At 49.2% G+C, this 70,265-nt stretch overlaps 4 protein-coding genes across 11 annotated transcripts; 2 read left to right on the top strand and 2 right to left on the bottom strand.

The window, feature by feature from the left end:
• The first annotated feature begins 38,527 nt into the window (after positions 1-38,527).
• Positions 38,528-44,364, top strand: LOC100217135 (uncharacterized). 6 transcript variants are annotated; one of them, XR_002266922.2, is made up of 9 exons: positions 38,528-38,924; positions 39,896-39,993; positions 40,307-40,427; positions 40,540-40,952; positions 41,512-41,627; positions 41,728-41,781; positions 43,356-43,649; positions 43,724-43,811; positions 43,920-44,364. XR_002266922.2 is itself a non-coding variant. In NM_001143503.1 (7 exons), exons 1-7 carry the CDS (start codon positions 38,734-38,736, stop codon positions 43,989-43,991), a joined length of 1,065 nt encoding a protein of 354 aa, NP_001136975.1. In that variant the 5' UTR covers positions 38,612-38,733; the 3' UTR covers positions 43,992-44,264. The 6 variants fall into 6 exon arrangements, 1 of the variants encoding a protein (NP_001136975.1); XR_004855869.1 differs by having other exon boundaries at positions 43,356-43,811; XR_002266921.2 differs by having other exon boundaries at positions 41,728-43,649.
• A 2,112-nt stretch (positions 44,365-46,476) lies between these two features.
• LOC103647659 (extensin) lies at positions 46,477-49,707 on the top strand. 2 transcript variants are annotated; one of them, XM_008672160.3, is made up of 4 exons: positions 46,477-46,778; positions 47,704-48,488; positions 48,552-49,218; positions 49,344-49,707. In XM_008672160.3, exons 1-4 carry the CDS (start codon positions 46,604-46,606, stop codon positions 49,373-49,375), a joined length of 1,659 nt encoding a protein of 552 aa, XP_008670382.1. In that variant the 5' UTR covers positions 46,477-46,603; the 3' UTR covers positions 49,376-49,707. The 2 variants fall into 2 exon arrangements, with proteins under 2 accessions (XP_008670382.1, NP_001337919.1); NM_001350990.1 differs by having other exon boundaries at positions 46,517-46,778; positions 47,704-49,218; positions 49,344-49,693.
• On the bottom strand, positions 49,585-60,386 carry LOC100282161 (mo-molybdopterin cofactor sulfurase). 2 transcript variants are annotated; one of them, XM_035964793.1, is made up of 14 exons: positions 60,139-60,386; positions 59,897-60,046; positions 58,035-58,211; positions 57,842-57,936; positions 57,676-57,740; positions 57,050-57,160; positions 55,354-56,906; positions 55,082-55,231; positions 51,242-51,418; positions 51,053-51,141; positions 50,889-50,953; positions 50,647-50,749; positions 50,090-50,200; positions 49,590-49,954 (listed from the first exon to the last, which is right to left on the bottom strand). In XM_035964793.1, exons 7-14 carry the CDS (start codon positions 55,739-55,741, stop codon positions 49,832-49,834), a joined length of 1,206 nt encoding a protein of 401 aa, XP_035820686.1. In that variant the 5' UTR covers positions 55,742-56,906; positions 57,050-57,160; positions 57,676-57,740; positions 57,842-57,936; positions 58,035-58,211; positions 59,897-60,046; positions 60,139-60,386; the 3' UTR covers positions 49,590-49,831. The 2 variants fall into 2 exon arrangements, with proteins under 2 accessions (NP_001148545.1, XP_035820686.1); NM_001155073.2 differs by lacking the exons at positions 57,050-57,160; positions 57,676-57,740; positions 57,842-57,936; ... (1 more) ...; positions 59,897-60,046; positions 60,139-60,386 and having other exon boundaries at positions 49,585-49,954; positions 55,354-55,720.
• On the bottom strand, positions 56,327-60,413 carry LOC103647658 (mitochondrial amidoxime reducing component 2). The gene is given in 8 exon segments (XM_008672158.4): positions 56,327-56,906; positions 57,050-57,179; positions 57,450-57,533; positions 57,676-57,740; positions 57,842-57,936; positions 58,035-58,211; positions 59,897-60,046; positions 60,179-60,413. Coding segments are annotated over 8 exon segments (969 nt in total). The 5' UTR covers positions 60,318-60,413; the 3' UTR covers positions 56,327-56,777.
• Positions 60,414-70,265: the final 9,852 nt, after the last annotated feature.

Raw genomic sequence — 70,265 nt, 5'->3', positions numbered from 1 at the left:
CAATAGCCCAAACATTCTCTCTATCACATTTCTAGCTGTTGAATGGCGCAAATTGAACAATTCCTTGGCATTGGATGGGTTATTCCCTTGGACAGCACAATCATTCAAGTGGTAGCGAGTGGATCGATATGGAGCAAGAAAGCATGGTCCATTGGTGTATCCAGCATCTACTAGGTAATATTTTCCACTTGGAATAGCAAATGCATTGTCCCGATACATGGCATCATGTAGCACACGTGAATCTGAAGCCGACCCTTCCCATCCAGCTAGAACATAAACAAACTTCATGTGTTGATCACAAACACCCAAAACATTGGTGGTTATTTGTTGCTTCATGTTCCTATACCTCCCTTGATCAGCCAAAGGTACAAAACATCAATGTGTGTACCATCTAGTGCTCCAAGGAAATCTTCAAACCACCTCCACTTAGAATCTTCAGGTTGTACAGCTAAAGGATCAGGAAGCTTGATAAATTCATGGCATAATGATAGAACACCTCTCAACACCTCATTGAAATAGCGGTTAATTGGTTCAAGTGACCACCCGTATGAGTTAAGAATCATCCTCATCTTAGTGCCATGGCCTAGTACAAGCAAAAAGATAGCAACCTTTTCTTCTACCGACACATTCAAGGTGTCACACATATCGCACCTCTTACGTAAGATAGTGCATAGGTCCAAAAAGGATCTCTTAGTTAGACGCAAACTGTCATAGCAATAAACATTTGATCCTTGATACAGATTCCTTAGCATTTGTTTCCGACCAGCTACATCTCTCTCTATCACCTCAGAGGAATCCATAAGATGTCTAGGTCTTTTCCGATAATAATATTCTGCAATCATGCCCATGACAGTTGCAACAAATAAGGATGCTACTCTCAGCCTCTTCTTCATACGCCTCTCTCTCATTTCCTCCAAATTTCTTCTAACCAATTCTAAGTTGTTGTGAGGCATCTACAACAGATAAACCATACATCATAAGCACACTTGAGAAAACATTATATATATATATATATCACTAATTCAAAGAAGAACATGAGAACAAAATGATATGTATATGTATACGGTGCCTGCAAGACCGGCAAATTAAATAAAGCAATGCAATGCGAATACAAAATGGAAAACTAATAGAAATATATAAAACAAAAAAAGGATTGCCTTTTTAGCAGAGATTGGGACAGAGGTGCCACCAGAAAGATGCATGCATATTGTGGGGGACAGATATCCCCCGGGTCCACTAGAAGGCCAGAAGACCTCGCGAAAGGCCTTGGGCCCATTGTTTCGCAAGGCCATCCCTTCGTGGGCCTAGGGAGGAGTGTCTGGCAGAGTGGATCGATGCAAGACTGGATCAACTCGAGCCCGGGCAGCGCAATGGACTTAAGCATTATCCACAGCAGTGATCCGATTCTCCCGCGCTGCGCCCTCAGGCGTCGGAACTGAATGATGATAAGTCGGCAGAATTATAGGAAGATAAGCTCAGTCGGTTCACTATTACTTAGGCACACGTTGTTATCATATCTGCATGTAACGCCCCACGGTCGAGTATATAAGGCCTAGGGGGCACCCCCTCAAACAACAACTCACTCCTTAGTCGTCTACTCAGCTCTCTAGTATCCCTCATACTAGAGAACTCCCCTGTAACCCACCACATAAAAGATCCACACCAAGAAGTAGGGTGTTACGCCTCTCTAAGCGACCCGAACATGTATAAAATTGTCCACTGTCTCTCGTGCATCTAGCACGAACCATCAAGCTATAGTCGGTAACACCGTCCTACTCTAAAAGCACCTCGAGGGGCAACCCCGGGTGCGCGGTCGGACCCAAAACACCGACAGCTGGCACGCCAGGTAGGGGGTATGTCACTGATCCAAGCTAGCTCAATGGCCGTCACTTTCCAGCACAAGATCACTCTCCGCCTTGGATCCGTGTTCTGCTTCGGAACCATCTCATCCGTGGCAGACGAAGAAGGAACTCTACATCGCATAGCGGATCTGTCAGAGAGAAAACCTTCCTCGATAATCTTCGGGAAAGCCGGAACGAAGCAGGAAATAGCGCAACCTCCAGCGCTTCGAGCGAAGACTACCTCCTGCAAGCCAGGAGCGGAAAATTCATCCACCCGAAGAACCCCGTTGTCCACCTCATCCACAGAAGAATGGACACAGATTACAAGGAAGAAAGAAACAAAGACCCGTCAAGCTGCCCTTCTGGTACCTCCGCCCTCAAAGGAGAACAGAAAGAAGCTTGTCGTCACGACAACTCCGTTCTACCCCGACGTCCTCTTTATTGGGAGGAGATTGAAATCATTCCCCATCTCCGACGATGAACCAACCGTGCCTGGGGAAGAACCACCTCAGCGGGAAGCTCGTCGGCGAAGGAACCGACGCCGTAACGCCCGGCGACATCATGAGGCCGGAGAACGAGATCCGACGCAGCCTGTGTCACGAGATGAGATCTCGGAGGTGGGAGAAACTCCAGATGAACGAGTCTTCAGGGAGAGGAGGAATTCCCGCCGACGTGATCGTCGGCAAGCTCAAGAGCAGGCCGAGCAGGAGGCGAGACAACGTCGACAGAACCCTCTCCTCGGACGAAATTTGAACCCCGACTTCGCCTGAGCCATGAACACACCGAGCGAGGTCGATGGAGTGTTGACTCGGATAGCCGATGGCCTCCCCCGGACTCCAGACATCGAGGGCTATCAGCGGCTGCTTACTCGGGCAGCTAACCACCTTCTGCCTCTCGCTCATCCTCCGAGCGATCTACAACACGCCATCAATAGTCGACGGGATGCACGGAGCTCCATCAATGCTTCGTGCGAACGACGACATGAGAATGAGATTTGGTGCCGAGAAGAGTATGATCGGGATCATGGCATCCCTGCACGAAGTCAGGCCACCAAGGTTGAGTTGGTAACAGCTTCAACTGGTGGCACAACCCGGGGATGGTCGAGGCAGCACGTCGACAACTCCCCTCCCCGGGACCGACACCACCATCGTCGACATGAGGATACGTGTGGAGTATCGGTGCTTACTCCACGTCTCAGGGCCATTCAGTGGCCCCCCTAACTTCAAGGTCTCCAACGTCTACAAGTATGAGCCCAAGCAGAACCCGGGAGGCTGGTTGGCTGTCTACACCACCACTGCCCGGGCCGCTGGGGCAACTGAAGACGTGATGACTGCATATTTGCCCATCGTCCTTGGGCAAGATGCGCTACAATGGCTATGACACCTGCCCCGACACTGCATCGACGATTGGAGCGACTTCAGTCGGTGTTTCATCGCCAACTTCCAATCCCTCTCTGACAAGTCGGTGCAGCCATGGGACCTCAAATCTATCAGGCGCTGAGGGGATGAGACTCTCCAGTCATACCTCAAAAGGTTTCAGACCATGAGAAATCGTATCCTCGAGGTCGTGGAAGCAGCAGTGATCGAGGACTTCTACCGGGGATCTAATGACTCGGCCTTCATCCGAGCCATACTGCAAAAGGCACCGACTACCTCCGAGCAGCTATTCAGGGAAGCGGACCTCTACATCACCGCCGACGAACGAGCTCAGAACCTCATCGGAGGAGCAAAGCTGAAGCGTCCCAATCCTTTGGGGCTCAAATGTGATACAATTACTAGTCCCAGGAGGCTAGTAACCACATTCCTTACTTCAAATAGTACATAGTTTGAGTAAATGTTATTACAACACCAGGGTACAAGCTCGAGAGTGAGCCGGAATTATAAAACGCAGTGGAAGATAAACTAGCCCAGGCCACAGGCAGAACTGGGTGCAGACACAGTCCCCTCAATCAAGCATAGCAGAAAAGAAGTCTTCAGCTGCTGAAAACATAAATAAATCTGGGTGAATACACTAGGTTGTAGAAACACTAATTGTCGGATGTTGTAGAAACACTAATTGTCATACCACACTAGACTCATCCATACCAGTGGACACGGACTATTCGAATAGGTTTAAACTCTACGCAGAGGGGTACACTTTACCCACTAGTCCGACTCTGCGATCTCATGGACAATGAGATCCAAATCCGAAACTCTTTCCTTCCTCGCACGTCCTAACCTTAACGGTTATACCGGAAGGAGTCAGGCCACCGCCATGTCCAAACCGGACAAAACATTCCCCCTCCTTATCCTCCCGGTGCTCCCCAGCCTTCATAACCCTGGGGTTGGACCGTACGAGTTCAGATCGAGTGACTGCCCACACAGCCTCGAGTGGTTGTACTTTTCATGAGTACAGGTAGTGAAGGATGACAAACCGGTCCTTATATGAGAGGACAATCCTTCTGCTCACGCCTAAACCAGCTGAGCCATCACCTTAGGCCCTCCCCTAAACCAGGGAGTCTCTGATCATCCTACTCACCAGGTGATGAGGGTGAATACCCTTCATCGCACACTTTTTGGAAACATCGTTGGTTACAACCTTTTCCCATCCCATATCTTGTGATCAAAAGGTATTAGTTAATGCGGGCTCTCTCATGCTCACCATGCAAATAGATTCCATCCCTTAGTCCCGGCTTAGGTAGTGGTAGAGAGAATATGTAAATCATGCATCAAGGGAAGGATGGACTTGTCTTCGTCGAAGCTTTCCTGGCACAAAAGATTTATCTCGGAGGGGTCAGGTTCCTGCCCTTCTTCCGGAGCTACAAATTCCGGAGGATCGGATCCCTCTTCCTCTAACAAGCACAGATAAGAACAATACATCAATCATGGTGACCTTAGTGGGGTGTGCCTATTCTTATTATTTTTGTGCCCTATGATTTATTTAAACTATTTTTGGTGCATAAAATATCAGCATATAAATATATATATGAAAATGGGAAAAAGAAATGGGAAAAGAAAAAGAAAAGGAATTTCCTGCGCGTTGGGCGGGGGGGTGTTTTCGGCCCAGCCGAGCGTGAGAGCGCGCGCGCGCGGCAAACGGCCCAGCCGGCCCACGAAGGAGCGGCGCGGCGCGGGCAGACGTTATGGGCGCGGGCCCACGCGTCAGCGAGAGGAGGGATTAACGGCGCGGAGTGGGCGACGGAGGGGGTGAACCGGTCGGCTCGACCGCCGGTGATGCCCGCGGCGGTTCTCCGCCGGGATCCCGGTTTCGCGACGGGGAAGTGGTGGCGAGGCACGGGTGGTGGGGTCAATTTGACCGGCGGAGGCCTAGGGTGGCTGGTCCATGGCGCGGTGGCGGGCGCTCGCGGCAGTGAGGTCGCCGGCGAGGCAGCCGAGCGTAATAGGAGGTGGGAATGGGTGCATTGCGTTCGTGAGGGAGTGGTGAAGCTCAAGAACCATATGAATTGGATTGGGACTTAGCAGAGGGAGGAGGTCGGAGCTCACTGGAGGGGGGAGAGACGACGGCGCCGAGTCCGATTGAGCTCGAGGGAGGGGAGGTGGAGTGGCTGAGTTCTGGTGTGGTGGAACAAGGGGCTCGGGCGGACCCTTTTATAGGCAGCCAAGAGGGGGAAGGAAGGGAGGGGACGGCGAGCGCCGACGAGCCCGCCATGATGGCGGTGATGGAGCAAACGGCGACGGGATGGCTCGGGCAGGCGAGGGGTGAGGGGACGGCTCGGGTACAGTGGCGAGGAGGTAGCTGAGGCCGGTGCGCGCGTTAATGGCGAGGAGACGGGGCGGCGGTGGTCGGCGGTGAACGCGCCGGTGAAGGCATGGGCGGGACGATGGTCCTGACAAGCGGGCCCGGGCTGCCAGTGGGAGAGCGGCGCGAGAGGGAGAGGGGAGGAGCCGCTGACCGGTGGGGCCGGGCTGTCAGGCGCGGCGAGGGCGCGCGCAGCTAGGCCGCTTGAGCCGTGGGAGGAGAGGGGGGGAAACGGGTGCGGGCGTGGTTTGGGCCGGATACGACCCAGCCGAGGGGGGAGGGTTTTTCTTTTTTTCTTTTTCTGTTTTCTATTTCACATTTCCATTTTCTATTTTTGTTTCTTTTTATTTCCTTTTCTTTTTAATCAACAATTTGCTAAATAATCTTAAGTGTTGAAAATAATCTATGTGAGGTGCTCCTAACAATCCAAGTGTATGCATATGATGAGGTGACCTAAGGGTGGAGTTTAGGGAGAAAATAGAAATAAGGGGGGGTTAGGAGATTAGGGTTCCAAACCTTGGGTTGAGATTTTGGGATGTTACAAACCTACCCCACTTAAAGGAATCTCGCCCTTGAGATTTAGACTAGATTTGAGAAAAGATAAGGGTATTCCTTCCTCAAAGAGTCCTCACTCTCCCATGTAGCTTCCTCTTCTCCTTCTCTGCTCCACTGAACTTTACAGAGTTTCACTTCTGAGTTGCGGGTCTTCCGGACTGCTGAGTCAAGAATCTTTACTGGCTTCTCACGGTACTGAAGATCTTTCTGAATCTGTATTGCCTCTTCTTCTATGTGACTTTCTGGTGCTTGCAGGCATTTGCGAAGCTGGGATACGTGAAACACATTGTGGATATCAGACATGGATTCTGGTAGTTCAAGACGGTATGTTGCGGGTCCCACTTTGCTAATGATGGGATAGGGCCGACGAATCGCGGTGCTAGCTTTCCTTTCACTTGGAACCTTCTGACACCACGCATCGGGGAGACCTTGAGGTAGACGAAGTCTCCTTCCTCAAATCTGAGTTCTCTCCGCCTGTTGTCCGCATAACTCTTCTGCCGACTCTGAGCTTCAAGTAATCTTCTGCGGATCAGGGCAACTTTCTCCTCAGCCTCTTTGACAAAGGCAGGTCCTTCCAGTGCCTTTTCCCCTATGTTGGACCACATGAGAGGGGCTTGGCATTTTCGTCCATACAATGCTTCGAACGGTGACATCTTGATGTTGGCCTGATGGCTGTTATTATACGAGAACTCTGCATAAGGCAAACTGGATTTCCATCTTCTATCGAATGTTAACACACAGGCTCTTAATAGATCTTCGAGGACCTTGTTGACCCTTTCTGTCTGCCCGTCTGTTTGAGGGTGATAGGCGGTGCTGAAGTCTAGCTTGGTGCCCATAGCTTTCTGAAGGCTTGTCCAGAATTTGGAGGTGAACTGGGTTCCTCTGTCTGACACTATCTTTCTTGGAATGCCATGGAGTCTGACTATCTCTTTGAAATAAATTCGGGCAAGGGTGGCTCCTCCAAAGGTAGTTTTTACTGGGATAAAATGGGCCACCTTGGTAAGATGGTCTATTATCACCCAGATAGAGTTATTCCCTTTTTGTGTCCGGGGTAGTCCGGTTACGAAATCCATGCCTATTTCTTTCCACTTCCATTCAGGCAGTGGGAGGGGTTGCAATAGTTCGCAGGCTTTTGGTGCTCGGCCTTCGTTCATTGGCAAGTGTCACACCAGGCCACATACTGTGCTATCTCTTTCTTCATCCCTCTCCACCAGTATCTAGTTTTGAGGTCTAGGTACATCTTGGTAGTCCCTAGGTGGATGGAGTAGGCTGAGTTGTGAGCTTCCTCGAGCAGGACTTCTCGTGCCTCCCCTTTTGGTACACACAGACGATTCTTGAACCAAAGGGCTCCTTGTTCATCTGTCCTGAGGTCCGGAAGTTGTCCTTTGCGAGCTTTTTCCACAAGTCTTGTTGTCTCTGAGTCTAGGCGTTGAGCTTTGCATATGAGGTCTTCTAGCATTGGTTTGACTTCGAGACTGTCGTTGTTTCCCAAACATGCATTCAATTGAGCTGATTGCTTCTTCCAATCTTCTAAAAAGTTGGTTCCCTTTATCCCGAAAGGTTTTCGATTGAGGGCGTCTGCTACCATGTTGGCCTTTCCAGGGTGATAATGAATCTCAAGGTCATAATCTTTGATAAGTTCCAGACATCTTCGTTGACGGAGGTTGAGATCTGGCTGAGTGAAAATATACCTCAGACTCTTGTGATCAGTGAAGATGTGACATTTGTTCCCAATTAGGTAATGCCTTCATATCTTCAGGGCATGCACTATGGCTGCCAATTCCAAATCATGGGTGGGATAATTTTGCTCATGCGGCTTAAGTAGGCGCGATGCATAAGCAATGACTTTCTCGTTTTGCATCAGCACACACCCTAAGCCTTGCCTCGAGGCATCACAGAAGACGACGAAATCTTGATGTATATCCGGTAGTGTCAAAACGGGTGCGGTTGTGAGCTTCTCCTTTATGATCTGGAAACTTCCTTCACATTTCAGGGTCCACACAAACTTATGGTCTTTCTTGAGGAGTTCGGTCATAGGTCTTGCTATGTTGGAGAATCCCTTGATAAAGTGGCAGTAATATCCTGCCATTCCCAGAAAGCTTCAAACTTCACTGACGTTGGATGGTTGCCTCCATTTTGATACTGCTTCTACCTTGGAAGGGTCTACTTCTATTCCTTTTGCAGTCAAGATATGCCCAAGGAAGGCTATCTTTTCCAACCAGAATTCGCATTTACTGAGTTTAGCATAAAGTTGGTGCGCCCTGAGTTTTCCGACGACGGTCCGGAGGTGACGCTTATGGTCTTCGCAGTTCTTGGAGCAGATAAGGATGTCGTCAATGAAGACTACGACAAACTTATCCAGCTCTTCCATAAACACCTTGTTCATGAGGTTCATGAAAAAGGCGGATGCGTTTGTCAGTCCGAAAGACATCACTGTGAATTCATACTGTTCGTACCGGGTGACAAATGTGGTCTTCTGTATATCTGCTTCCTTGATTCTTAACTGGTGATAACCGGATCTTAGGTCTATCTTGGAGAAGTATTTGGCCCCTTGAAGCTGATCGAAGAGGTCGTCAATCCGAGGGAGTGGATACTTGTTTTTGATTGTGACTTCATTTAAAGATCGGTAATCAATACACATCCTCATACTTCCATCTTTCTTAGAGACGAAAAGGACTGGTGCTCCCCAAGGGGATGAGCTGGGACGAATGTACCCTTTTTGTTGAAGATCTGCGATTTGGAGCTTCAATTATGCTAACTCGGTAGGAGCCATGCGGTATGGTCTCTTTGCGATGGGCGTTGTTCTAGGAATCAGATCTATGTAGAATTCCACTTCTCTTTCCGGTGGCATTCCTGGCAACTCTTCCGGGAACACATCCATGAATTCTTCTACCACTGATATGCTTTCTGTTGCTAAATTAAACATCATTGGATCATTGGCGGGTGGCTGAGCTTGACAAGAGACTGACTTTCCTTGGTGGTCTGTGAGAAGGACTGTCTTGTTTGCGCAACTGATGATACATTTGTGCTTGGTCAACCAATCCATTCCTAAGATCACATCAATCCCTTGGGACGGCAAGATGGTTAAGTCTACCAAGAATACTACCCCACTTAAAAGGATTCTGACTTGGGAGCATTTGTGCTGGCATAGAAGGTCTGACCCTGGGGTTTGGGGACCAAGGGAATCTCTAGAGGGGTTGAGGGAATGCCATGCTTTTCCACAAAACTAGTGGCTATAAAAGAATGGGATGCTCCTGAATCGAAAAGTACAGTAGCGGGAGTAAATTCAACAAGGAATTCACCGAGCAGTACTCCCGGCGCTTGCTGAGCCTCCTGTGCATCGACGTGATTTACTCGTGCCCTTCCTTGATACTGGGTCTTGTTCTGCTGGCTGATGGAGGAGGGCTCCTTGGGGGCGGATGCTGAGGTATTCTTGGGGCCATTCACCGAGTTGGAGTAAGCAGGTCCTGATGGCTTCAGTTGGGGATAGTTGTTCTTGAAGTGACTGGGATCTCCGCAGTGCCAACATGCATTCGGCTGTGGTTGGTTGCTTGCAACTGAGGGGGCATGAAAGGAGCTCTGACTCTGCTGACTGAACCGTGACAGGGTGGGTCCAGTTGGTCTACTGAAGCTTGGTCCCTTGGGTGTAAATCTAAAGGATTGAGTTTTCTAGTGCCGGTCTTGCTGCTGAGCTCGGAGGACTTGGGATTTCTTCTTGAGATGGCCTTTTTCTTCTTCATTTGCCCTTCCCACTTGCATGGCTTTGTTGGAGAGGTGCGAGAAACTAAGGAAGTCTTGGCTGGCTAGGATGGTCTTGAGTTCTGGTCTGAGCCCCTTTAGGAAGCGGGCCATCTTCTTGACTTCGGTGCTGACGTCATCCGGCGCGTAGCGGGCCAACTCCGTGAATTTGTGCACGTACTCACTGACAGATCTTTTGTCTTCAGTCAGTTCCCGGAATTCATCTTCCTTGAGCTGAATGATCCCTTGGGGCACATGGTGCTCTCGGGAAGCCGTTTCAAACTCCGCCCAGGTAGCATCTCTGATGGTGACATTGAAGGTATCCCACCAGGCTAAGGCCATCCCGGAAAGTTGATGAGCACCCAGTTGAACACGCTGATTTTCCAGGCATCTGATGGCTTCCAGCTTTCTTTTAATCATGCACAGCCAATCGTCAGCATCGAGGGGATTGCTAGATCCGGCAAACGTGGGAGGCTTGAGCCTCAGGAAATCCCCCATCCTGTCTTGTGGTCTCCCACCATTCGGGCATTGATTTTCCAGACTTCGAGTGAGGACCTCGATGAGTTGGGTTTGGTTGGCTAGAACTTGGGCTAAATCTAAGGGTAGTTCTGGAGGTGCGGGGAGGTGGGTCTCACTTTCCTCTCTACCGGCTTCTCTTTCAGCTCTCAGGGGAAACCTTGCTCCAATCCCGGAGGCGGTAGGCGTGGTTTTATCCGAAGCCATCTGCCAGGGGGAGAGAGTCACTATTATGCACATGCCAATTGTTTTCAGCCAAGTTATTTTATTCATTACACTAATACATTGCAAGCATACGACTACTACAAGTCGTACTACACGCGAGCGTTCTTTGAGGTACCACCGAACTCTTTTTCTAAAGTGTCCCCAAATTCCTTGAGAATGTCATCAAGGCTAGCTAGGGACATATCCTCGATGTCGGACAAATTCTCTATCCTGGCAGGAGTTGGTGCTGGAGGGGCCTTCTTCCTCCGCTCAGCTTGGCCTCCTTGGTTCTTGGTCTTCTTTTGGATTTTCTTCGTGGGGGCGAGCTTCTTCAGCTTATTATCATAATCCATCTTCAGGGTTCGGTAGGCTTCACGGGTGTTGGCCTCCTCGCCTTCTGCTATATCGAGACACTCTTGGAGGGATGCCTTCTCCTTCTTAAGTTCCTTGACCTGCTGCTCCAAGCTTTCCACCCGGGAGTTTAGGTGGGTGTAGTGGGAGGAGAGATCATCGTAGTGGTTGTCGAGAGTGTGGAGGTATCCGTCCATGTAGACAATGGTGGGGTCATCCTCGGTGGGGTCTGTCCCTGACAGGGCCTGAAGTCTTTTCCTCCAGGTGGGGGTATTTTTGTTGCTAGGTGGGAAGCAACGAAGGGGGTTTCAAAGATCTCTCTGCTGTAGTTTTGGCATAGCTGTTTAAGGGCTTTTCGGGCAACACTTTGGCAAGTGTCTGGGAAGCGGTGCCCGATGAAGGTGACTTGGAAGGGAGGGTGATTTGGGTAGCTTCGGCTTTCTCCCAAGTAGACCGCCATAGAGCACTTCTCTATTCCATTTTCACGGTATTCCTTCCAGACATATTCGGGCTTCTTGCGGATCCCCATGCGTAGTGCGCAACTCCGTAGGAGGTGAGGAAATCCTTCCTCCTCTGAGCAGTAGGATGTCCTAATGACCCAAGAGCCTTCCATCTGGTAGGAGAAAAGAAGGGTATGTTAATATCGGGGAAAGGAGAGGAGGTTTTTCTTAGGGTAAGAGGTGTTTTCTTGTTAAGGCAACTTTTAAGGTCAGGGTTGCGGTCTACGGCCAGTCCTATGGGCTCTGATACCACCTGAAGCGTCCTGATCCTTTGGGACTCAAATGTGATACAATTACTAGTCCCAGGAGGCTAGTAACCACATTCCTTACTTCAAATAGTACAGAGTTTGAGAAAATTTTATTACAATACTAGGGTACAAGCTCGAGAGTGAGCCGGAATTATAAAATGCAGTGGAAGATAAACTAGCCCAGGCCATAGGCAGAACTGGGTGAAGACACAACCCTCTCAATCAAGCATAGCAGAAAAGAAGTCTTCAGCTGCTGAAAAACATAAATAAATCTGGGTGAATACACTAGGTATTCCGCAAGCCCACCCGGCTCCCGTAAAGAGAAAAAGACCTATATCATACATGCTTCATATGGTGGAGTTGAAGTCTCTCTTCTTTTTCTTAGAGAAAGGCAGTACTTGTTCTTAGGGTTTTCCCGAAGAAATAGAGATAACACGTTGCTTAACCACCACTGAGCTTCCTGCTCTACACGTTGCTTAACCACCACTGAGCTTCCTGCTCTCGTGGCACCATTTTCTTTTCCTGAGACACTCACACACACGTATTTCCCTGTTCCCGGATGTTGTAGAAACACTAATTGTCATACCACACCAGACTCGTCCATACCAGTGGACACGGACTATTCGAATAGGTTTGAACTCTGCGCAGAGGGGTACACTTTACTAGGGCTGGAAAAAAAGCTCGAGCTCGACGAGCTGGCTCAGGCTCACAGCAGCTCGGCTCGACTCGGACTGGCTCAACGCTTAGAATGAGCCCGAGCCGAGCCTGTTTTTGTGGCTCGTGAAAAGAGCGAGCCAGCTCGGTGCAGCTCGCGAGCTGGCTCGTGGCTCGACCCAACAACAATTTGTTACATAAAATCTTAATTACCATATAATATTAGTATAAAGTAGACAATAATTTATGTTATTTGAGATTACTATACAAAAATAATCTATTTTCTATATTATATTAGTGATATATCTATTTACTAATTTAAAATATGTTATTTAAAATATTTTTAAGATTTTATATTATAATTTAGAGAGCAAATTTACATTTATGGCTGGGCTCGTTGGCTCGGCGAGCCGGCTCGCGAGCCCGGAGCGAGCCGAGCCGAGCCGCTTTTTCGAGCTCGCTAGATGAGCGAGCCGAGCCGAGCCGAGCCGAGCCGAGCTCAGCTCGGCTCGTTTCCACCCCTACACTTTACCCACTAGTCCGGCTCTGTGATCTCATGGCCAATGAGATCCGAATCTGAAACTCTTTCCTTCCTCGCACGTCCTAACCTTAACGGTTATACCGGAAGGAGTCAGGCCACCGCCATGTCCAAACCGGACAAAACATTCCCCCTCCTTATCCTCCCGGTGCTCCCCAACCTTCATAACCCTGGGGTTGGAACGTACAAGTTCAGATCGAGTGACTGCCCACACAGCCTCGAGTGGTTGTACTTTTCATGAGTACAGGTAGTGAAGGATGACAAGCCGGTCCTTATATGAGAGGACAATCCTTCTGCTCATGCCTAAACCAGCTGAGCCATCACCTTAGGCCCTCCCCTAAACTAGGGAGTCCCTGATCATCCTACTCACCAGGTGATGAGGGTGAATACCCTTCATCGCACACTTTTTGGAAACATCGTTGGTTAAAACCTTTTCCCATCCCATATCTTGTGATCAAAAGGTATTAGTTAATGTGGGCTCTCTCATGCTCACCATGCAAATAGATTCCATCCCTTAGTCCCGGCTTAGGTAGTGGTAGAGAGAATAGGTAAATCATGCATCAAGGGAAGGATGGACTTGCCTTCGTCGAAGCTTTCCTGGCACAAAAGATTTATCTCGGAGGGGTCGGGTTCCTGCCCTTCTTCCGGAGCTACAAATTCCGAAGGATCAGATCCCTCTTCTGCTAACAAGCACAAATAAGAACAATACATCAATCATGGTGATATATATATGAAAATGGGAAAAAGAAATGGGAAAAGAAAAAGAAAAGGAATTTCCTGCGCGCTAGGCGGGGGGTGTTTTTGGCCCAGCCGAGCGCGCGCGCGGGCGCGGCAGGCGGCCCAGCCGGCCCACGAACGAGCGGCGGGGCGCGGGCAGACGCCATGGGCGCGGGCCCACGCATCAGCGAGAGGAGGAGGAGTTAACGGTGTGGAGTGGGCGACGGAGGGGGGGTGAACCGGTCGGCTCGACCGCCGGTGATGCCCGCGGCGGTTCTCCGCCGGGATCCCGGTTTCGCAACGGGGAAGTGGTGGTGAGGCACGGGTGGTGGGGTCAATTTGACCGGCGGAGGCCTAGGGTGGTCGGTCCATGGCGCGGTGGCGGGCGCTCGCGGCGGTGAGGTCGCCGGCGAGGCAGCCGAGCGTAATAGGAGGTGGGAATGGGTGCATTGCGTTCGTGAGGGAGTGGCAAAGCTCAAGAACCATATGAATTGGACTGGGACTTAGCATAGGGAGGAGGTCGGAGCTCACCGGAGGGGGGAGAGATGACGGCGCCGAGTCCGATTGAGCTTGAGGGAGTGGGGTGGAGTGACTGAGTTCTGGTGTGGTGGAACAAGGGGCTCGAGCGGACCCTTTTATAGGCGGCCGGGAGGGGGAAGGAAGGGAGGGGACGGCGAGCGCCGACGAGCCTGCCATGATGGCAGTGATGGAGCAAACGGCAACGGGATGGCTCGGGCAGGCGAGGGGTGAGGGGACAGCTCGAGTACAGTGGCAAGGAGGTAGCTGAGGCCGGTGCGCGCGTTAATGGCGAGGAGACGGGGCGGCGGTGGTCGGCGGCGAACGCGCCAGTGAAGGCATGGGCGGGACGATGGTCCTGACAAGCGGGCCCAGGCTGCCAGTGGGAGAGTGGCGCGAGAGGGAGAGGGGAGGAGCCGCTGACCGGTGGGGCCGGGCTGTCAGGCGCGGCGCGGGCGCGCGCAGCTGGGCCGCTTGGGCCGTGGGAGGAGAGGGGGGAAAACGGGCGCGGGCGCGGTTTGGGCCGGATACGGCCCAGCCGAGGGGGGAGGGTTTTTCTTTTTTCCTTTTTCTGTTTTCTATTTCACATTTCCATTTTCTATTTTTGTTTCTTTTTATTTCCTTTTCTTTTGAATCAACAATTTGCTAAATAATCTTAAGTGTTGAAAATAATCTATGTGAGGTGCTCCTAACAATCCAAGTGTATGCATATGATGAGGTGACCTAAGGGTAGAGTTTAGGGAGAAAATAGAAATAAGGGGGGGTTAGGAGATTAGGGTTCCAAACCTTGGGTTGTGATTTTGGGATGTTACAAAAGCCTGCACCGCCGGCACCATGACGTGACGCGAACCAACAACCCGACAAGCGTTGGGAGAAGAGGCCTCGCGAAGAAGTCCACGCTGGACCACCCGCCTCTCGTGCCCGAGGGGCACCCCGCGGAGGTGAACGTACATTGGACGACATCCTCGACGCCCAATGTCCGTACCACAAGGACATGCGCCACACCCTCTGGAACTGCAGAGACTTCAAGCACTTCGTCGGGAACGGCTGACCTTTTCAACCTCTGCCACCTCCCCCACCACGAGGAGGACCCAGAGAACCTCGACAACCTCAAAAGCAGGAAGGGGGAGGAGGCGGAGCATCCCCGCACATCGACGGAGAAGTCAATGTCATCTTCGGCGGACATGGGTCGCAAGAGAGCAGCAGAAGCTCAATGACCATCAGATACTGGTGGCGGCCACCGGACCTCCTGCCCCGTATCGCTGGTCCGAACACCCGATCACCTTCACTCGGTTGGATCAGTGGCTTAACTTCGATCACCCGGACAAATACCCGCTCCTCATCGATCCGGTGATCCAAGAGAGCAGGGTAAAGAAGGTGTTAGTGGACGGGAGAAGCAGCATCAATGTCACCTTTCCCCCAGACACTCCAAGGCTTAGGATGTCGCACTCAAAGAGCTCCATGAGTTAGACACTCCTTTCTTCGGCATTGTGCCGACTGAAGGAGAGTACCCACTCGGACACATCTACATGCCAGTCACCTTCGGAACTCTGAAAAACTACAGAACCGAGTTCCTAAGGTTCAAGGTAGCAAGCTTCGACTGCGGATACAACGCTATCATCGGCAGGCCGAGATTAGCGAAATTCATGGCCATTCCGCACTATACATGCATGATATTGAAGATGCCGGACCACAAGGAATCATCACCGTGCATGCTGACTTCCAAGGCGTCGCAGAATGCTTTCGAGTGGCCATTCAGGTGGCCCTCACCACCAAACCATCGACGACTTCTTTCACGTAGGCGAACTCAAAGCCTGAGGAGGACCTCGCAATACCTGCAAATGAAGCTCAAGTCGTGACCTCTATGCGACCGACTGAGGAAACAAAAAGAATCAACCTCGGGTTCGCTGATGAACGCAAGACCGCCATCATCAGCTCCAGCCTGGATGACAAATAGGAAGGCGCGCTCGTCCAGTTTCTGCAAGATAACCGAGACGTATTCGCATGGCAACCTGCGGATATGCCGGGAGTCCCGAGAGAGCTGGCCGAGCACAAACTGAAGGTCTATCCCCAGGCGAGGCCGATCCGACAAAAGTTGCGTCATTTCACGCCCGACAAGAGAGAAGCTATCCGTGTCGAGCTAGCTCGCTTAGTCGCAGCAGGGTTCATTAGAGAAGTACTGCATCCTGAGTGGTTAGCAAATCTTGTTCTTATACTCAAAAAGAATAAAGTGGATTGGCGCATGTGCGTCGACTATACAGATCTCAACAAACACTATCCGAAGGATCCCTTCAGACTTCCTAGAATAGATCTGGTGGTAGATTCAACCGCCGGATGCTCTATACTATCATTCTTGGATTGCTACTCGGGATACCATCAAATCAGCTTGGCAAAAGAAGACGAGGAAAAACATCATTCATTACCCCGTTTGGAGCTTTCTGCTATACCTCCTTGTCGTTCGGCCTCAAGAACGCTAGAGCGACGTACCAGAGAGCCATTCAAACATGCTTAGCCGATCACTAGGGCAAGTGGGTAGAAGCCTATGTTGATGATGTAGTGATCAAGATAGAAAACTCAGAAAACTTCATTGAGGATTTGCAGGTGGTCTTCAACAGTCTGAGGCGATACTGGTGGAAGCTTAATCCAGAAAAATGTGTCTTTGGAGTGCCAGCAGGGAAATTGCTCGAATTCATTGTCAGCCACCGAGGAATTGAAGCTAACCCGAAAAAGATTGAAGCTATCATGAGGATGGAAGCACCACGGTCACAGAAGAAAGTGCAAAGGCTTACTGGATGCATGACAGCTTTAAGCAGGTTCATATAAAGGTTAGGAGAAAAAGGCCTACGATTCTACAAATTGCTCAAGAAGGTGGACAAGTTCTAGTGGACCTCAGAAGCTCAGGAAGCCCTTGATGCACTGAAGAAGTTCCTAACCACACCACCAGTGCTAAAGCCGCCACGCCAAACCAACCGGCAGAAGATCTGTTGTTGTACATCTTGTCGGGGACCATAATTAGGGGTATCCCCAAGACTCCTAATCTCAGCTGGTAAACCCCATCAGCACAAAGCTGCGAAGGCCTGATGGGCGCGATTCAGGCCAAGGCTCCGCTCAAGGGACACGATCCCGCCTCGCCCGAGGCTCAGCTCGGGTAGGCTTCACGGAGAAGCAACCTTGGCCAAATCGCCACACCAACCGACCATATCGCAGGAGCATTTAATGCAAGGATTGCCTGACACCTTATCCTGACGCACGCTCTTCAGTCGACAGAGCCGAAGTGACCACAGTCACTTCGCCGCTCCACTGACCGACCTGACAAGAAAACAGCGCCACCTGCCCTGCTCCGACTGTCGTGCCACTCGCCAGAGTGAGGTCGACAGCGACTAAGTCCAGCCTCGGGCGACATAGGAAGCTCCGCCTCGCCCGACCCCAGCGTTCGGCCCCCATCTCGGTCTCGGAAGATGGACTTCGCCTCGCCCGACCCCAGGGCTCAGACTCAGCCTCGGCTCCGGAAGACGACGAACTCCGCCTCGCCCGACCCTAGGGCTCGGACTCATCCTCGGCTCCGGAAGACGATGGACTCCGCCTCGCCCGATCCTAGGGCTCGGACTCAATCACGACTTAGAAGACGACGAACTCCGCCTCGCCCGACCCCAGGGCTTGGACTCAGCCTCGGCTCCGGAAGACGACGAACTTCGCCTCGCCCGACCCCAGGGCTCGGACTCAGCCTCGGCTCTGGAAGACGATGGACTCCACCTCGCCTGATCCCAGGGCTCAGACTCAACCTCGACCTCGGAGGAATCGCCACCTCACCCAAACTCGGGTCGGACCGGCCACGTCGCCAGGGGGGCCATCATTACCCTACCCCTAGCTAGCTCAGGCTACGGGGAACAAGACCGGCGTCCCATCTGGCTCGCCCCAGTAAACAAGTAATGATGACACCCCGCACGCTCCATGACGACGGTAGCTCCCAGCCCCTTACGTCAGCAAGGAGACGTCAGCAAGGATCCGACAGCCCCGATAGCTGTCCTTCCGTAGGGCTCCAGCTCTCCTCCGATGGCCACGACATCACATGAACAGGGTGCCAAAACCTCTCCGACTGTCACGACGGCATGTACTTAGGGCTCTAGCTCCTCTCTGCTAGACACGTTAGCACACTGCTACACCCCCCATTGTACACCTGGGCCCTCTCCTTACACCTATAAAAGGAAGGTCCAGGGCTCTCGTACGAGAAGGTTGGCCGCGCGGGAGAATGGGCCGGCGCATAAGGCTCTCGCTCTCTCCCACGCGAACGCTTGTAACCCCCTACTGCAAGCGCATCCATCCGCCCTGGGCACAGGACAACACGAAGGCCGCGGGTTCCCCTTTACTGTTCTCCCCCGTTTGTGTCCCGTCTCGCGCCGACCCATCTGGGTTGGGACACGCAGCGACAATTTACTCGTCGGTCCAGGGACCCCCCGGGGTCGAAACGCCGACACATCTCTTGCATGACTCACGTGGTGAGCACCGCGTTAGTAGTCGAGCGAGCAGAGGAAGGACACGCATATCCAGTACAGCATCCCGTCTACTTCATCAGCGAAGTTCTGGGGTCATCTAAGAAGAAGTATCCTTAGGTTCAAAACTGTTGTATGTAGTACTTCTAACTGCACGCAAGCTCCGTCACTACTTTGACAACCACAAAGTCATAGTAGTCATCGGGTTTCCAATAGGGGATATTCTCCACAACAAAGAAGTCATTGGAAGAATAGCCAAGTGGGCCTGCAAGCTGGGAGCTCACGACATTGAGTTTCGGCCTCGTACTGCAATAAGGACTCAAGCACTAGTTGACTTCGTATCAGAGTGGACCGAGCAACAAGTATCAGATAACCCAGAGACTACAGAAGTATGGCGTATGTATTTCGATGGCTCGCTAAAGCTGCAGGGGACAGGCGCAAGTATCCTCTTCATTGCACCTATAGGTGAACAACTCAAATACGCTCTTCAGTTGTTATTCTCAGCATCCAATAATGTAGCAGAATATGAAGCTTTGATCCACGGATTGAACATTGCCATATCACTGGGCATTAAGAGGTTGATGGGATACGGAGATTCACTGGTGGTCATAAGTCAGATAAATAAAGAATGGGATTGCTCGAATGACTCTATGGGCAAGTACTGCACAGCCGTCCGAAAGCTGGAAGACAAATTTGAAGGGCTGGAATTTCATCATGTGGAAAGAGATCACAACGCGGCAGCAGACGCGTTGTCAAAACTGGGATCCAGTCGGACCCAGGTTCCACCTGGAGTTTTCATCCAAGAGGTGCCATGCCCAAGCATTTCCTCAGATCAAGCAGAAGAATGCAATGTTTTAAGCCAGCCAGAGTCAGACTCTAATGACTGGAGGGAGCCCATCATCAGATATATAAAGAATGAAGAGGAACCGGATGACAAAGCCACAACAGAACGCATCGCAAGGCAGTCAGCCCACTACACCCTCATTGGGGATGCACTGTACAGAAGGGGCGCAACAGGAGTCCTCATGAAGTGCATTCCTTCAGTTACTGGGAAGCAACTGTTAGATGAGATCCACGCCGGACAGTGCGGGATACACGCAGCATCCAGGACTCTGGTTGGGAAGGTCTTCAGGTCTGGTTTCTACTGGCCGACAGCAAAGAGTGATGCAGCCGAGTTAGTCTAGAGGTGTGAAGCTTGCCAATTCTTATCAAAGCAGCAACATTTACCAGCACAACAACTGCAGACCATACCCGTAACATGGCCATTTGCATGCAGGGGACTGGACATGATTGGACCCTTCAAGAAAGCTCAAGGAGGATACACTCACGTGTTGGTCGCCATTGACAAATTCACCAAATGGATAGAATACAAACCCATTGCCTCTCTGACTTCAGCCAAGGCAGTGGAGTTCATACAAGATATAATATTCAGGTTTGGGATACCGAATAGCATCATAACCGACCTAGGATCCAATTTCACTAGCTCTGAATTCTTTGATTTCTGCGAACAACGAAGCATCCAGATCAAATATGCATCAGTAGCACATCCAAGGGCTAACAGTTAGGTAGAAAGGGCTAATGGAATGATACCGGAAGCACTCAGGAAGAAAGTCTTTGACAAGAATGAAAATTTCGCGGGAAAATGGATCAGAGAGTTGTTGTATGTAGTTTGGAGCTTAAGAACTCAACCTAGTCGAGCTCTGCATGGAAATACTCCTTTCTTCATGGTCTATGGTTCGGAGGCAGTGCTACCTGCCGACCTCAGGTTTGGGGCACCAAGGCTGGTCTTCGAAAACATAGCTGGGGCAGAGGCTACCAGATTAGAGGACATTGACGTATTAGAGGAAGAGCGATTGAATACAGTAATTCAGTCAGCTAGATACCAGCAAACCCTGAGGCGCTATCATGACAAGGCCATACGACATCGATCCTGAAAGGGAAATAGGCTTACACCTTTTCCTAATTGATTTTGGTGATTGAATTGCCCAACACAAATAACTGGACTAACTAGTTTGCTCTAGATTATAAGTTTTACAGGTGCCAAAGGTTCACAACAAACCAATAAAAAGACCAAGAAAGGGTTCAAACAAAGAGAGCAAAAGACAACCCAAAGGCAGCCCTGGTCTGGCGCACCGGACTGTCCAGTGTGCCACTGGACAGTGTCTGGTGCACCACTGGACAGTGTCCGGTGCACCAGGGAGTTCCACTCCGAACTTGCCACCTTCGGGAATTCGGGGAGGCCGCTCCGCTATAATTCACCGGACTGTCCGGTGTAGCACCGGAATGTCCGGTGTGCCAAGCGGAGCAACGGTCGTCTGCAACGCTACAGTGCGCGACTGCATGCGCAGAAGTCAGAGCAGGCGTCATAATGCGCACCGGACAGTGAATAGTGACTGTCCGGTGCACCACCGGACTGTCCGGTGGCCCAGTTGTCAGAAGCTCCAACAGTCAGAACCCAACGGCTTAGTGACGTGGCTGGCGCACCGGGCAGTGCCTGGTGGCGCACTGGACTGTCCGGTGCGCCATTCGACAGAAGCCCTCACCAACGGTTCTTTTGGTGGTTGGGGCTATAAATACCCCCCAACGACCACACTTCAAGTATCCAAGTTTTCAGCCATCAAACCTCATACAAGAGCTCTATACTTCATTCCAAGACACAAACAATGAGATCAAATCCTCTCCCAAGTCCAAAGATCATTCTAATCAAATAGTGACTAGTGAGAGAAACAATTGTGTTCATTTGAGTTCTTGCGCTAGGATTGCTTTTCTTCTTCCTTCTTTCTTGTTTCCAACTCAATTGTAATCAAGGCAAGAGACAACAATTGTGTGGTTGTCCTTGTGGGGACTTAGTGTCCCGATTTATTGAGAAGAGAATCTCACTTGGTCTAGGTGACCGTGTGAGAGAGGGAAAGGGTTGAAAGAGATCCGGTCTTTGTGACCACCTCAACGGGGAGTAGGTTTGCAAGAACCGAACCTCGGTAAAACAAATCATCGTGTCATCCGCCTTATTTTGCTTGTGATTTGTTTTTGCCCTCTCTTTCGGACTCGATCATATTTCTAACGCTAACCCCTGCTTGTAGTTGTGATTAAACTTTATAAATTTCAGATTTGCCTATTCACCTCCCCCTCTAGGCGACTTTCAATTGGTATCAGAGCCCGGTACTTCATTAGAGCCTAACCGCTCGAAGTGATGTCGGGAGCATCCGCCAAGAGGGAGATCGGGACCGACGACAAATCTGCAAGCTCGGGGAGAACACACTCAAGAGAGTCCACCCACAAGCACAAGGAGGAATCCTCTTCCTCCATCAAGTCCCAACGGAAGGGTGACAAGAAGAAGAAGATGAAGAAGGTGGTCTACTACGAGACCGACTCTTCGTCACCCTCCACCTCCGGCTCGGAATCAGCATCCGCCACTTCTAAGCGCCATGAGCGCAAGAAGTATAGTAAGATGCCCCTTCGCTATCCTCGTATTTCAAAATGCACTCCATTACTTTCCGTCCCATTAGGCAAACCACCTATGTTTGATGGTGAAGATTATTCAATGTGGAGTGATAAAATGAGGCATCACCTAACCTCACTCCACAAAAGCATATGGGATATTGTTGAGTATGGAGCGCAGGTACAAAAGAAGGGGGACAAGGATTATGATTCGGAGGAGGTCGAACAAATCCAACACTTCAACTCCCAAGCCACTACTATACTCCTCGCCTCTCTAAGTCGAGAGGAGTATAATAAGGTGCAAGGGTTGAAGAGTGCAAAGGAGATTTGGGACGTGCTCAAGACTGCACATGAAGGAGACAAGGTGACCAAGATCACCAAGAGGGAGACGATCGAGGGGGAGCTCGGTCGCTTCATGCTTCATCAAGGGGAGGAGCCATAAGCAATGTACAACCGGCTCAAGACTTTGGTGAACCAAGTGCGCAACCTCAGGAGCACCAAATGGGATGACCATGAAATGGTCAAGGTTATTCTTAGATCACTCGTTTTTCTTAACCCCACACAAGTTCAATTAATTCGTGGTGATCCAAGGTATAAACTAATGTCTCCTGAGGAAGTGATAGGAAAATTTGTGAGCTTTGAATTGATGATCAAAGGCTCCAAGAAAATCATCGAGCAAGGTGCCACCTCAACACCCGAGGTGCAACCCATCGCATTCAAAGCGACGGAAGAAGAAAAGAAGGACTCTACTCCAAGTAGGATCCCCATCGACGCCTCCAAACTCGACAACGAGGAAATGACGCTCATCATCAAGAGCTTTCGCCAAATCCTCAAGCAAAGGAAGGGGAAAGATTACAAGCCCCGTTCCAAGAAGGTGTGCTACAAGTGTGGTAAGCCCAGTCATTTCATTGCTAAATGTCCATTATCTAGTGATAGTGACAGAAGCGACGACAAGAAGGGAAAGAGAAGAGAAAAGAAGAGGTACTACAAGAGGAAGGGCGGCGATGCCCATGTTTGCCGGGAATGGGACTCCGACGAGAGCTCCACTGACTCCTCCTCCGACGAGGACGCCGCAAACATCGCAGTCAACAAGGGTCTCCTCTTCCCCAACGTCGGCCACAAGTGCCTCATGGCAAAGGACGACAAGAAGAAGAAGGTAAAATCAAGATCCTCCACTAAGTATGCAACCTCTAGTGATGAAGATAATTCTAGTGATGATGAGGATAACTTGCTCACTCTTTTTGCCAATCTTAACATGCAACAAAAAGAAAAATTAAATGAATTGATTAGTGCTATTCATGAGAAGGATGAACTCTTGGATACCAAGAGACTTCCTTATTAAGGAAAACAAAAAGCATGTTAAGACTAAAAATGCTTATGCTCAGGAGGTAGAGAAAAATGAAAAATTAACTAGTGAGCTAAGTACCTGCCATGACACTATCTCCAACCTTAGAATTGAGAATGCTAATTTGATTGCTAAGGTTGAGAAGTCAAACATTTGTGATGAGTTAATTACTAATCTTAGAAATGATAATGTTAGTCTAATTGCTAAGATTGAAAATTTGAATGCCTCTCTTTCTAGCCTTAAGTTTAAGAATGATAAATTAATTGCTAAGGCTAAGGAATTAGATGTTTGCAATGTTTCTATTTCCAATCTTAGAAATGAGAATGCTATTTTACATGCTAAGATTATTGAATTAAATACTTGCAAACCCTCTACATCTACCGTTGAGCATGTTTCTATTTGCACTAGATGTAGAGACATTAATGTTGATGCTATTCATGATCACCTAACTTTAATTAAGAAACAAAATGATCACATAGCTCAACTTAGTGCCAAAATTAATGAGCATGACTTAGAAAATGAAAATTTTAAATTTGCTAGAAGCATGCTCTATAGTGGGAGACGCCCTGGGATTAAGGATGGCATTGGCTTCCAAAAGGGAGACAATGTCAAGCTTAATGCCCCTAAGAAATTGACTAACTTTGTTAAGGGCAAGGCTCCCATGGCTCAGGATAACGAGGGTTACATTTTATACCCTGCTGGTTATCTCGCGCACAAAATTAGGAGAATTCACTCGAGGAAGTCTCACTCTGGCTCTCATCACGCTTTCATGTATAAGAGTGAGGCATCTAGTTCTAGACAATCAACCCATGCTAAATTGCCTAAGAAGAAAACTCCTATAGCATCAAATGAACCTAATATTTCATTTAAGACTTTTGATGCTTCTTATGTGCTCACTAACAAATCAGGCAAAGTAGTTGCCAAATATGTTGGGGGCAAACACAAGGGCTCAAAGACTTGTGTTTGGGTACCCAAGGTGCTTGTTTCTAATGTCAAAGGACCCAAGACCGTTTGGGTACCTAAGAACAAGGCCTAAATTTGTTTTGTAGGTTTATGCATCCGGGGGCTCAAGTTGGATAATTGATAGCGGATGCACAAACCACATGACTGGGGAGAAAAAAATGTTCTCCTCCTACGAGAAAACCCATGATCCCCAAAGAGCTATCACATTCGGGGATGGAAATCAAGGTTTGGTCAAAGGACTTGGTAAAATTACTATATCTCCTGACCATTCTATTTCCAATGTTTTTCTTGTAGATTCTTTAGATTACAATTTGCTTTCTGTTTCTCAATTATGCAAAATGGGTTACAACTGTCTTTTTACGGATATAGGTGTTACTGTCTTTAGAAGAAGTGATGATTCAGTAGCATTTAAGGGAGTGTTAAAGGGTCAGCTATACTTAGTTGATTTTAATAGAGCTAAACTCGACACTTGCTTAATTGCTAAGACTAACATGGGTTGGCTCTAGCATCGCCGACTAGCCCACGTTGGGATGAAGAATCTTCACAAGCTTCTAAAGGGAGAACATATTTTGGGACTAACAAATGTTCATTTTGAGAAAGACATGGTTTGTAGAGCATGTCAAGCAGGGAAGCAAGTTGGTGCTCATCATCCACACAAGAACATCATAACGACCGACATGCCGCTTGAGCTACTCCACATAGACCTATTCGGCCCGATAGCTTACATAAGCATCAGCGGGAGTAAGTATTGTCTTGTAATTGTGGATGATTATTCTCGCTTCACTTGGGTGTTCTTTTTGCAGGAAAAATCACAAACCCAAGAGACATTGAAGGGATTCTTGAGACGGGCTCAAAATGAGTTCGGCTTAAGGATCAAAAAGATTAGAAGAGACAACGGAACGGAGTTCAAGAACTCACAAATAGAAGGCTTTCTTGAGGAAGAGGGCATCAAGCATGAGTTCTCTTCTCCCTACACGCCACAACAAAATGGTGTAGTGGAGAGGAAGAATAGAACTCTACTTGACATAGCGAGGACCATGCTTGATGAGTACAAGACTTCGGACCGGTTTTGGGCGGAAGCAATCAACACCGCTTGCTACGCTATCAACCGCCTCTACCTTCACCGAATCCTCAAGAAGACATCTTATGAACTCCTAACCGGTAAAAAGCCCAATGTTTCATATTTTAGAGTCTTTGGTAGCAAATGCTTTATTCTTGTTAAAAGAGGTAGAAAATCTAAATTTGCTCCTAAGGTTGTAGAAGGCTTTTTACTAGGATATGATTCAAACACAAGGGCATATAGAGTCTTTAACAAGTCCACTGGACTAGTTGAAGTTTCTTATGATATTGTGTTTGATGAGACTAACGGCTCTCAAGTAGAGCAAGTTGATCTTGATGAGCTAGATGATGAAGATGCTCTGTGCGTCGCGCTAAGGAACATGTCCATTGGGGATGTGTGTCCTAAGGAATCCGAAGAGCCTCCACAAGCACAAGATCAACCATCTTCCTCCATGCAAGCATCTCCACCAACTCAAGATGAGGATCAAGCTTAAGATGATGGAAATGAAGATCAAGATGAGCCACCTCAAGAGGAGGACAATGATCAAGGGGGAGATGCCAATGATCAAGACAAGGAAGATGATGAGGGTCCAAGACCGCCACACCCAAGAGTCCATGAAGCAATACAAAGAGATCACCCCGTGAACTCCATCCTCGGCGATATTCATTAAGGAGTAACCACTCGATCTCGTGTTGCTCATTTTTGTGAACATTACTCCTTTGTGTCTTCTATTGAGCCATACAGGGGAGAAGATGCATTAAGGGATTCGGATTGGGTGTTGGCAATGCAAGAGGAACTCAACAACTTCACGAGGAATGAGGTATGGCATTTAGTTCCACGTCCTAACCAAAATGTTGTAGGAACCAAGTGGGTCTTCCACAACAAGAAAGATGAGCATGGTGTGGTGACAAGGAACAAAGCACGACTTGTGGTCAAGGGATATTCACAAGTCGAAGGTTTGGATTTCGGTGAAACCTATGCACCCGTAGCTAGGCTGGAGTCAATTCGTATATTACTTGCCTATGCTACTTACCATAGATTTAAGCTTTATCAAATGGACGTGAAAAGTGCCTTCCTCAATGGACCAATCAAGGAGGAGGTCTATGTTGAGCAACCTCCCGGCTTTGATGATAGTGAGTACCCTAACCATGTCTATAAACTCTCTAAGGCGCTTTATGGGCTCAAGCAAGCCCCAAGAGCATGGTATGAATGTCTAAGAGATTTTCTTATCACTAATGGCTTCAAAGTCGGAAAAGCCGATCCTACTCTCTTTACTAAGACTATTGAAAATGATTTGTTTCTATGCCAAATTTATGTTGATGATGTCATATTTGGGTCCACTAACAAATCTACTTGTGAAGAGTTTAGTAGGATTATGATTCAAAAATTCGAGATGTCTATGATGGGGGAGTTGAAGTATTTCTTAGGATTTCAAGTGAAGCAACTCCAAGAGGGCACCTTCATCAGCCAAATGAAGTACATTCAAGACATACTCACCAAGTTTGGGATGAAGGATGCCAAGCCCATCAAGACACCCATGGGAACCAATGGGCATCTCGACCTCAATACGGGAGGTAAATCCGTAGATCAAAAGGTATACCGGTCGATGATAGGATCTTTACTCTATTTATGTGCATCTCGACCGGATATTATGCTTTTCGTATGCATGTGTGCAAGATTCTAAGTCGATCCTAAGGAAGTTCACCTTAGGGCTGTGAAACAAATCTTGAGATATTTAGTTTATACTTCTAAGTTTGGCCTTTGGTACCCCAGGGGATCCACTTTTGATTTAATTGGTTATTCCGATGCTGATTGGGCAGGGTGTAAGATTGATAGAAAGAGCACATCAAGGACTTGCCAGTTCTTGGGAAGATCTCTGGTGTCTTGGGCTTCAAAGAAATAAAATTTCGTAGCTCTTTCTACCGTCGAAGCCGAGTATATTGCCGCAGGCCATTGTTGCACGCAATTGCTTTGGATGAGGCAAACCCTTCGGGACTATGGTTACAAATTGACCAAAGTTCCTCTTCTATGTGATAATGAGAGTGCAATCCGCATGGCGGATAATCCAGTTGAGCACAGCCACACTAAACACATAGCCATTCAGTATCACTTTTTGAGGGATCACCAACAAAGGCGGGATATCGAGATTGCATATATTAACACCAAATAACAATTAGCCGATATCTTTATCAAGCCACTAGATGAGAAAACATTTACCAAACTTAGGCATGAGCTAAATATTCTTGATTCTAGGAATTTTGATTGATATTTTGCACACATAGCTCATTTATATACCTTTGATCATATCTCTTTCATGTGCTATGACTAATGTGTTTTCAAGTGAATATTATGCTAAGTCATAGATTGAAAGGGAAATGGAGTCCTCGGCGAAGACAAAAGGCTTCCACTCCACTCCATCGAATTATTCATCCTTCGCCGTCGCTCCACAACGCTCTCCAATTTGGTATAATCTTCACTCCTATATTATTTACCAAAGGGGGAGAAAGTTTAAGAAAGGGCTTATATTTCACTCACAAGTATCTGTTTTTGGCGATTCATGCCAAAGGGGGAGAAAGTATTAGCCCAAAGCAAAAGGACCGCACCACCAACAATTTCAAAAAATTGTAGTCTTTCAATTTGTATTAAAGAAGTGTTTTTTAAAGATTTTCAAATTGGTATCTTATTTTTGATATAATTTCAAATTGGTATACCCTCTTCAAAATTAATATCTAAAACCCTCTTGAACACTAAGAGGAGGATTTCATTAAGGGGGAGTTTTGTTTAGTCAAAGTAAAAGCATTTGAAACAGGGATAGAAAATTTCAAATCTTGAAAATGCTTCCCAAAATCTTATTCTATACCTTTGACTATTTGCAAAAGATTTTGAAAAAGAATTTCCAAAACATTGCAAAACAAAACAAGTGGTGCAAGCGTGGTCCAAAATTTTAAATAAGAAGAAAGTCATCCATGCATATCTAGTAGAAATAATTATTGGTTTCATTCCAACCAACCTTTGCACTTACCTTATGCAAACTAGTTCAATTCTGCACTTTTATATTTGCTTTGGTTTGTGTTGGCATCAATCACCAAAAAGGGGGAGATTGAAAGGGAAATAGGCTTACACCTTTTCCTAGTTGATTTTGGTGATTAAATTGTCCAACACAAATAATTGGACTAACTAGTTTGCTCTAGATTATAAGTTTTACAGGTGACAAAGGTTCACAACAAACCAATAAAAAGACCAAGAAAGGGTTCAAACAAAGAGAGCAAAAGACAATCCAAAGGCAGTCCTGGTCTGGCGCACCGGACTATCCGGTGTGCCACCGGACACTATCCGGTGCACCACCGGACAGTGTCCGGTGCACCAGGGAGTTCCACTCCGAACTTGCCACATTTGGGAATTCGGGGAGGCCGCTCCGCTATAATTCACCGGACTATCCTGTGTAGCACCGGACTGTCCAGTGTGCCAAGCGGAGCAACGGTCGTCCGCGCCAACGGTTGTCTGCAACGCTACAGTGAAACGCTACAGTGCGCGACTGCGCACGCAGAAGTCAGAGCAGGCGTCGGAAGGCGCACCGGACATTGAATATTGACTGTCCGGTGCACCACCGGACTGTCCGGTGGCCCAGTTGTCAGAAGCTCCAACGGTCGGAACCCAATGGCCTGGTGACGTGGCTGGCGCACCGGACAGTGTCTGGTCCAGTGCGCCATACGACAGAAGCCCTCACCAACGGTTCTTTTGTTGGTTGGGGCTATAAATACCCCCCAACCACCACACTTCAAGTATCCAAGTTTTTAGCCATCAAACCTTATACAGGAGCTCTAGACTTCATTCCAAGACACAAACAAAGAGATCAAATCCTCTCCCAAGTCCAAAGATCATTCCAATCAAATAGTGACTAGTGAGAGAGACAATTGTGTTCATTTGAGTTCTTGCGCTTGGATTGCTTTTCTTCTTCCTTCTTTCTTGTTTCCAACTCAATTGTAATCAAGGCAAGAGACACCAATTGTGTGGTGATCCTTGTGGGGACTTAGTGTCCCGATTGATTGAGAAGAGAAGCTCACTCGGTCTAGGTGACCGTGTGAGAGAGGGAAAGGGTTGAAAGAGATCCGGTCTTTGTGACCACCTCAACGGAGAGTAGGTTTGCAAGAACCGAACCTCGGTAAAACAAATCACCGTGTCATCCGCCTTATTTGCTTGTGATTTGTTTTCGCCCTCTCTTTCGGACTCGATCATATTTCTAACGCTAACCCCGGCTTGTAGTTGTGCTTAAACTTTATAAATTTCAGATTTGCCTATTCACCCCCCTCTAGGCGACTTTCAGATCCTTTGTAGTGGGAGAATTGGTCCCTCGCCGAATTCTAACAGGAGAAGGACGCCACAAATTGTCACCACTATGGGAAGGGCCATTTGTAGTAGCAGAAGTCACTTGGCCAGGATCATATAGGCTTACTCAAATGGATGGCACGGAAATAGAGAATTCATGGAATATAGAGCACATCAGGAAGTTTTACCCTCAGCAAGATTTCGAAAGCTATCAGGGGAGCATTGTATTCTGTAATTGGTAAATACCTCATCAATAAAAGATTTCATTCTCAAGGGCACTCGAACTGTTTATTATCAATCGGGACGCTTACTCGACTTAGGGTGACCACTATACCCTACTAACAGAGCAATCGGCTTAAGTCGACAGTGACTTAAGACGGTGCAACATGCTCACGCTTACTCGACTTAGGGTGACCACTATACCCTACTAACGGAGCAATCGGCTTAAGTCGGTGGTGACTTAAGACAGTGCAACATGCTCACGCTTACTCGACTTAGGGCGACCACTATACCCTACTAACAGTGCAATCGGCTTAAGTCGGCAGTGACTTAAGACGGCACAACATGCTCACGCTTACTCGACTTAGGGTGACCACTATACCCTACTAACAGAGTAATCAACTTAAGTCGGTAGTGACTTAAGACGGTGCAACATGCTCACGCTTACTCGACTTAGGGTGACCACTATACCCTACTAACGGAGCAATCGGCTTAAGTCGGCAGTGACTTAAGACGGTGCAACATGCTCACGCTTACTCGACTTAGGGTGACCACTATACCCTACTAACGGAGCAATCGCTTTAAGTCGGCAATGACTAAAGACGGTGCAACATGTTCACGCTTACTCGACTTAGTGTAACATGCTCACGTTTACTCATCTTAGGGCGATCTCTATGCCTTACTAGCTGATCAATTAGCATAAATTAGAAAAAGATTCCAAAACCAGCACACTGCACTTACTTCTACAATCATTCATGACAACTGTTGAATTCTAACAATAGAAACAAAACGTTATGGTTTTTAGCTGAGTATCTTCTAAACACAACGAAATATCTCTACTTGGCAATGTCTTTTGCAGGAGTTATTGAGGAGGAAGTGCGACTCGAAGCATCAGGCGCAGCCTTAACATCCGCCACAATGTCATCGGGAACAACTAAACTAGGCCTTCTCATCAAGATTTGTCTCGCGCGAATGGCTTTATCCATAGCCTTGTCACGCTGGGTCTTCAAAACAGCACAATTGTCCTCTACAACCTTGGCAGCCAGTCGAGCGGCCTCTAGCTCCTGGGCGACTGATCTCTTGGAGGCACGCAGATCTTTAATGACAGAGTCCTTGCTTGACACCAGTTGCCTGAGCCGCAGGATCTCATCCTGGGATACTTGCAGTTCATGGCGATGATGATCCAGATCTGTCATGGTAAAGTAGTGGCTCCTCTCCAAGATTGTTAGGGAATTGCTGGCATCATGATATAACCGATCTAGATTGTCGCGCGAAGCCGCAAGTAATCGTTTCTCTTCCTACAGACAAGAATCAGCTCTCAGATATCCAGAAATCAGTAAAAAGCATGGCAGATCCAATAAAAGTAGGCTTACCTCGTTGGCCGCCCTTTCAGAGTCAAGTCGAGCATTAATAGAGGAATTCAAAGAATTTGCGTCGTCTAAAGAAGCAGAAACCCAGGCCAGGTCGATCTAACCTTGGGAATACTTCTCCTCAAGCTCAGAATACCGCCGGGTTGAGTCGGATTGATACTGAAGATGTTTCTCCTCGAGCTCAGAGTACCTCCGGGTCATATCTAACAAAAAGCAACCGAAGAAAGATAAACGGTCAAAAAAACAAATCAATCAATCAGCCAAGAAAGAAGCAAAGGTACCAACCAGCATTTGACACTTTCAAATCAGCTATCTGTTTCTGAAGCAGCAATGGATTCCACATTTCCACTGCATCAAAGATAGAGCTCCTTCTGGGATAGCAGCGCCATGTGATCTCAATTGAGCAGACATCCCATCAACCAAAGCATGTTATTAAAAACAAATAAGTATGAAGAAAGTTATTTACCAGGAGGAATGACAGAATGAAAAAGCTAATTTACCTAAAGATTAGAAAAGAATGAAGGCAATCCCAAGTCATGAGAAGTTGTGTTATAACTCGACGAAGGAAGGTCAACTGGAACAATCTGAAAAGCATTGTCGGGGATTGATTTAGCTCCACCAGCAGATATCAGACTCCTGTCATCCGGTGCACCGACCTCTAAGGCGACTCCCTCACTTGAAGCTAAAGAAGTATGCATCACTATCACTCCATCAGAATGTGGTGGAGATGACCCGACGTGGACATCCATGGAGGTATGAGAAGGAGAGCTCGCTCGAACACCCTCGGGGGCTGGGTTGCAGCTTGCACTACCCATCGGAGCCGGATCACTACCGGCAACACCCTTGGGGGCTAGGTTGCAGCTTGCGATACCCACCCGAGCCGGATAATTACCGGCAACACCCTCGGGGGCTAGGTAATCGCCAGCACCACCCTTGGGGGCTGGGTTTTCTGCAACAGCCACCTCTACGGCTGAAGGACCCTCAGTCACCTCCATGGGAGTCGGGCAATCTGGACCAACCTCTTAACACCGAAGACCGCCTTCCAAGGTCGACGATGCGCGAGATGCTACCCGGGATACCTCTAATCCCACATCCGGAATATCAGAGCAAACATCCATCATATCACCATCAGTCGGCTCTGACAGCATATCCTTAGGAACGACATCCTCAAGGGCCTGATCAAAATCTGTTAAGGATAATTCTTGCAGGCTAACCAGAGCAGACAGAGCCGGAGAAGGAATATCACTATCCCCTCTGCTGCCTCTGTAACGTCAGCTATTCTTGCGAATTAGTGGAACTTATTCTTCTTCGTCCTCATCAAAAATGCGTACAAAGGATGGTGCAGGATTACACCCATTGGGCTCAGCTGCAACATGGTCACACCCATTGGGGTCAGCTTCAGCAGGGTCACACCCATTGGGGTCAGTCGGTGCATAGTCACACCCATTGGGCTCAACTTCAGCAGGTACACCACCAGTGGGATCAACTCCAGTAAAAACCTCTACCGGTACTTCTTCACAAGCAGGAGCAGAAGGTCCAGCATCCTGGTCCAAACATGACAACCGCCGGAGCCGTCTCTTTTTCTTCTTCTTCCCTTCAGCAGGTGCAATTGGGCGGCTGACCTGGCGAAGACGCTTTGGGTGAGTACCCTCAGGTTTCGGGTGTCCACTATTCTGTCAAGCTCTGGTATAACCGCAACAGCCATTGTTTCAGCAGGGGCCGAGTCAGAAGATTCTCCAGCCAACATATCGAGCACAACATTCATCTTTGCATCATCTGGACTCGCTGGCATCTCAAAATGAACTTGCCTCTCATCATTAGGAAGATCACACAGAGAAGCAACCAAGGCCTCAATATCTTCGGGAGAGGGTCGCACTCTAAGACCCAGACCACTATCACCAGCAGGAGGATTAGACACAAAATTGAAAAAAGGACTTAGGAGGTGGCAGATTCCAAGCAGAGTAGGCAACATGAGCACCAACATTTGATACTTTGCCTCTCAAGATCATGTCTAGCCGGCTCACCAAATCCTTAGCAGGAATTCTCCTATTAGTAACCCGAGTGGAGTCGGTAACACCACTGTACAAGTAAGCCGGGTATGCTCTGTCCTTCAGGGACTGGATGTTCTTAAAAACAAAATCAGCAACCACAGCTTCGGCGGTCAGACCTCTTTCCTTCAGCAGACAGACTTCAGCAAGCAGAACCTTAGCCTCTGTTACTTCCAGGGCAGTAGGAGACTCAATCCAACTTGGAGTGCGCACATCTAGCTGTCTTCCCGACCGAGGGGGGAGGGACTTGCTGTGGTTTTCCACAATAAACCACTCAAGACGCCACCCTTTAATGCTGTCCTTAAGCGGAATATCAAGATATTCCGTTTTCCTCCCGCACCGCATTTCCAGACTCGCATCACCCACGAGTTGGTGCTGACTCCCAGCCATCCCAGGTCGATAATGGTACAGATACTTCCATAAACCAAAGTGGGGAAGAACTCCGAGGTAGGCCTCGCACAGATGAAAAAAGATAGAGATTTGCAGAATAGAATTGGGATTCAGATGAGTTAGGTTCAGATTGTAAAAGTCAAGGAGACCGCGGAAGAAGGGAGAAATGGGAAGAGCAAGGCTGCAGATAAGAAAAGAAACATAAACAACAGACTTGTGGGTATCCTCCGTTGGGACAGTAACCTCACGCCAAATCCGCCAAGAACAAAGCTCTTTCGAAGGAAGAATTCCAACATCGACAAGGTGAAGGAGATCCGATTCCGAGACAACAGACATGTGGTTACCTGTGAAAGGCAACTGGCTGTTGGGGTCGATGGGAGGAATGACCACTGCGGCAGAATTTTGGTTCTTCCGCTTGGGCGCCATCGCAATCTCGTTAGCGGATCGAAGGGAAGCGAAATCAGAGGGAAGCAGGGTAATGTTTGGAGGTAGAAAGGTGAAGTTAGGGCTCAGAACGCAGAGGCGTGCGGCGACGTGATATAAATGAGGTTTTCCCGGGTCAGACACCGTTTCTAAAAAGTGCCAAGTCATCACTCGGAAAAAGCAAAGCGTCCTGACATAACTTGGCAGCTACCTCTAAAGCGTCGACGTGGCCCAGCATAACTCGGCAGCTACCTCTAAAGCGCCAAAGTGGCCCAGCATAACTCGGTGGCTATTTCTAAAGCGCCGACGTGGCCCAGCATAACTCGGTTGTTACTTCTAAAACATCGACATGGTCCAAAGCAACTCGACAGTTATTTCTAAAAAACGCCAGCAATACATAACTCAGCCGTTTTTCCATGTAAACGCCAGTAGAGCCAAATGCGACTCAGCAATTACCAGTCATTACTCGGGTGTTAACTCTAAGAACAACGACAACGCTAGAAATGAATACAAGCTATCGATTGACTATAAAAGAGCGATGAAAAAGCAAAAAGGAGAGACTTAGAACAAGCCGAAATTTTCTTCAATATATTGATAAGGGAAGTCCTTCCACAAACTCAAAGACCAACTCATTATGAGCCGACTTTCTTTCCCTTTTTCGCTACATTACACTACTACACCACCACACTACTTACACTACTCTATACTACTAACTACTACTACATTATTTCACTATTACTAATACTACTTCTACTGCTACTTATCTATACTAATATTTAAGCCAGCGGCGCTTTGCCACTGGCCCTGTCGCTGCCGCTGTCGTCCTTGCCGCTGCCGCCGTCGCCCTTATCGCCGCCGTCGGCCTCGTCATCGCCGTCGCCACCGCTCCCCTCCTCGGATGAGTCGGAGGAGTTCTCCTCATCCGAGGAGATCTCCGACTCATCCGAGCCCTCGAGCCCGGAGTGCTCGACGGCCTGGATGTACGTCCATACCTCGGCGGTGATCCCCTGGGAATCGTCTGAGTCATCGGACGACACCGGTGGAGAGGTGTAGGTTGGCGACCACTCGGACTCGGAGGAGAACTCCTCCTCTGAGTACTCGGAGTCACCGAAGTCCTCGGAGGGGGGACTCGGCTCGCGCTTCCGCTTGTCGCCGGAGTGGTGCGGTGAACTTCCGCCTTTCTTGCCCTTGCCCATGGTTGAGTAGAAGAGAAGAGAAAAGAGGAGAATAAGCAACAAATGACTGAAAGATGTGTGAAGACACCAGTGAAGCAAGCGCTCTATTTATAGGGGCGGGAGGCAACCGCTCATCTCCTACCATGGTCACTGAACAGTCGCAAATATTCAATATGCAATTCAAATCGTATGGAAATAAGCCAGGCGGCAGACACCGTTTCACATAACATGACACCCATTGGGACTGAAGTCAACTGCTTGGACGATATGATTACACCCCGCGGTCACGTCAAGTTACTACTCAGGGGCAGTTTGCTAAATGCTCAGCGCACCAAGCCGTCCCTTGGCTACACCCATTGGGGGGACGTCCAGGAATTTTTAATAGATTTTCCCAAGCAGTCACATCCATACAGTATACGCAATGAATGTATCAAGACAGAAGAAAGATATCGATAGAGATCGGAGGAAAGCCAAAAATAGCTGCTGAAGTACAAGTCTAATCAACAGAAGCATTGAAGCACGAAGCAAAATGAAGACCAGCCAAAGAGCCATCTACCAGACGTCCAATCTGTCGCCGATCAAATAAATTTCAAACCTAACAGGACATGGGTAGATCGCATTGCTGATCTCAAAGGCAAAACCATATGCTGATCTCTAAAACATAAAGCTGATGATATAATGCTGAATTCTAAGGCATTCGACGAAGATAAAAAGATGATTTCTAAAAGCATGAGATGAAGAGCTTTGAGTGGATTATCTCCAGTAATCCACTCAAAGCTCGGGGGCTACACCCATTGGGTGCACCTCCGTTGCACCCATTGAATCATTAATCTCAGAAGACAGAATGCTGATCTCTAAAGCACGAACTGATGATGAAATGTTGATTTCTAAAGCATAAGACAAAGATGAACCAATGACTTCTAAAAGGGAGGAAATGAAGACCTTTGAGTGGATTATTTTCAGTAATCCACTCAAAGCTCGGGGGCTACACCCATTGGGGGTGCACCCAATGAATCTCCAACCTCCAAAAAACGAAGTGCTGATCTCTAAAGCATAAGCTGACCGATCAAAGCTCAGAAGCAACGACTTGACAAGCGTACTGTCAAAGCATCCACATTTTAAAATCAAAACTGCAAGCTGGACCTAGAATCTTTGGGCCGATTATTTCAAAATCAACTCAAAGATTGGGGGCTTGTGGGGGACAGATATCCTCCGGGTCCACTAGAAGGCTAGAGGACCTCGCAAAAGGCCTTGGGCCTATTGTTTTGCAAGGCCATCCCTTCGTGGGCCTAGGGAGGAGTGTCTGGCAGAGTGGATCGATGCAATACTGGATCAACTCGAGCCCGAGCGGCCCAATGAACTTAAGCATTATCCACAACAGTGATCCGATTCTCCCGCGCTATGCCCTCAGGCGTCGGAACTGAATGATGATAAGTCGGCAGAATTATAGGAAGATAAGCTCAGTCAGTTCACTATTACTTAGGCGCACGTTGTTATCATATCCGCATGTAACGCCCCACGGTCGAGTATATAAGGCCTAGGGGGCACCCCCTCAAACAACAACTCACTCCTTAGCCGTCTGCTCAGCTCTCTAGTATCCCTCATACTAGAGAACTCCTCTATAACCCACCATATAAAAGATCCACAACAGGAAGTAGGGTGTTACGCCTCTCTAAGCGGCCCAAACCTGTATAAAATTGTCCACTGTCTCTCGTGCATCTAGCACGAACCATCGAGCTACAGTCGGTAACATCGTCCTACTCCAAAAAGCACCTCGAGGGGCAACCCCGGGTGCGCGGTTGGACCCAAAACACCGACACATATGCACTGGGGGAACATTCGTCTTTCACAAGTGAGCAGGCAAGGTAGGCATGGTTCCACATGAGCTGATCCACACCTAACAAACAATTAATCAGCGGGAAGGGCCATTGACCCATATCATTACCAAATTAAACCCACATGTAGTTGCGCGCAATGCAATTGCAACAGCAGAGCAGAAGAAAGCGATACGACCAAACTCCCAGAATTGAATCAACCAACCAACAATATGAAGTGTTCTGTTAACTAAACTACAGCCATGGGTTGCAACGGTAATACTCCCCCCACAGCCTACTAAATGTAGCTACAAATAAACTCTGCATGCACTAACACTTGTACGAAGGACTAGTGCGGCCGGAGGGCTACCTCCACCTGGATCGAGGACCAAAAAAGCAAAGGACAAGATAAGCAAAACCTAACAAGCGCATGCACACAATAACTATGAGTTGTGGGGGATTGAGGACGGTCGAGGTGGGGGAAGGGTGCTCACCGTGTCGCGAGGGAAGGCTGGTGTCGAGGTGAGGCACGCACAGAGCGGCGAGGATGGACCGGGAGGTGAGGCGAGGAGCAAAGGATGCATCGTGCCGACCGCCGAGCGTCACGCGTGCAGTGCTGGGAAGGAGGGGAGAGGAATCATTTTCTGTCTTCACAAGCTAGGAATCTCTTGTGGGCTTTAGATTTGGGCTAGGAAAGTGAGTGGAATGTTGATTTCCAATTTCAAGTGCATCCAAACAGGCTTGCCATAGAATCTAATTCTAATTCAGCCCAATTCAAACCAAACAAACAGGCCCTCAGGGCTACGCCGAGAAGCCTTTAGACAACGGCACGTTCACCCCGAAGGGGAGCACACATACCGCAAAGGGGCTTACGAGCGACGCCATGACCTTTCGTCTACTATCCTCATCAAAGTGGGGGAACAAGGGGCGGTTCAATGTCAAGAAAGGGAGAGGGAGAGAAAGGGGGAGGAGAGAGCGCCAAACAGGTGAAGTTCCACAATCGGTTGAAAAAGTCGCCTTAAATACTCGCCCTAGTCCCTAGATATGCTATATGTAAAATATGATATGATTGTCCGTGTTAGATTTGTATTTATATAACAATACCAACAAGTCGTCTACAAGAACAATAATAAAAAACTAGGCTAGAAAGGCATTTAGCTTATATATATATAATCACCATCATAGGATTTTCTGTGAAGAGCCGGACCATAACAAAACCAGGAGGAGAGCCGAGCGCGTGGAAAATGATATCCGTACGAAAAGTGCACGTGCTGCCCCACACGTCAGCTTGCGTAACAGATCGGGACCCATCCTCCGCATGATATTTGCATACAACCCCTCTCCAATTTCGCACCGACCGACCGAAGCCCCCCGTCCCCCAACAACCAAAAAAAGCCCGCACGAGACGAGAGACGAGACCCAGACGTCTCGCCCTCGGCTTCTTCCTCCCCTCCCTGACCGCTGCCGCGACCTCTCGGCGAAACCCTAACCTACCTTAGACCCCGCCGCCGCCGCCGCCCAAGGGAGAGAGAGACTTGCACATCAAAGGGCGTCCGATGGGGAAGAAGAAGAAGCGCGTCGATAAGGTCTTCTGCTACTACTGCGACCGCGAGTTCGACGACGAGAAGATCCTCGTCCAGCACCAGAAGGCCAAGCACTTCAAGTGCCACGTATGCCACAAGAAGCTCTCCACCGCCTCTGGCATGGCCATACACGTCCTCCAGGTCCACAAGGAGTCCGTGACCAAGTGAGAACAGCCTCCCCGCCCCCTCTCCTGCTCTTCCCCGCCTCGATCTGCGCCTGCCTCGATCTGGCGCGACTGATTAGATAGGGGAGATAGCTCTGCTAATCCCCGCCGCCCCCATAATTGTGCTGTGCAGCTTCGTTTGAGCTATTGACACCCCCTTGTTGTTGGCGGTGTGTAGTTTAGTCGATGGATTGCACGTGCGCCTTACTGACAGTTGAATTTTGAAGGAAAAAGCCTGTTTTAACGTCTGTGCTTCCTGAAATTTCTAGAATTACGATATTAATGCTTGTCGGCTATCCCTTTTATTATGGCCTGAGAGTGAGAGGCTTTTTACCGAGAAAGGCAGAGCGTGATTCTGTAATCTGGACGATATGCTTGTGTTAGGATTCCATCATGCGCATGGTTTTCATGATCGGATTGTTGTGACTTGTGCGTATAGGGTGTTATACTCTTATGCTTTTCATTTTATCGATTAATGTCATGTTGATTCCAGCGTGTTGGTATTTACAAAGATGCTAGTGTGTTGGTACTATGGCATATATATATATATATATATATATATATATATATATATATATATATATATATATATATATATATATATATATATATATATATGGGAAAATATCCTAGAGGACATATCCTGTGCAATCACTCATTTTGGTGCAAGCGTGCAATCAAACTATCCAGAGCATCCAATCTAGATCCAACGGTTTCATATGGAAGGGGTTAAAAGTAAAATAGGTACTATGTTTTAAGTGGAAGGGGTTAAATATAAAATAACAGTCATCATTAGATCTAGATCGGATGCACCAGATCGTTTGATTGCATGCTTGCACCAGGATAAGTGATTGCATAGGATATTTGTATATCCATCAATTGCTACTCTGAGAATACTGCAGTTAAGAAAATTTTCAAGTACAACCTTTGCACTGCTACAATTTTAACCTGTTACTTATTTTTTACTACAGGGTTCCTAATGCAAAGCCTGATAGGGAGTCAACGGAGATAGAGATATTTGGAATGCAGGGAATTCCTGCGCATGTATTGGCTGCTCATTATGGAGAAGGTATGCAGATTTCTCTGCTGTAAAATGTCCCCTTGCGGTTTTGGATGACCAGAGAGTCCTGAAAACTGTGATGAATCTAGAAGGGTACCGTTTATTTTTTTCTTAGTAGCAGTTGTTTTGTTCTCCTTATCGCTAGGAAAGCACTACAAATTGTAGGTTTCTGGAGTACTCTAGCTGCATATAAGGCTCTGACAGCGAACATATAATGAAATTATGCATAAATTGAATTTAAGAACTGAAACTTGCTATTTTGTACCATTCCAGAAAGAGCGTTATAATTTCCCACTTTACCTGACATTTGTTCCACGTGCAGAGGAAGACCCTTCAACAAAGGTACCCAAAGTAGAAGTGCCTCAGGTAAGGCCTGTTATTATGCCTAATTCGCTAGGCATGGCATTTCCTCCGCGACCAGCTTATGGTGTGGCACCTCCAATGTATGTTCTCTATTTCCTCCTTCCTACTTGCACCAATTTAATGTTTGTGTTTATGTAATCATTGTGAGCAATCACTTTGGAAGTGTTCTAAATCTGTAACATTTGCTGGCAGCTATAATCCTGCACTCAATCCTTTGATGGCCCGGCCTCCAATTTGGCCTGCTGCACCAGCGCAAGCTTGGTATCCGCAACAAGCAGCATATCCACAACAATCAGCTGTTTCAGTTCCTCCCATAGTCGCTGGCCTCCCACCACAACAGCCACTATTCCCAATTCAGAATGTGCCTACTCCTATGACATCAGCAGCTGCTAATGTACTTCAAACATCGTTTCCTATGGCCCCTCCAGGAGTACCTTCACCTGTTGCCCCTCATGTTTCCCAGCCTTTGTTTCCTGTTAACACTTCAGCTGTCAATGGAGCTGTAAATTCCCCATTTTTAGCATCTGTTGCACCTGGAACCATTCCAGCAAGCTCTCCAGCAGCAGTCGGTGTTGCAGGAATTGGATATGGAACCAATAACCAAGGTATGTTGATCTTAAAGCTCTTCCTATGTCAATGCACTGCAATTTGGTATATTTTCGCGAAAGGGCCTCTAGCGTAATGGTTAAGGCTTCCGAGTAGCACCTCCAGGTTCAGGGTTCGTTCCCCCTCAGGGGCGAAATTCTGGCTTGGTTAAAAAATAACCTCGCTATGCCCCGCCTGCTCTCGGGTTACGTCCTGTGCGCCATGCTCCGGCTGGGCCGTTGCAGAGTGGGCGGTGACGGCCCGCTAGTGATGGGGGCCAGGGTTCGGGGATTTTCTCAGCCGTGACTATGTTTCGGTCTCTTAATATAATACCGGGAGGGCGGTCTTTCCCTCCCCGGCCGAGTTTTTTTTCTTAATTTGGTATATTTTCGTTTGTTGTTTGCAAACATGATGACTTGTGCACATGGGTTATTGAATTCGTGCAAAAGAAATAAAAAATGAACATAAATAATTAATTAATTTCTTATCACATCTTAAAATGCCTTTGATTTTTTCCGTTCCTGAAAGAAAAACAAGTTCAACAGCAAATGTTCTTTATGTTGTCATTCATCTTCTCAGGCACTAGAGATCCAGCAGTTGGATCTTCACCTGCAGTATCCAATAATAAGGCGTCTGGTGCCCAACCAGCTACGAATGAGGTATATCTGGTGTGGGATGATGAAGCAATGTCAATGGTATGCTTCTAACCATCATCTATATGTCTTTTAGTTTACTTGTGCATAGCGATATATGATTGAAATGTTAATAATCTCAATTTTTTGCTGTCTTTTGTAGGAGGAAAGAAGGTTGTCGTTGCCAAAGTATCAGGTGCATGATGAAACTAGCCAGGTAAGTTGTGTTTCTTATGATACTATTATTGTAGTTTCTCAAACAAAAGGTTTATCGCTCAATCTGCAGTTCAGCAATGAGCAATAGCGATATGTTATTTTGACGCTTCCGAGTTCTACCCAATTCTTGCCTAAAGTGTATACATGCTAGTTGTATCTTCTTTGGTGTGCACTCATATAGGAAGTTCATTGTAGGGGTAGTAGGGTGATTTTTAATGTTAGGCTGTTGCAGTATTCAAAGGCATTTCTGTTATCCTGAAGATGGGCTTTGAGCGGTGACCTTCATTGTTTGTTTTAAGCCCAACTTGCTTGGGACAAAAGATTTTGTGTTAAAGTGGTGGTGGTGGCTCACCTCAGTTGCATTTACTGATGTTGTGAACCATGTATTCTACATTATGTACTTGCACATAAGGAGTGACTAGTCGGTTGCCCGTGCGTTGCGACAGCTTACAATAATACCCACGTAAACTATCCATAAAAAATTCAAGATTTTTAATGATTGTCTCCGCTCTCTGTATAATATTTTTTTGATTTGGCTAACTGATGTTATTGTTTACTCCATGCAATATGTCTTGGTACAACACGACCAATGAAGTGAGCGATTAGAAAATAGTTCACAACGACTGACTGAATGAACAAAGATTATAAAATGACATAATTCCATCATACAGAGACCAAATAAGACAAAATTTGTGAGCTCAAGTTTCTAAAATAAGTCCCATGAAGTCAAACTTATAAAAAAGATAGATCAAAATATGGAGTGATTGCTAAAGTCAGGCATCAATAAAAACCGGATGCACTCCATATAAATTATGCTACTTCGTAGCAATTACTAATGTTTAAAACCAACAAATAACATTTCATTTTGTTGTTAGTATGACAAATCATTGTTACTCCATCCAATTCGGCAACCTCAAACACCATTTAGTCCATTGCGCCAATGTGGTCTCAGAAACGATCTAATGTTTGCAAGAGCCAAGAACGTCGTGCCGTGCTTGGGCTGTAGCCTCAGCCCGTAGTGCTGGCCCGGCCCGACACGATTATTTTTTTATTTTACAAAAAAACATATATACCTATATACAATTTATATTCAATATTAAAAACATCTTAGCATGATGTTCTACTGGTTAGACAGCTTCACCCAGTGTCTTTCGTCCTTCTTCCATCAGGACATGGGTTCGAACCCCACGCGTGCGTCTAGCCTGTGCCGGTCGCCGTTTGGCCATCTATATAGACGTGCAGCAGATTAATTTGAAATAGCTGAGGGGTTATTTTAAAAAGATGACGCATGATGACCGTTGAAATTGGTGCTTTAAGTATAGTATAGAATTCTTGGAAGGTTTTGCTATTCTACTTATTTGTGATACATAAACTTGCCCATTTTTTCTTGGTATCTACTATGAACTTAACTGATGCATTTGATAATATAATGATTTCTTTTGAGCCTGTTCATTAGATGTAAATTAACACAGTATCCATTTACAACCAATTCTTTTGCATTTTTACAATTGACCTTTTCATTTTCATATAAAATATTGGCATATTCACAATATACTGAATTGTGAACTTGTCAAGGATTCAAGGGCATGCAATTCTTGAACGTTTTAGTGGAATATGAAAGTCTCATCTGGTCATACAATATGTGAGTCTGAGATGATTCATATTTTATGCCACTTTTTACATTTTCAAATGTCTCTGTTGTGTTGATTGGTCACCTATATCCTGCTGATTTTGCACACATCAGGAGTTCCAAGTAGGTATTTACACCATTCTTCCTACTAGTAAGTTTTCTATAATCTGACAAATTTCGTGGTGCCTATGCTAATGGCTTGAGGGTTATCGACCAAGCCCTGGACAGCTGGCAAATATGTATGTATTTAATTTCAATTGAAGCATTAATTTTATTCATTGCCAATTTACTGCATGCAAATATGGGTTTGTAGCAAAACTAGGTGGCTGAGGTTCTGCCAATACGGTAGCATTTATTGTAGCTTAAGTTTGGTCGAGAATGTGACAAGAGTCTTGCTCCAGGTCAGCTTTCATTTGGCCAGTGAGCCTGAGATGCTGCTCGACTCATTGTTTTGGAGGCAGCAACCATATCTAACACCAAGTTTTTTATTTCACAATTTGTATGAGCAGATGAACTCTGTTGACGCAGCAATTGATCGAAGAATATCAGAAAGTCGGCTGGCAGGACGCATGGCCCTATGAAGAATCTGGGCTTTGCTCGGTAGATTATCCCCCTTGCATTTCACCGAAGGACTCTGCCTGCGCTTGTATCTCGCTGTGCAGCAGTCGGCCCTCTTCATTTAGTTAGCGAATGGAGTTGCTGCAGTTAAGAGGAATGTGTTGTTTCTGACTTGTTTGAGTGTCGAGCCTTTGTTCTTCTATGTTTCCAGCATCGACAAGAAAATGAATTAGCAGCACTTAGGAGTTATTTTGGTCCAACTGTCGCCTCATTGGGAATATATTGATGAACACCTCAATTTCTGCCCGATTGTAACCTGGTCATGTGCTATTGCCAATTGAACCTAATGCTGTGCATTGGCTGGAAAGCAACTTAAAAATGTTACGGATTTTAATATTTTGCCCCTCAATTGTCGTTCGTTGACAGTCCGGGGTACAGCGCCGTACAGGGATAATGCCCAAAGATTCTGCAGGGGGTCTTAGTGCACTCTGCCTACCACGACACGGGTTTAGCCTGGTTACCGGGAGATGACCACATCAAACACCCATCGTGGGCTTTTAGATTAAAGTGCACTGTTTGTTGCAGCGGTAATCTATAGAGATAAAAATACTTTAAAAATAGTAGAAGTCGATATGAATTAAAGTCAAGCGAACATGCTCGATAACGAAAGAGATGGGTGAGGTTCAGGTTGCTAAAGCGTAACATCCTACGTCTTCTTTAGATGGCAGGAAAGTGGTAGTGTGCGTCCCTGCATAAGGGATGTCTCCCTCTTCCTTTTAGGGCTACTTTGGGAATCTCGAATTCTCTTCGGGATTGAAGAGGATTAAGGTGTAAACTAATTTCCTTTTCAATCATCTTCAATTCTGAAGGGGTTTGAGTTTACAAACTAGCTCTTAGAGTTGGTTTGATGACCAGGAAAATAAAGGGGATACATGGAGAAGGAATCACCTCTATTTTTCGGGTCACCAAATCAGCCCTTATAGACCAAGGGAAAGAGGGGTTATAGTTGACAGGTGGGGTTGGAGCACACTTTGCTCTTACTGGATATCTCGGGTGCATGCTGGATGTGTGTGACTATTGTTGAAATCTTGGGACGTGGAAGGTGGAGGAGCATGTTCCCCATGCCGCTAAAGGTAAAGGAGACCTGGGACCGCATGGCAGCAAGTCACGGATGATCAAGATCGAAGACATGTGGCGAACGACGCGGGTGACTTGGAACTTGACGATTCATGACACATTTCATCCATGTCGCTACCGTGCCCAAGACGAGAAAACATGCCGCCCATGCCGCCATAATGCCACGTTGCCGCCACACCCCAGATTATTAGGGCCTAACAGCTAGGAAGTGGGTACGATGCTAGTATAGTTGCACCTATTGCGTCGAATAGGCGCGACATCTCCTGACTCCAACTCTTTGACTGACTGTGGCGTGGCTAGCCACATGGCATGCCCAGAGCCCCCCTTTGAACAGGGTCGTTGTGGGGCCCTCGGATACGTGGCATGTCAGGACCCGCGCAAGGTGGGGGCTCCTGGAGCCCGAGTGCGCAGGGCTCCCAAGCTCTGCAAGATAGTCGGCGAAGCGGGTGCTTGAAGGAGTCTACCTTAGGGGTTCAGAGATCGTCTAGGGAGGTCTGAGACCGCCGGTGATACCTCGGGAACACATGGAGCCATTGGGCAAAGAAGGGCCACTGGGGTCTGGGGGCCCTACTGGGACCCTAGAACACGTGGTAGCACCGAACCTCGTGAAAGGCAGGGAACTAGTTGGGCCACGTGGCGCAACCGGACCCTACTAATGGGTTGGCGAGGGTTGTTGTGGAAGGGAGCCTAATGAAAGTTTACATGGCAGGAGGCACTTGCAATAGCGTGTGGCGAGGCCCCGACCACGTATTCTCCTTGTATGTTCAGAGAAATCCTATCGATCCGACCCAGCTTAAAGGTGGGGTCCGTAGCCTACCCTCTTCGCGTAGTCCTAATTTGGTTGTAGTGTCTAGGGTATCCATACGCAAGAGCACCGATAAGCATGATTGACAAGTATGATGCAATCTTGGAATGTCCTTTCACTGCTCTGGTTATTTGTTCTTCAACCATAAACGTAGCAGAGCAAATTTGTTTTCCATTGGCATATGGTGACTATTTATTTGATCGATTGATTGTGGTTAATGGCTCGAGGTATCTTTCAAGAACGTTGATAGTTACACCCTAGAGACTGACAACACAACTTGTACAACCAGCAGCGTGTTGTGCGTGCCCAGTTCTGAGTGGGGCCTATCTTGAGTGAGACCCAAGCAAATGAAAAGCCCCCATCCCCCGCCCAAATCTGCCGTTCTCTGGGCACGAGCAGGAAGCAAGCATCTGTGCCAAGATTGCCAAAGGAGAAAAGGGCGACCGGGGGCAGGCAGACGAATCCAAAAACCTCAGCATCACCAGCGGATCCCAATCATTTACATGCCGCCTCACTCCGTCCTTCCGCACGACGCTCTAGTTTACCCAGCCATCGCTGAATGAGCCACGCTTGCTCCAAAGCTCACACGTGCCGCGGTCTCCGCTCACTGCTCGCTTCGCTTCAACTACTCAGCTCTCCGTCTCTGCTTTAATTTACACGCTTTTGTCGCCGCTGTTTAACCGGGGCATTGGCATGGCCATTGGCCACTATAACAACTCCCGAGCTACAGCCCGCACGGCCGCCATGCGTCCATCCGTCGAGAGCCCCATGTACGCCGCCATGGAGGGGAGCACCGGATACCTGATGACACCGTCGCGGTTGCTCTTCGTCTTCTTCCTCGCCTTGGCCTTCCTCGCGCAATGCGGTGGTATGTACGGCTCCACCTCCTCCTCCTTCTTCCATACCTGCTCTGCACATCGCAATTTTGTTTTGGACTAGAGCAACCAAGGCTAAGTATCTTGCTCCACTGCCTACTGTAACATGACCGTCAAAAGATCCCTTCGTCCATTCCACTAGCCATTGCTTGCTCGTTCCATACGTTTTCTTCTCTTGTAACTAGTTCATTTCGCTCTTTGGTTTGGTTACCAGATGAGAAGCCGGTGGAGCCGTAGTATGTGGAACGGATTGGACATCAAACAGCTGTGGAAACAGACGGTTCGCTTTTCAGAGAGCCAGACATACCATATCGTCGTGCTTTCGAACTCCGAACACCAGTACAGAGAGCTCCATGCACACGACGACCGTGCCATATAAGATGTCGTCGTGTACATGGAGCTTTATACTGATGGGTATTCGGAGTTTGGACCACAATGATAATATGTCTGACTCTGAAAAACGAACGGTTTGTTTCCACATCCATCGCATGTCCAATTCGCCCCACATACAGTCTCTTTGGTTTAGTTGGAATATGGATTACTAATAGGGTGTTTGGTTTAAGGAATGAGTTAGTCCATCATCTTCTCACTCCTCACTAATTTTGTTTGGTTTGTGGAATGGAATGAGTTGATCCATCACCACCTCATTCCTCATAGTTAGTTAGTTAGTACTAATATGAGGAATGAGCTCATCCCACCAAATTTGAGAAATGAACTCATGATGCACCACCTCAATTTGAATGGAGTGATTCCTCAAACCAAACACCCCATAAATAAGTGACCATGAACTATGTGGAATCAACTTATTCTATTCTATAGATGAAACAAAAAAAAAGTGAGAGACGACTAGATGATGGATCGGCTCGTTCTCTAAACCAAACACGTCACAAGTGACTAACAATAAGTTTGATTGGGCAGGTGCAAGAGTGCTGAGGCCAGAGAAGATGCTGCTGGGACACTACTCTTACTCCAGCACACCGGCCATGCCTCCATACGCCGAGTTGTTCGCACCACCAAACCCTCCTTCTCATCCTCCCGGTTCTCCCAACTGCGTCCTCACTCCAGACACGCCACCGCCACCGCCGGCGGCGAACACTGTCCAGACGCCGGCCTTCGTCTACTCGTCCCCACCGCCGCCGGAGGTGGAATACTACTACCCGCCGCCTTACATCAGCCCAAACCCACCAGATATCAGCCCAAGCCCGCCGCCCACGGTTGCACCGCTCCCACCCATCGTTTATCCAAGCCCACCAGAAGTCACTCCTAGCCCACCAGAGGTCGCGCCGTATCCAAGTCCCAGTCCACCCGAAATCTCACCGAGCCCACCAGAGATATCACCGAGCCCACCAGAGGTTGCGCCGAGCCCACCGCCCACTGTTACGCCGCTCCCGCCCATCATTTACCCAAGTCCACCTGGAGCCACACCAAGCCCACCGGAAGTCGCGCCGTATCCAAGTCCCAACCCACCCGAAATCTCACCGAGTCCACCAGAGATATCACCAAGCCCACCAGAGATATCACCGAGCCCGCCGGAGATCGCACCAAGCCCACCGGAGATCTCGCCGAGCCCACCGAGCTACGAACCAACACCACCCAGCATTGTGCCAAGCCCGCCGGAAATCACACCGAGCCCACCGGAGATCTCGCCGAGCCCACCGAGCTATGAACCAACACCACCCAGCATTGTGCCAAGCCCGCCGGAAATCACACCGAGCCCACCGAGCTATGAACCAACACCACCCAGCATTGTGCCAAGCCCGCCGGAAATCACACCGAACCCACCGGAGATCTCGCCGAGCCCACCGAGCTATGAACCAACGCCGCCGACCATTGTGCCAAGCCCACCGGAGTACGCGCCAGAGCCACCAGCGTACGTGCCGAGTCCGCCAGAGTATGCACCAGAGCCGCCGACGTACGTGCCTAGCCCGCCAGTCTACGCGCCGTATCCACCCGGGATCATCCCGAGCCCTCCAGAGTATGCGCCGGAACCACCAGGGATCGCCCCGAGCCCACCGGAATACGCGCCAGAACCACCTGGGTTCGTCCCGAGCCCGCCGGCGGTCGTGCCTGGCCCGCCAGAGTTCGCGCCAGAGCCGCCAGGGCCCCCGGCCGTCCCCTCCCCGGGAGGCGGCTTCCTGCCGCCGGTGGTGTTCCCGCCCCCGTTCGCGACACCGTTGCCAGGGGGGACGACGGGCTCGGAGTGGTGCGTGGCCAAGCCGTCGGTGCCGGGGGCCATCGTGCAGCAGGCCATGGACTACGCCTGCGGCTCGGGGGCGGACTGCGACTCAATCCTGCCGTCGCACCCGTGCTTCCGGCCGGACACCATGCTGGCGCATGCCTCTTACGCCTTCAACAGCTACTGGCAGCGCACCAAGGCCAACGGTGCCACCTGTGACTTCGGCGGCACCGCCATGCTCATCACCAAGGACCCCAGTAAGTCATGTCCTTCTCCAACGTTGTTCAGTAGAGATAACTTGCAATGCACATGTGCGTCTATATTCATACCAAATTATTCAGCTCAATGCATGTTATCTAAACCATGCATGCCTTCTTTTCAGGCTATGATGGCTGCCACTACATTTTGATGTGATCACGCCAGTCTCACCGACAAAGCAGCCACTGCACTGTTCATGTGACAATTTCTTTAGTATCAATCGTGGCCTGAAGAGCTTTGGAAGATCCTTGGAACTATAGACAAACATGCTGTTCTGATGTTACTGAAGGAACTTGCAGTGGGTCACTGATTTTGTATAGGGTACAAAAGACTCCATCAGCCATCCATTCCATCCTATTTAGACAGTCTCTTCTAACTCACCTCCTTTTTTGGCACTTCTTATTGTTTTGTATTATTCTGATGTACAAGGTATGTAATATCATAGAAGTAAATAAGCCCCTGATGAAGGTACAGCTAATTCATAATTACTGTCCAGCGGCAAGTGTTTTATTGTCTCATTAACAGTTTCAACAGCCCACTGTTTTTTGTTTATCCAGTGTGCAAGACAAACTCACTTATTTTGAACACCCTGTCACTACTTTTAACCCTGAATCAGGCTGGGGCTTCATTAGAAGAAGCGAATGCCTGCACAACATAAACTGGATCGCCAACCTTGATGACCTTTCCTTCACCTGATAGAGATTCCTTGCAGACTAAATTCTGCCCAAAGTACACCTAGAAAAGTTGATTAAAGTGTTCCATCGTCATTGTCAGTGATCCTGATGACCTTAGCAACTTGCAAGGCCACAGACAATTCCTTAAAAAAACTAAGCAGATAATTGAGGAAGACAGGCTGCATAAGGCAAATACCTGTCGTTTATTTTTGTGGCTTGGACGAAGCACTTGGTCGGACCGAAAAGTCTGTAGAGTTTCAGTTGGTTCAGTACCAGGTACTCCATCCTCTTGATTAATGGTTGGCACCTGAATTAATCAACACAGTAACTAAACAAAAGATAATTTTATATGCATTGGCTTGTTGAAGTAAACATGTACACCATTCACCATTGTATAATTTGTATCCAGTTTGTCCATTTCTATGTTCTAGAAAAAAAAACACCATTATAACAAATTATTTCTCAATTTTACAATGGTCACTTCAAGTCCTCAAATAATCAACTAATAACCATACTAAAGTCTACAGCTAGGATAAACTGACTTATAATAAGTACTTATAGATAATGATGAGACATAAAAGGCATCAGTGCAGTATTAGATTATCACGCAATTAAGTACTTCAACATCAGAACATACAGCCAGCTTGTTGAACCACTGAGTTATTTTCATCAGCTACCATGTTCCGTTTCAGACATAAAACTGCATAATCACCTTCGAAGCTAGAAGAGTAACAATCCGAGGGGGTATCTTACCTTGCAGCGGTTGCATAACTTCACACCTAGGAATGTTAGGTTGTTTATCTTTATGGTTTTCCACAGGTCCTCTGAGTATGGGTGGCATCCATCCACTAAAATACTGTCAAAAAGAACCAGTTTAATAAGAAGGAAGGACACAAGTAGTAAGCAGCTAACTATCAACCTCAACAGAGTAAACTAAAAGAAAAATCTACTCAGGATATAACAACAGGGAACAGGCACACAAGCGTGATGCTCACTTTGGTCTGAAGCGGTTCATTGGTACAGGTTCTTTAAGAATCTCATTTAGTGCATCCAGTGAACCCTGCAGTACAACTAAATGTGCATTACGATGGTGATAGTTTTGTGTCTGGCAACATTCATGCAGGGCATTTGTTTCAAAACTGAATAGAAGTATAAATACCTGAGAAGCTATCAGAAATGGGAAGCAATCGGTGAACATGATCTTATAACCTTGGGCATAATCTGGATCGGTTGGCCTAGTTTCCGATGCTGTAAAAAAAATGCAGCAAAGCCAGCATTGTCCATAAGCAACAGAGGGGATCATCTAACTGTGCAAAACCTATTCCAAGGGAAATGTAAATATCTGAACCTTCTTTGAAGCGCACTAGTCGACTTGGCTTCCCAAAGTAAGTGGAGAACCATTCAGACGCTTCAGCCCCTTCATCATACGCAGAGCCAGACCACTCCCAGACAGAGACATCATCGATTGTGGTGTGTTCCGTTATTAGAGGTATCTTCAGTGTGTCCATTCCGGGTGCTCTGATAACTGCACGATTTTGAGAAGAGTGAATAAACATTGTGTCTTTCAGTGTCCTCTGAAACATAAACATGAAAAACAAAGTACACATCCTGAGGGCTGAGGCTGTGCTTGCCATGTCCATGAGCCGATAAACTCTTGGGGTCTTGGCAAGCATGTAACAGCGCAAGAACCATTTCGAGCACATGAATGCTAACTGTTGTGGTGGGCTGTAGTGCCACAGTACCCGTGGTACTGTTCACAGGGTGGGGGCTGCACGGGTTAGAGGCGACGACTAGCTTTAGGGGCGCTGGAGAGGCCGGCTGCAGGGTTTTGCCTACGGCCGGCAAGAGAGAAGGGATTTCCTTCTAATCTCTTGCTTACTTTAAATTGATACAATCCCCCTTATATAGAGAGGGTTACTTGACCTCTAAGCACTAGATTTAATCTTATCTCTAATTTTAATCATATCCCAAACCAGCCTTATCTTTATCTAACTAACACGAGGGGTGTGCTATAGTACTGCCATTACTGTAACAATCTTGTAGCGTTCCTCTTGGGCTCTGACACTACACCCCTCCTGGATAAGCAGGTCATCCTCGAGCTGCAACCTAACGATGACTCCGCTAGACACAAACCTAACACCTAAAAATAAACCTTTTACATCTTGACTCATTTTATTATTCCGTATCTGAATTAGACTGTGACTCTTTATTTTTGGCCCCTTAAGATAAGGCGGACACCATACGCGCATTGGACCTGCACGTGTGCAGCCACTTGGATCCCATAGACGCCATCTGAACGAAAGGGGAACACATGGATGACCATCTGGAATAGGTCGCAACAATGACCAGCAGAGGCGTCCTCATGACGGCCGGTAGCGGAATGTGGTGGTGCTAAGCAGTGCTCCCTCACCAATGACAAGGAGGGGAGCGCCTTTCCAACCGCCGCTGCGGTAGAGTTGAAGTGTGTCACCCGCGGGACACGCACCATGCTCGCACTTGGAGACAACAAGTCGATGCGGATGCTGATGGCCGTCCGATAGGGCGAGGTTGCGCCCCCGTGTGCCGAGGTCAACCGCCACCAAGGCTGCCTCGAGTATCTGTCGGCGTACCCCCTGCAACCGTCGGTGCACTAGGAGGCCCCGCGCCGCAGCCTGTAGCCGCACTGCCGCAGGCACCTTGCAGGCACTCACCCACGCAATCGCCTTCCTCTTCGCGAGTTGTTGCAAGGTTGCTAGGACGACTGTGCGCCGCCGCTTGAAGATGGGGTGCTATCCTTGCCGGTGCGGTAGGAGGCAACGTGTTGCCGCCTCTAGCTGCGCCGTCGATGCCCGAATGCCATCCACACCCACGTAGCACTGTTGTGGCGACACAGGCATGGGGCGGTGAAAGATGAGATCGATGAAGGAGTGGTGGGAAGCGGCCCCGGACTGCTGCTCTCCTCGGCGACCAGGAGTCTGCTGGACGCTTGCGGTGGCAGACAATTGACCGGCTGCGGAAAAGGGCCGGGCATCGAACTCGCAGGCAGGACATGCGGCACAGAAAAGACCCCCAGGATGACTGGAACCGACGCCGGAAGGGCCTAAATGCCTCCAAACCATGGCAGGTCATACGGTAGCAGGGGCGGCGCAGAGGGCAACGGTCGGCTTGCAATGGCTGCTAGGCGTGCGACCGGACCTCGATCGCCCCCAGCCGGGCGGTCAACGCCGACAGGTGGTTGATGATCAATGTCTGGGAATCCTGCACCTGCCGCTGGAACTCAGGGGCGGGCCCAATTGAATTCAAGGGTATTCAAATGAATACCCATTATTTTTGGCAAAAGAACTTCAATATATATACATGTATACAGTGTATATGCATGGAAAATAAAAAATGAATCAAATAAATAAAAGAATTCTGTTAATTTGGACTAAAATATCTCCTTCCTACCTCTCATACCTAACTAATCCAATCGTTTGTCGTGGACCATGAAGCCCAACGGAGCGACAAAGTCCACGTCAGTACCTCACGACAAAAAAAATCCCTAAACTGTATTGTAGTCGCACCATGGCAGAGCCAGCAAGCAAGTCGTGGTCACATCTTGTAGCTACACATGCCATGAAGATGAAGACACCAGCACCTCCGTTGAGACATCGTGGCTCCACGGCGCAGCTAGGTGCCTAGACTTGACCGACTAATTGTCATTGCGTTGCATCTGGCCTCGTTGTTGCGTCGTATGTCGTCCGTCGTCCGAGGCTTCAATCCACCATATTTAGGGCGTCACCGCATGCCAGGACAAACAACTAGGGCAAGGTCCCATCGTGCCAATGTCCAAGCCTACCCAGCTAGTGGCCATCCGACCTGACCTCCCCTGCTTTGCTGCTTGCAGTACTCGGTTGCAGATGGGGTATTAGCGATTGGAAAATGCCAAAGAGGACAAGCAGCCAGCTAGCAACTGAGCAACAACCAACAGTAGTTGTATGAAATTTGAGTTTAGTAGACTAGTTATTGAATCAGTTATGACCATAGCGTGTGTGCTTAATTATAGGTTATACATATATATAATTAACTATATATATCGATAAACATGTTTTAATCTTCCAAAAAATCATCCTATAAAAAATTTCGAATACCCATTCTCTAAATCCTGGGCCCGCCACTGGCTGGAACGCCATGGAGTCCTGCGACACGGGCACAGTGGGTGATGTGCTGGTGGCGGCTGCTGCTCCGGAGGTCGTCAGGGGAACAGAAAACTGGGGAGGGTCGCCCGGCATCCTAGGATCAGGTAGGGCTCCGATACCAGCTTGTGGTGGGTTTAGTGAACTGTAGCGGGCCCTCTTGGACCTTGACACTAACACTTGCTGATCGATCAGCATGAATTCTCGATGAAGACCGAGAACTGACAAGCATTTCGAATTGGTACAAGAACAAAAGGCTAGGGACAGTGGCTGTAGAATCTGAACCCCCCCCCCCCCCCCCCCCCCCCCGCTTTCACTGAATGGTGCATGAATCTATTCCTCACGTTTTTTTTCAATGCTGTATTGTCAACAATATCTGGAGATTGGTATCCGGGATGTTGAGTTTGGAGTTCGGAAATGATTTTGAATCAGTGGCCAGACTATGGGTGGATAATAAGAAGCATGTGGTTACTAACAGAATCTCTTCTGCAGTTTTGTGGTCAATTTGGAAACTAAGTACGGTGCTTTCGAGGATGCTATGAAGATGGGCTGTAATGCTCAAGCACGAAAGAAGTCTGGAGATAGAGGAGTTCGCGAGGAAGACGGAGGAGATGGCCAACCGGCCACCACTGATTTTGCGGGAGATGTCCTCGCTAGTGCCGGTTTGCTTGGAGTGTTAGGATTTCAATGCTGTCAGTTTAAGCCTCTGTAGTATGTCGGTTTCTGAGAGTGCTGTGAGATAAAGTTTGGGTTTTTAAAACTATTAGTTTCGGCAGGAGCACTTAAGGGACCGTTAATGGAGCTCTGGAATAATTCCTAGCCGGATTGGTCCTCTAATTTATATGAGTTTTGATCAGCTGAAATAATTTCTGGTGCATTCCTAGATAAACGAACAGGCCTAAATGTTTTTTAAGGACTTCAAGGTGCGCCTTTTGAAATACAAAAGCAGGTTTGACCTCCTTTCTAAAGAAATCTCCATTACAGCTAGCAAAATGTTGCGGAGAGAATAATCAGATGAATGAATCCAGGCATACCCAGGTGGTCGTCGGGCGTGGGCTGCCAGTTCTCAGCGAAGGCCTCCGGCGGCAACTCCACCTGGACCAGAGCAAGCTTGGGCTCCACCCTCTGGGTGTATGCTCGCCCTTTGGCGTTCACCACCACCCACTGCCGATCCCACCGGAACCCTGCAGACGGAACACCAAATTAGACACGGGCATCGTCCTAGAGGAGGAAGAGAACGCAAGCCATGGATGGAAGATGGAGAATGGAGCAGAGCAGCTAGCGGAGGGAGGGCACGGTACGGCACCAGTGGAGGTGATGGGCGCCTGTGACACGGCAAGACCCCTGCAGGACTTGATAGGGTATATGAAGATAGATTTCACAGTCGCCGCCGGCTCCCCGCCGCCGCCGCCTAAGAGGGAGGAGAGGAAGGAGGCGGCCTTCTCCATGGCCATGGCTTGGAGCTGCCTCGGTGGAGTGGAAGATGGCGACTCGTAGAGTGTGCTGGCTGGCTGGTAGCGAAGCACTCGTAGTGCCGGTGCCGCGGCGGAGGCGAGGGAGCTGAATTGCTGAAACCTTACCCCTGAGCCTGGCTGCTTGACACTGACAGCCGCAGGATGAGGATGCAAATTCTTGGCTCGGTGGCGTCTTGTGCCGCGCCAGCAGGATGATACGGCGGTGGGCGGTGGCGGCATTTAGTATTTGTTTTGCTCGGCTACACGATAAAAACGTAAAACGTGTAGCATTTTTCTACAACGACGACGTATGATTGTATGAAGTCCTCCGTTAAACCTCTAAAGCTAAATATTAGTTAGCTAATGATTCATGAATTCTGATTTATAATTTATTTAACTTTTTTTATCACGCTTGTCTTACTCATTTTTACGGGAAAAACAAAAAAAATTCAAAGCCACATTTAAAGTATATTATATTATATCTTAAAAGATAACCTAGTAAAAATTAATAACAATTATGAAATCTTTTGAATAAGATGAGCTAGTAAACTTAGGTAAAAAAGTCAAATAAATTATAAATTAACTAGTTTTAATTAGATTGAAGCGGCTAACAACTAATAGCTATTTAAAAGATATAACTAATAATTAGTGCGTTTAAAATCTCTCAACTAATTTTAGCCGCTAACTATTAAGTTTAGAGGTTTAGAACATGCCTTAGCATGATCCACCCTCGATTGCATTGCACACCAAGTGATATCTTTAAATTCTAGCAATCAATTGTTGTTATATAAAAAAAATGTAATACTACGAGTCTTTGAGCTTTTAAGCCTTGACTAATAACCACTAAGTTACTGATATGGTTTTGATATAGTCCCTGAATGGCTTTGGAAGATCCTTGAAACTAGAGGTACACATGCTATTCTGAATTTCTGATGTAACTGAAGGAACTTGCAGTGGGTCACTGATTTTGTATAGGGCACAAGAGACTCCATCAGCCATCCATTCCATCCTATCTAGACAAAGTCGTCTAACTCACCTTCCTTTTTGGGACTTATTGTTTTGTATCATTCTGATGTACAAGGTATACTATGTAATATCATAGAGGTAAATAAACCCCTGATGAAGGTACATCTAACTCATAATTACTGTCCAGCAGCAGGAGTTTTATTGTCTCATTAACAGTTTTAACAGCCCGCTGATTTTTGTTTCTCCAGTGCGCATAACAAACTCACTTATTTTGATTTTTGAACACACTGTCACTATTTTTAACCCTGAATCAGACTAGGGCTTCATTAGAAGAATCGAATGCCTGCACAACATAAACTGGATCGCCAACCTTGATGATCTTTCCTTCGTCCTTTCCTGATAGAGATTCCTTGCAGACTAAATTCACCCCAAAGTACACCTATAAAAATCGATTAAAGTGTTCCATTGTCATTGCCAGTGATCCTGATGACCTTAGCAACTTGCAAGGCCAGTAGGCCACAGACAATTCCTTAACAAACGAAGCAGATAATATGAGGAAGATAGGCTGCATAAGGCAAATACCTGTCGTTTATTTTTGTGGCTTGGACGAAGCACTTGGTCGGACCGAAATGTCTGTAGAGTTTCATTTGGTTCAGTGCCAGGTATTCCATCCTCTTGATTAATGCTTGGCACCTGAATTAATCAACACAGTAACTAAACAAACGATAATCTTATATGTATTGGCTTGCTGAAGTAAACACGTACACCATTGTATAATTCGTATCTAGTTTGTCCATACAAGGAATTATTTCTCGTTTTTAAGATGGTCAATTCAAGTCCACAAATAATCAAGGGAAATTTGGATCCATACCATTAAAAGATCACCACTTTAGATTTATACCATTACTATCTCACTTACATGTGGGTCCACATGAGTCAATGACATGTGGGGTCCATGGTATATATCTAAAGTTTGGATCTTTTAATGGTATAGATCCAATTGTTCCTTATCTTTATGGTTTTCCACAGGTCCTCTGAGTATGGGTTGCATCCATCCACTAAAATACTGTCAAAAGGGATCAGCTTAATAAGAAGATAAAGACACAACTAGCAAGCAGCTAACTGTCAGCCTCAATAGAATAAACCAACCAAAAGAAAAAAAAAATCTACTCAGAATATAACTACAAGCGCACAAGCGTGATGCTCACTTTGGTCTGAAGCGGTTCATTGGTACAGGTTCTTTAAGAATCTCATTTAGTGCGTCCAATGAACCCTGCAGTGCAACTAAATGTGCATTACGAGGGTGCTAGTTTTGTGTATGGCAACATTGACACAGGGCATTTGTCTCAAAACTGAATAGAAGTATGAAGTGACCTGAGAGGCTATCAGAAATGGGAAGCGATCGGTGAACATGATCTTGTAACCTTGGCCTTGGCCGTAATATGGATCAGTTGGCCTAGTTTCGGATGCTGTAAAAAATGCAGCAAAGCAAGCGTTGTCCATAAGCAATAGAGAAGATCATCTAGCCGTGCAAAACCTATTCCAAGGGAAATGTAAATGCCTGAACCTTCTTTGAAGCGCACTAGTCGACTTGGCTTCCCAAAGTAAGTGGAGAACCACTCAGACACTTCAGCCCCTTCATCGTACGCAGAGCCAGACCACTCCCACACAGAGACATCATCGATTGTGGTGTGTTCCGCTGCTAGAGGTATCTTCAGCGTGTCCATTCCGGGTGCTCTGATAACTGCAAGATTTTGAGAAGAGTGAATAAACATTGTGTATTTCGGAGTGTCCTCTGTAACATAAACATGGAAACTAAAGTGCACATCCTGTAGGCTGAGGCTGTGCTTGCCATGTCCATGAGCCAATAAACTCTTGGGTCTTGGCAAGCATGTAACAGGCAAGAACCTTTTCGAGCACATGAATGGTAACAGTTGCTGATCTATCAGCATGAATTCCCGATGAAGACTGAGAAGCACTTGGAATTGGTACAAGGACAAAATGCTAGGGACAGTAGTAGCTGTAGATTCTGATCCCCCCCTCCCTTTGCATCAATTGGTTCCATTCAGGTTGTACAGTTGGAGCTGAGTAGCCTAATTGAGGATATTTCACTTAATGATGAAGATGATCAGATTATGTGGAATTTTACTTCAAATGGGGTTTATGCTGTGCAGTCTTTGTATTCAGTGATTAACTGAAGGGCTATTTTTCCACTGTTTGTGAGCTCAATTTGGAAATTGCAGTTTTCACCAAGAGTGCATCTCTTCTTATGGTTAGTGTCAAACAACAGGTACTTACTAGAGATTACCTAGCAAAGAGGAGAGAGGTTCATGATCCTTCTTGTCTGTTCTGTACTGAGCATGAATCTATTCCTCACGTATTTTTTCAATGCTGTATTGCCAACAATATCTGGAGATTGGTCTCCAGGATGTTGAGTTTGGAGTTGGGAAATGATTTTGAATCAGTGGCCAGACTGCGAGTGGCTAATAAAAAACATGTGGTACTAATGTAATCTCTTCTGCAGTTTTGTGGTCAATTTGGAAACTAAGAAACGAATTGTGCTTTCAGGGGACTGTTTGGTTGGGGTTGAAGATGGTACTGATCAAGATTTCTAGGATGCTACGAAGATGGGCTGCTATGCTCAAGCACGAAACAAGTCCGGAGGAGTTCGCGAGGAAGATGGAGGAGATGGCCAACCAGCCACCACAGATTTTGTGGGAGACATACTCGCTAGTGTCGGTTTGCTTGTAGTGTTAGGATTTCAATGCTGTCAGTTTAAGGCTCCGTTTGAATGTACTAGAGCTAATAATTAGTGGTTGACTAAAAAATTGCTAGTAAAATTAGCTAGCTAACTATTAATTGGCTAATCAATAAATAATTTTAGGCCATGTTTGAGCGCACTAGATCTAATACTTAGCTGCTAAGATTAGATAAAGACATCCAAACAGTCTAACTAATAATTCAACTTTACTTTTAGCAAATTAGCTAATACTCTCTCCATATTTTTTTATTTGTTTGTAGTTCATTTTTATACTATTTGGCGTCAAATATAAAAAATGAAGGTAGTAGTTAGCAACTAATTTTACTAGCAATTTTTGTAGTAAACTAACTATTACCTCTAGTGTATTCAAAAAACCCCTTAGCTAGGTTTAAGTGTTGAAAAGTTGAACCCTTAGCTAGGTTTAAGTGTTGAAAAGTTGAGAGTGCAGTTAACAGTTAGGTGGACTATTAGTTAGGGGTGTTTGTATGTCTCTAGGTAAAAATAGCTAATAGCTAAACTATTAGCTGTGGTATTTGAATGTTTCCAGTTAATTTTAATAGCTAACTATTAGCTCTGCATTCAACCAGGGCCTGAGGTCGGTTTCTGAGAGTGTTACAGCTAGCAAAATGATGCGGAGAGAATAATCAGATAAATGAATCCAGGAATACCCAGGTGGTCGTAGGGCGTGGGCTGCCAGTCCTCGGCGAAGGCCTCCGGCGGCAACTCTACCTGGACCAGAGCGAGCTTGGGTTCCACCCTCTGGGTGTATGCTCGCCCTTTGCCGTTCACCACCACCCACTGCCGATCCCACCGGAACCCTGCAAGACGGAACAACAGATATTAGACACGGGCATCGTCGTACAACAGATATTAGACAAGGGCATCGTCCCAGAGGAGGAAGAGAACGAACGCCAAGGACGGAAGATGGACGGTGGATCACAGTACGGCACCGGTAGAGATGATGAGCGCCTGTGACACGGCGAGACCCCTGCAGGACTTGATAGGGTATATGAAGATAGATTTCACAGTCGCTGCCGGCTCCCCGCCGCCTCCGCCTAAGAGGGAGGAGGCAGCCTTCTCCATGGCCATGGCTTGGAGCTGCCTCGGTGTCGGAGGAGTGCAAGATGGCGTGAGTAGTATACTCGATACTACTGGCTGGCTGGTAGCGAAGCACTCGACCTATTAGCTAAGTTTGCTAAAAAATAGTGTCGGAGTAAAATACTCGGTACTTTCGACCCATCGGTCAGCAAACGCGATGAGGTGAGACATCTGGTAACCGGGACCGTCGGGAGGAAAAAGAAAACATTTACCCTGGAAGCACCCGTTACCAGTGGCGGACCCTGAAATTGGTCAAGATCCAGGCGATCAGGCCGAAGCGACCATAAACTCTAAGGGTGTATTTGGTTTGTGGGATTGAGTGAATTATTTTCTTTTTCACTCCTCATTTTTTATTTGGTTTGTGGAATAGAATGGGATGATCCATCACCACCTCATTCCTCATAAGCTAATAATTAGTATATACATGAGGAGTGGGTTGATTCCATCAAAATTGATGGAATTAACTTATGATGCATCACTTCATGAAACGAGTGACTCTACAAACCAAACACACCATAATAGTAGCATATAAAGAAAAATTATATGACGAAACAACGTTGTCATAAATATTAAAGATGATATACAAATTATGATGTAGCTATTGTATCATGTCAACATCAACATTAGTGCTTCTTGCTCCAGAGCCTTGAAGGAAATCATATTAAGAACGCAACTTGAAAGATAATGTTGAATAAATTTAATAATATTAGTAATTGGTACATACCACTAGTACGAGGTAGATTCCTACAGATTCTCATGCCTTAAAAATAATCCAATATCTTTGCATCATCAATGCTTATAATATATCCCTCTCAATATAACACACCATACGATGGTTAAGCCATTCGTCTCCTGTCTTATTCCGCAACTCAGTTTCAATGATATTCATAGATGATAAAGCTCTCTCCACAGAGGCTTAATCTCAAACTAAATTTCTAGCCATGTGATCTTGTTTATTTGGTCGCAACTTTTTTATCTTTTATTTGGTGGTTATGGTATTAGATGGTTGTATGGAATATCTTGTTTCGTACTCTCTCCAATCTTTTTTATTTGACGTTTGCCATTGTAAAATTGAACTATCATACGTCAAATAAAAGAAACTGGAGGTAGTAGTAGTTTCTAAGCCCTGTGGCTTGTAATTTTTTTGCCTCTTCGGTTTAGAATCATTTGCTAGCTTGGGAATTTTTTTGCTTATCCTAGCTCGATGGTTTGCTCTCTAGTCTCTCCCTCCCTCCATCTCTCTAGACTAGCAGGAGCCTAGCATGTGTTGCCTGAGGCCTTGCTACTAGCCTAGTATGTAAATCTACAGGACACATGTAGGTGGTCGTAGCCTGCTCTTGCTTGCATACGTGTTATCCTGTGCTTGCGAAGCTTGCACTGTGCCGGGTGGATATACATACATATAACTATGACTCAGCGAGGCCAGAGGGCAGACCGACAGAGTTGGCACGGCAGCAGATGCAGGCTTGTAGCTCTTCAGCACAGTCCAGCCAGACTCGGACACGAGCTCTTCTAAAAAATTTTGGGCCTACGCCCCGGGCCGTGGCCCAGGCGGCCATGGGCCTGGGTCCGCCCCTGCCCGCTCCCATACAAACCACACGACACCGAGCCTGGGGCTAGGTGTGGTGGAGCTAGAAATGGGTCGAGCGAATCGAAGAGAAATCACTCGAGTTGGATCTCTTGCCCGACCGAGACTGACCCCGCCATAAGTAATCAACCGCATTAACTATATCTGATGTCAAGCCACGATTGAGACCCTCGGGCTGCAGCGCACTTATAACCTATGAACCCCTCGGACTGCGACGTATTTATGGCCCGCACGACCCACGGCCCGCGACGTACTCATGGCCTATCGGGACTAGACTTGAGTGCACAAAACGTCTGAAGGGCACAACGAAACAAACCGCACCGAGGCCTAGACTACGAAGCCAGGGGTTAGCGTAGCTCGAATCATGACGCCCAGGCCCGACGCTGTCCGTGTCGTCCGCTATAAAGAATATGAGACAACCAAGCGACCCCGAGACTCACGGACGTATGTGGCTTCACCGCGGTTTTACCATCGCCCGATGACTCCTTAAGGAAGCCACCGCTAGTCGACCCCTCCTTGACCTATAAAAGAAAGAGGTCGACCCAAACGAAAGGAAGGCGAGAGAAGGGACAAAGAGAGAGACCCATACGTAGGGCTGGGCAAAAAACCCGTAACCCGAACCCGGAATACTCGATCCGAAATACCCGAAACCCGAATTTCGTTCGGAAATTTCGGAGAGCAACTTGCAAAACTCGAATTTATTTTGGGTATCATAATCGGGTACCCGAAATACTCAAATTATCCGATTTTTGATGTGTCATGTACTCATGTCAGTCTTAGTTATTAATTTGTACATCTATAATTATGTGTAAGTGTGCATGACTTGTGATTGTAGATTGTTTGTGTTTTTACGTCTATGTATATCATTATTCAAACTGTATTTTTATAATCATTTAATAGGATGTATGTGTTTTTATGAAGCTGACACAATAGTTCGGGAATACCCGAACCCGAAATTCCGGATACCCGAATTTTCAGGTATTGTAAAACCCGTTGTAATTTCGGGTATTGTCGGGGACCATAATTAGGGGTACCCTCAAGGCTCCTAATTCTCAGCTGGTAACCCCCATCAGCATGAAGCTGCAAAGGCCTGATGGGCGCGATTAAGTCAGGGATCAGTCCATTCGAGGGACTCGATCACGCCTCGTCCGAGCCTAGCCTCGGACGAGGGCATCCGACCCCGGAAGATTTCCGTCTCGCCCGAGGCCCCCTTCCAGCGGCGAACATATTTCCGGCTCGCCCGAGGCCCTGCCTTCGCCAAGAAGCAACCCTGACTAAATCGCCGCACCGACCGACCAAATCGCGGGAGCATTTAATGCAAAGGTGACCTGACACCTTTATCCTGACGCGCCCCCCGGCCGGCAGAGCCGAAGCGACCGCCGTCACTTCGCCGCTCCACTGACCGGCCTGACAGAAGGACAGCGCCGCCTGCGCCACTCCGACTGCGGTGCCACTTGACAGAGTGAGACTGACAGGCAGTCAGGCCCTGCCGAAGGCACCATAGGAAGCTCCGCTTCGCCCGACCCAGGGCTCGGACTCGGGCTCAGCCCCGGAAGACGGCGAACTCCGCTCCGCCCGACCCAGGGCTCGGACTCGGGCTAAGTCCCGGAAGACGGCGAACTCCGCTCCGCCCGACCCAGGGCTCGGACTCGGGCTCAGCCCCGGAAGACGGCGAACTCCGCTCCGCCCGACCCAGGGCTCGGACTCGGGCTCAGCCCCGGAAGACGACGAACTCCGCTCCGCCCAACCCAGGGCTCGGACTCGGGCTAAGTCCCGGAAGACGGCGAACTCCGCTCCGCCCGACCCAGGGCTCGGACTCGGGCTCAACCTCGGAAGACGGCGAACTCCGCTCCGCCCGACCCAGGGCTCGGACTCGGGCTAAGTCCCGGAAGACGGCGAACTCCGCTCCGCCCGACCTAGGGCTCGGACTTGGGCTCAACCCTAGGAGACGACGAACTCCGCCTCGCCCGACCCAGGGGCTCGGACTCGACCTCGGCCACGGAAGACAGACTCGACCTCGGCTTCGGAGGAACTTCCACATCGCCCAACCTAGGGCGCAGACCAGCCACGTCAACAGGAGGCGCCATCATCACCCTACCCCGAGCTGACTCGGGCCGCAGGGAACAAGACCGGTGTCCCATCTGGCTCGCTCCGCCAGATAGGCAATGATGGCGCCCCGCATACTCTGTGACGACGGCGGCTCTCAGCCCCCTTACGGAAGCAAGAGGACGTCAGCAAGGACTCGACCGCTCCGACAGCTGTCCCTCCGCCAGGCTCCATCGCTCCTCCGACGGCCACGACATCACACCAGCTGGGTGCCAAAATCTCTCCGGCTGCCACAACGGCATGTACTTAGGGCGTTAGCTCTCCTCCGCTAGACACGTAGCACTCTGCTACATCCCCATTGTACACCTGGATCCTCTCCTTGCGCCTATAAAAGGAAGGACCAGGGCCCTCTTAGAGAGGGTTGGCCGCGCGGGGACGAGGACGAGACAGGCGCTCGCTTGGGGCTGCTCGCTCCCTCTCCCGCGTGGACGCTTGTAACCCCCTACTGCAAGCGCACCCGACCTGGGCGCGGGACGAACACGAAGGCCGCGGGATTCCCACCTCTCTCACGCTAGTCTCCGGTCGCCTCGCTCTCCCCCCTTCGCGCTCGCCCTCGCGCTCGACCCATCTGGGCTGGGGCACGCGGCGACATTCACTCGTCGGCCCAGGGACCCCCCGGTCTCGAAACGCCGACAGTTGGCGCGCCAGGTAGGGGCCTGCTGCGTGTTGACGAACAGCTTCCCGTCAAGCTCCAGATGGGCAGTCTCCAGCAACCTCTCCAACCCGGGACGGTGCTCCGTTTCGGGAGTCTTGAGTTCATGTCCCTCGACGGCAGCTACGACATGATACTCCTTCCACCGCCGCGCGACAACGACAATGGCGGCCGACAGCCCGCCCGCCGGCGGCGGAATCGACGACGTCTTCCCCGCGTGGTGGAAGAACAACCTTCGAGCTTATCCCGCCCTCTTCCCCGCCGACGGAGGGGAAGGCAGGGCAACCAAGGCCAAGCAGGAGGCAGTGCCTTGTCGGCTGTCGAGCGAGTCGACAGCGCCGGCACCCCAACGGGGGGCGCACCGGGTATCGATTCCGCGCTTGAGACGAAGACGAGCGCCGACTCCCCGCGACACGCCAATTCTGAGCAAGCGGACGACGCCAGCGCGCTCGCGAAAAGCTTGCTGGACGTCACCCTCGTACCTGAGACGACGGTGGAGTCAGTCCCCGACGTGACTTTATCGCCGCTCGTCGACCAAGAGGTACCGACCGATTCCCATCCCACGTCATTTGGATTCAGCCTCAACCCGCCTAGCGACCTCGCTTTGGCGGGCGCTCTCGTAGAGGCGAGTCCAAACCCTCTGAGGTTTCGCATGCGGTCGCCTTAGGACCGGCTTACGGACGTCTCGACCTACGGGCCCTCTGGGTCTGAGGAAGACGACGAGCCCAACATCTGTTGGGATTTCTCTGGACTTGGCAACCCCAGTGCCATGCGGGACTTCATGACCGCATGTGACTACTGCCTCTCCGACTGTTCCGACGGAAGCCGCAGCCTCGGCGACGAGGACTGTGGCCCAAGCCGCGAATGTTTCCACGTCGATCTAGGGGGTCCCTCCGAAGGCAATCATCTCGGCATGCCGGAGGACGGTGATCTCCCTAGGCCGGTGCCCCGCGTTGACATCCCACGGGAGCTAGCTGTGGTTCCCGTTCAGGCGGGGGGCCATGACCCACAGCTCGAGCAAATCCGCAGGGTGCAGGCCAGGCTCGATGAGGGAGCAGGAGCGCTTGAGCCGATCCGCCGAGACGTCGGGCAGGCATGGGCGGGCCAACCCCCGGCCGGAGAAATACGTCATCTGCCCCAGGGCTTCCAGCACCGCGTCACTGACGACGTCAGGGTCAGGCCACCACCCGCATCTAGTGGGGTCGGCCAGAACCTGGCTACAGCAGCGATGCTTCTCCGCGCGATGCCGGAGCCATCAACCACCGAGGGCCGGTGAATCCAGGGGGAGCTCAAGAATCTCCTGGAAGGCGCCGCGGTCCGACGGGCCGAGAGCTCTGCCTCCCGAAGGCAGGGGTACCCCTCGGAACCTCATGTCGCGACTTCCCGATTCATGCGGGAAGCCTCGGTCTACACCGGGCGCACGCGCAACACCGCGTCTGCGGCCCCGGGCCGCCTCGGCAACGAGCACCATCACCGCGACCGTCGGGCCCACCTCGACGAGAGGGTGCGCCGAGGCTACCACCCCAGGCGTGGGGGACGCTACGACAGCGGGGAGGATCGGAGTCCCTCGCCCGAACCACCCGGTCCGCAGGCCTTCAGCCGGGCCATCCGACGGGCACCGTTCCTGACCCGGTTCCGACCCCTGACTACTATCACAAAGTACTCGGGGGAGACGAGACCGGAACTGTGGCTCGCGGACTACCGTCTGGCCTGCCAACTGGGTGGAACGGACGATGACAACCTTATCATCCGCAACCTCCCCCTGTTCCTCTCCGACACCGCTCGTGCCTGGTTGGAGCACCTGCCTCCGGGGCAGATCTCCAACTGGGACGACCTGGTCCAAGCTTTCGCCGGCAATTTCCAGGGCACGTACGTGCGCCCCGGGAATTCCTAGGACCTCCGAAGCTGCCGGCAGCAGCCGGGAGAGTCTCTCCGGGACTACATCTGGCGACTCTCGAAGCAGCGCACCGAGCTGCCCAACATCACCGACTCGGATGTCATCGGCGCGTTCCTCGCCGGCACCACCTGCCGCGACCTGGTGAGCAAGTTGGGTCGCAAGACCCCCACCAGGGCAAGCGAGCTGATGGACATCGCCACCAAGTTCGCCTCCGGTCAGGAAGCGGTCGAGGCCATCTTCCGAAAGGACAAGCAGCCCCAGGGCCGCCCATCGGAAGATGCTCCCGAGGCGTCGACTCAGCGCGGCGCCAAGAAGAAAGGCAAGAAGAAGTCGCAAGCGAAACGCGACGCCGCCGACGCGGACCTTGTCGTCGCCGCCGAGTACAAGAACCCTCGGAAACCCCCCGGAGGTGCCAACCTCTTCGACAAGATGCTCAAGGAGCCGTGCCCCTATCACCAGGGGCCCGTCAAGCACACCCTTGAGGAGTGCGTCATGCTTCGGCGCCACTTCCACAGGGTCGGGCCACCCGCGGAGGGTGGCAGGGCCCGCGACGACGACAAGAAGGAAGATCACCAAGCAGGAGAGTTCCCCGAGGTCCGCGACTGCTTCATGATCTACGGTGGGCAAGCGGCGAATGCCTCGGCTCGGCACCGCAAGCAAGAGCGCCGGGAGGTCTGCTCGGTGAAGGTGGCGGCGCCAGTCTACCTAGACTGGTCCGACAAGCCCATCACCTTCGACCAAGCCGACCACCCCGACCACGTGCCGAGCCCAGGGAAATACCCGCTCGTCGTCGACCCCGTCATCGGCGACGTCAGGCTCACCAAGGTCCTTATGGACGGAGGCAGCAGCCTCAACATCATCTACGCCGAGACCCTCGGGCTCCTGCGTGTCGATCTGTCCTCCGTCCGAGCAGGCGCTGCGCCCTTCCATGGGATCATTCCCGGGAAGTGCGTCCAGCCCCTCGGACAACTCGACCTTCCCGTCTGCTTCGGAACACCCTCCAACTTCCGAAGGGAGACCCTGACATTCGAGGTGGTCGGGTTCCGAGGAACCTACCACGCGGTACTAGGAAGGCCATGCTACGCGAAGTTCATGGCCGTCCCCAACTACACCTACCTGAAGCTCAAGATGTCAGGCCCCAACGGGGTCATCACCGTCGGCCCCACGTACAAACACGCGTTCGAATGCGACGTGGAGTGCATGGAGTACGCCGAGGCCCTCGCCGAGTCCGAGGCCCTCATCGCCGACCTGGAAAGCCTCTCTAAGGAGGTGCAGACGTGAAACGTCATGCCGGCAACTTCGAGCCAGTGGAGACGGTTAAGGCCGTCCCCCTCGACCCCAGTGGCGACGCCTCCAGGCAGATCCGGATCGGCTCCGGGCTCGATCCCAAATAGGAAGCAGTGCTCGTCGACTTTCTCCGCGCGAACGCCGACGTCTTCGCGTGGAGTCCCTCGGACATGCCCGGCATACCGAGGGATGTCGCCGAGCACTCGCTGGACATTCGAGCCGGAGCCCGACCCGTCAAGCAGCCTCTGCGCCGATTCGACGGGGAAGAGCGCAGAACCGTAGGCGAGGAGATCCACAAGCTAATGGCGGTGGAGTCCATCAAAGAGGCGAAAGGCGTCAAGCTCAATCCTAAAAAGTGGATCTTCGGGGTGCCCTAGGGCATGGTCTTGGGGTTCATCGTCTCCAAGCGGGGCATCGAAGCCAACCCGGAGAAGATCGCGACCATCGCACAGCACCCCGAGCCCTTGTTGGGGGCACCCGGGGGCTACACGCACCCCCGGGAAGGGCCGCTTGTCATCGCCAAAGTTCTGAAGCTCGGAACGTACAAGCTGGCCAACAGTCAGGGCGAGGTCTACGGCAACACTTGGAACATCCAACAGCTACGTCACTTCTACCCTTAAGATGTTTTCAAGTTGTTCGTATACCTCGCTCCCACGCAAGTCTTAGTCGTCAAGGAAGGGTCAGCCTCGCCTCGGCAGAGCCTGATCCTCCCTCGGGGGCTAAAAAGGGGGGAACCCCTCTGCGTCAAGATTGGGGAACCTCTCTGCGTCCAAAATTTTCAATCGAAAAGGCTTTTGCGTTCCCCCGGCTATGTCAGAAGCAGGACCCCAAGGAGCGAACGTGGGTGCATGTAAGTGGCAAGGCCGACTGAGCCGAGGGACCCCCATGCCTCCGGGTTAGGGACACCTCACTCGTCACCCGCCACGAAAAGTGACCCCTACTTGGGGAAGCCACCCTGTTACTAACAGGCGAAGCCGGACATGCAAAAATAAAAGGAAAAGGAGTACAACTTCATGCAACGGTAACAAAGTGTTTAGGCCTCAGCAGCCACAGAAAGACACACGCGCATCCAACATAAACTATTCCAACAGAGTTAGGCGTCGCCTTGGGAAGGAGCCGCGCCTTCAGCTCCGTCCCCACCTTCGGCAAAGTCCATCTCGGCTTCCGGCGACGGCGCAGGCGGGAGGATCTCCGCCTCAAAGGTGGTCGCCAGCACTGCGCTCGGACCCGCGGTGGCCGCATCGAGCCTCTAGACTTCTGCCAGGGTGGCTTCATCTTCGTCGGGAAGGCAATACCCCTCGCTAACCCGCTCCAGGTCCACAACATAGTGGGAAGCGAGCACGGCGAAGGCCCGCCTGACGCCGTGGTGTAGCGCCTCGCGGAGTCTGCCGCGCACATGATCGCCCAAGACTTGAAGGCGACTTTGAGGGGAGCTTCCTGAGGGGACGTCGTCGGAGCCAAGCACCCGGTAAACGTCCGAGACGGCCTCGGACATGGACGCGTGGTCGGCCTCCCTCTGCTCGGCCGCCCCGGCAAGCGCCTCGGCAAGCGCCTTGACAGACTCATCAAGGGCGGACTCGAGCTCTGCAAACAGCCAGAAGAAAGATCTCAAACACAAGCAGAGGAAACAAGCAGGAACGAAAACCAAGGATGGCCAAGGCGTACCTCCGGCTCGGGCACGCTGCTCCGAGGCTGCGACCTGGGCTACGGCTAGGTCGGCTGCAAGGGTTTCGGCCCGGCTTTCTGCCTCGGCAGCCCGGCCCCAAGATTGGTCCCGCTCCTCGACGACCCGGTCGAACTCCGACCGCTGCCGTTGCGCTTCTGCGCGCGCCGCGGCCGCCTCCGCACGCGCCGCTGCCGCCTCGGCTCTCAGATCGGTGCAGAGCAACTGAAGGTCCGCTACCTCGGCACCCTGCTGAGAGAGGCGCGTAGTAGCCCTAGCGAGCGAGGTCCTCAGGGATCGCAACGAGCCCCAGACGTCGACCTCGCGGCGGATGAACGACGACTTGGCGGCGCTCCGATCCGTCAGATCCTGAGGGAAGGAAGCGGGGCGTCACGAAAGACGCCTTGGTCACAAAAGAGAAAAGGTATGCCTGAAACCGTTACCTGGAGGATTTTGGGGACGTCCCTGCAGAAAACCTCCAGCGACGACCGGAGCGACCCCACCGTTGCTTCGGCACACACGCGGAGCTCGTCCCAGGACTGGTCCTCCCGTTCATCGTCGAGAACGAAGACGGGATTCGAGGCCTCACAGGTCCGGAACCGGAGCAACTGGCGCCGGCCCTCGGAGCTCCGCCGCACAGCGACGAGGCTGCCGCCCGGTGGGACGGATCGCGTCTCCACGCCCCCCTCTTCCGAGGCACCGAGCGCCGACGCATCAGCCGTCTCAACGTCGGCAGCGACCGGTCG

This window comes from Zea mays, chromosome 2 (genome assembly GCF_902167145.1).
Source record: "Zea mays cultivar B73 chromosome 2, Zm-B73-REFERENCE-NAM-5.0, whole genome shotgun sequence".
Taxonomy (NCBI): Eukaryota; Viridiplantae; Streptophyta; class Magnoliopsida; order Poales; family Poaceae; genus Zea; species Zea mays.
This window is presented reverse-complemented; position numbering and strand designations above follow the sequence as displayed.

Excerpts from the sequence above, each read along its gene's own strand:
- LOC100217135 (NM_001143503.1), top strand. The coding sequence starts at position 38,734 with ATGGGGAAGAAGAAGAAGCGCGTCGATAAGGTCTTCTGCTACTACTGC. Across the intron at positions 38,925-39,895 it reads CACAAGGAGTCCGTGACCAA|GGTTCCTAATGCAAAGCCTG; the intron begins GTGAGAACAGCC and ends TTTTTACTACAG. Across the intron at positions 41,628-41,727 it reads ATGATGAAGCAATGTCAATG|GAGGAAAGAAGGTTGTCGTT; the intron begins GTATGCTTCTAA and ends TGTCTTTTGTAG.
- LOC103647659 (NM_001350990.1), top strand. The coding sequence starts at position 46,604 with ATGGCCATTGGCCACTATAACAACTCCCGAGCTACAGCCCGCACGGCC. Across the intron at positions 46,779-47,703 it reads CTTCCTCGCGCAATGCGGTG|GTGCAAGAGTGCTGAGGCCA; the intron begins GTATGTACGGCT and ends TTGATTGGGCAG. Across the intron at positions 49,219-49,343 it reads GCTCATCACCAAGGACCCCA|GCTATGATGGCTGCCACTAC; the intron begins GTAAGTCATGTC and ends CCTTCTTTTCAG.
- LOC100282161 (XM_035964793.1), bottom strand. The coding sequence starts at position 55,741 with ATGCCGCCACCGCCCACCGCCGTATCATCCTGCTGGCGCGGCACAAGA. Across the intron at positions 50,750-50,888 it reads ATGAACCGCTTCAGACCAAA|TATTTTAGTGGATGGATGCC; the intron begins GTGAGCATCACG and ends TCTTTTTGACAG. Across the intron at positions 50,201-50,646 it reads AGTTATGCAACCGCTGCAAG|GTGCCAACCATTAATCAAGA; the intron begins GTAAGATACCCC and ends TGATTAATTCAG.